Source organism: Thalia democratica, chromosome 2, assembly GCF_965202585.1.
Source record: "Thalia democratica chromosome 2, ktThaDemo2.hap1.1, whole genome shotgun sequence".
NCBI classification, from domain to species: domain Eukaryota; kingdom Metazoa; phylum Chordata; class Thaliacea; order Salpida; family Salpidae; genus Thalia; species Thalia democratica.
This window is the reverse complement of record NC_139166.1, coordinates 63,701,028-63,773,116: the sequence shown is the minus strand read 5'-3', so window position 1 is coordinate 63,773,116 and position 72,089 is coordinate 63,701,028. Positions and strand designations below refer to the sequence as shown.

The 72,089-nt window shown below is 24.7% G+C and overlaps 1 protein-coding gene across 1 annotated transcript; it reads left to right on the top strand.

Annotated features, from left to right (window-relative positions):
• The first annotated feature begins 35,295 nt into the window (after positions 1-35,295).
• LOC145828853 (polyubiquitin-C-like) lies at positions 35,296-51,033 on the top strand. The gene is made up of 6 exons (XM_082936599.1): positions 35,296-35,380; positions 36,758-36,973; positions 38,491-38,712; positions 48,808-49,023; positions 50,541-50,762; positions 50,909-51,033. Exons 1-6 carry the CDS (start codon positions 35,296-35,298, stop codon positions 51,031-51,033), a joined length of 1,086 nt encoding a protein of 361 aa, XP_082792725.1.
• The last annotated feature ends 21,056 nt before the right edge of the window (positions 51,034-72,089 follow it).

Here is a 72,089-nt window from a genome sequence, read left to right as displayed (position 1 = left end):
AAAATGTTTTAATTGATAAGAAGTTATAAATGTTTTAAGAAGCACTCAAGGGCAATTTTAAGTTTTATTTTGTGTGGTATCTGTGAAAGCTAGGAACTGATCGGGATGGAATTAATTCAGGTGGGAATTGTTATGGTGGATATTGTACGCAGCCTGGAACTGAACAGTTCCCTTTATGTTTAATATGACTAAACTAATAATAATCTTATATTAAACTTTTGTAATTATTTTATACGTGTAGTTATCAAAAATGCACGTAGGCACACTTTTGCACTAACGGTCACTATTTCACAAAGGGAAATTTTTGCACAAAGGTATGTTTGCACGGCGTCAGTTTTGTACGAGGGCTCAATTTTGTACGAAGAGACTTTTGTTAATTATATTGTATTTTTTTTATTAACTTTTATTTAAAATTTTACAACCACTACTACCCCTAAAACTTACCGACCGAGTCGGTCGAAAAGTTTTTTCTTCTTTTATTATTTTTTTTAATGTTTTATTGATTTTAGTTAATAATTTCTGCATAGTTTTATTTTTCAAAATAACTGTTATTTCTAGCCTTTACTTCGGTCAGTGATTTTTTTTCTAATGATTTAGTTTAGTTATTTTTTATAATATTTTTTATTTGTTTTTATTATTTTATTTCATTCTATCACTGATACCCCTTACCCTTACCGTCGGTCGGTAACATTTTATAACCCGATAACCGAAAGGTTTTTTCGTACACCAGGTCCTAGGAGAAAATATTTGAGCGCTTATTTTGTTCAATAAACACTGTTAACAAAAACAAAACAGATACACAAAAGTTCAAAGTTTGAAAACTTTAGAAAAATTTGTAGTGCAACAGTGTCTTTAAATCGTTTGAACTTTTAACAACTGTGTTATATTTGAAAATAAAATTATTGACAGTGATCTTTTGAACTTTTATTATTGAACTGTTTTTTGTTTTTTATTTTTTGTTCATTATTTGTTTTTATTTTAATTTGTTTTACTATCGTGCAAAAGTGACCCCTTGTGCTAAAAATTCATCCTGCAAAATTGTTCATTCGTACATATGTAACCCTTTATGCAAAAATTTATTCGTGTAAAAGTATCTTCGTGCATATTTATTTGTTTTAATATAAAATGTTGCTGCTTAAAATTTAGATCAAGGTTAATCAGATTTTCGCAACTCGTGGGCCATTTTTCCTGTAAAAGGTTTACTTTTAAAAACTATATTAAACATTCTTAAAAGCAACAATAAAAGGTTCAGATAGAATTAAACCTGTGTCAAAACCTATAATAAAAATTATTTAAAATTAAATAATGTAGAAATAATATTGCACTAAATGTAGATTTAGTGTTTTACTTATGTATTTTTATAGTAAATTTGTTGTTTTTTAAAATTAAGTTGATTTAGGTCAGGGTTTTCCTTTTTTTTTACAAAATAGTCCCCTTAGAGAAATAAAAAAAACTATAGCCCCCTCAAAAATTATTTCACAAAAAATGCATAATACCTTTTTTGCTCTTTATCATCAACTGCAAAGTATCTAGTGAGAATTACTAAATATGTACTCATGGCCCCCCTGTGGCCCCTTTGCTGCTTGTTGCACCCTAAATTTCAGTGATGGCTCCTATAAGTACCACTTAGTCGAGTCTTAGAAAGCCCTGGTTTATATCCTACCGGATCTCAAAGAAAAAACAGTTCTGGCTGAATGGTGTAAACTGTCACAAGAAAATTATTAACAGTTGAATTGTACTCAAAAATTTTTACTTTTTTAGTGTATTATTGATCTCTAAAAGTTTATAAGATTGATAAAAAATTTATTTATACGATTTATGTATGTGTATGTACTTAATTATATATGCTAAATACAATGATGTGTTTATTTCTATATAATTTATTATTTATCCAACTAAAACTTGCAAAACCAAAACACCCAAAAGAGTCAGTTTATGTTCTGTGCGCAATACAAACACAAAAATTCGGTGTTTTTATCAAAGCCTTTGAAGAAAAAGTTTCATTTCAGTTGGCTCAAGTTAAAAACTATTAAGTATTCAGGGGTCGAAGCAGCAAATCCGGTATCATGGTTTTTGTTAAAAAATAAACCTTCTACACATTTCCTTCCTCTGCTATCATTTATTATTGTTTTGTTTTTAACTTCATCCTTGAAGTAAAACTTGTTATCATGTTCAGAAGTTACAAGAAGAACAAAGGAAAACTTTTTCAAAACGCCATCAACTTCACAGTAGTTAGTGCCATCTTGCAACGCTTTTCCTAAATCATCTGTTGCTATACTTCTGTAAAGCATAGGCCCTATAGGATTTCCTTTTACAAGAAAATGATTGAGCTGGTCCGATTTGACTCCATTTAAAACTAGAATTTTTTCGTTGAAATCTACAATTTTGTTTTTATTTCCGGGGTTAATTCTATAAATTTTCAAAATTTTATTCTTTACTACTTCGTCTGCGATTGCTTTCAACACAAACTTGTAATCATCATCGTTATTTTGCAAAAGTTCTGTCCTGTATTTTGCATTTAAATCAGCTTCAGGTATGCTGCTAATTTTAAATGTCAGTTGATGCATCAGTGACTTAATTTCTTCATCCATCACCAATTTAAGATATTCAAACTTTGCCTTCTTATTTGCAGCTAACACTAGTTTTAGTTTATTTAGTACTAATTCAAAAGTGCAATCTTCTGCATTGGCTGAATTGTATTCTTCTTCACTATCATCCTCAGTTTCATCTTCATAATGATATGTTTCTAGTTGCAACTTGTGGTAAATTAGATTTACAGTTTTCATAACACTCGGTTTTTCTTCTACTTCAATCAAATATACAGGAACTACTAAGTCATGATGCACCAATACTATTTTCGACTTTGAATAAATTTCTTCCTGAAATGAACCTCGTAGAACTCTGTTATTTATACTGTCAAACTTGTCCTTATTTGAGTTTTCAATATTCACTGTATAATTCTCGTAAATATTGAAAACTTGTACCGAAGGTTCATTTGAAAGATAATCCTGAAAAGTTGCTTTTTCGAATTGCTTTGATGATACTTTTACATCGCTTTGTTTCACTTTGTTCACAAAAATGTATCTTAAGTTCTTAACAACATCGTTTTTTTGTACGTAAGACAAACTATAATGATATGCTACATTGATACTATCACTTAAATAAACTCCTGGACCTTTTGAACCTTTTTGTGAAGGTTTGAAGCCAGTTTCCAGGATACCTTCTACGCCTTGTATACTTGTACCATGTAGCAAAAGAACTTGTTGGGAATCAGAAGACTCTTTGGAATCATCATCAGTTGGAACGACCCTGTACATTTTTAAACTATCTGCACGTTTCATCACATCTACTCTGTAATAGTTTTCTTCGACTTCATCTGAGTTTATTCTGAGCGAATTTTCTAAAAGTGTATAATCAGCTTCATTACCATCCAAATTCTCAAGTTTATATTTGAAACCAGGATCACAACATTTGTTCATACCTTTAAACTCATTTTCTAAAATAGTTTTAGCTTTTTTAAGTAAATATTTTATGTTAAACATTTCCATTTCTTTTTTTATTTTATCTTCTTCCATCTGAATGAAGTTTTGAACAAATTCTTTAAATCTAGGATATGTCTTTAAAAACTCTTCCATATTTAATTTAGTATATTGTACTAATTCTGTAATGTTTCTCATTAGACTATTTCATTTAAATTTTACTTACTGAAATACTACCAAACAAGTAATTAGTAACTTAATATTTACTACTTACTTTTAAAGTTAGAACAAAGATTACAAAACTAAGTATATATTAAAATAATATTCCATAAAAAGTTGTAAAATTCTTGTCAAAAACATTGAAACAGTTGACTTTTATAGTACCTATATTTAAGATTTTAGTCTTTTATATACACTTACTCATTTTTTAAGGTTTTAGGGTTTTGAAAGTAAGGTAGAAAATAATACAATTGATTACTAAAGAGACTTTACTTTTTTTTCTTTTTAAACATTTGTAAAATGAAGTTAGTGTTTACTGTAACTTATTTACTGAAACACAACAATATTGAACCATTATTTTATAATTCATTTAGTTATCAACTTTAATTATATTAGATTGTGTTACTTATTTGTAATATTCAGCTTTCTTATTCTTTTATAAATCAAAGGTAATCATTTGTGTTAGTTAGCTTGAAATTAAGTAAAGATTTAAAACAACAAAATGCAATATTTAGATTGAAAAAAAAAAACTTAATTTCAAATCTACAAAAGCTACAAAATAATTTTACAACAAATAATATAACATTTTAAGACCTGAATAAACCTTTTTATATATTTACCTCTAGCTCTTTGTTTAAATGAGGGAGAAAGATAAAAGTTATATAATTATATGTTTTAGTGAAGAATAAACCAATAAAATGTATTACTATTTATAGTAGTATAGCTTTATAAGCTCTTCTTAGTACACTCACACACCGCTTTCCTTATAAATTTTTGAAAAAAGCATGTTAAGAATTATTTGAAATAACAGATTTCTTAAAAAATAAACATATTAACATCCCCGGACAAAGGATTTAAGTTGATATTTTAACTAATTTAAATCATACTGCCGGGTATTCTAAAACATAAAACAAAAAGCTGTTTACCGTGTCTGCTCCTAAGAATTTACTCTTAGCTATCTCAGCAACAACTGATTTAGTAGAATGCCTGTAGTACATTTTCACTTCAGAACATTCATGGTAAAAGTTTTTAATTGTTTCATGTAAATGTAAATACAAATATATAAGTAGTCAGTAGTTTAATATGGTTTTATCTTGTTTAAAAAAAGTACAAAAGTAAGTACTGTTTAAACCAGAGTTTCCCTTTTTTTTTAAAGGCCCTCTTTGGAGAAAAAAAAATTTATGCACCTTTAAGAATGTTTCTCAGAAAACTACAATTAAAACTGCTTAACACTTATTTTTGCTCTATATGTCTAACTAAATAACAAAATGTAAATCAAGATTGTAAACTAACTGAAGTTCCAACAAAGAATTTTTTTACTTTTCAAACTAACGTGATATTTTCAAATTAAAAATAAAAATTAAAACAGGTACGAGAGTTGATTTCTAGGTCAAGGTTTCCTAAACTTTATTTCAATTGGCCCATTTAAAAGAAAAACAGTCTGTGCCCTGTGGCCCCCTACAACAAAACTACTCAAAAACTACCGTTAAAAACGGGAACGGGTCTAATTTGCGCGTGGTTACTAAATTGCACGAGGGGACAATAGTGCACGAGAACAAAATTGCACGAAGCCGAATTTGCACAAGGGCATAAAATTGCACCAGGGAACAAAATTGCACAAGTATGATTCTGCACCAAGGGTCAATTTTGCACGAGTTACATTTTTGCACGAGAGTAAAATATAGAACAAAAAAAAAAAAAAAAAAAAAAAAAACTAATAAACAATTTAATAAAAAACAAAAAAAGTTACTGACCGAGGGTAAGGGTTAGAGGTAACAGTGATAGTAAAATTAAAATTATAACTAAAAAAATAAATAAATAAATAAAACGAATAATAAATATACTTACCGTCCGAGGTTAAGGGTTAAGGATAAGAGTGATAGCAAAAAAAAAAAAAAAATTAAAACTAATTAAAAAACTAAAAAATGTATAAAATTAACCCGTGCAAAATTCTCTCCGTGCAGAATTGTCTGCTCGTGCAAAAGTGTCTTCATGCAAAATTGGCCCTTTGGCAAATGTATCTTCGTGCAATTTGATCCCCTAGTGCAAAAGTATCTAAGTGCAAAAGTATTTTCGTGCAATTTTGTGAACTCGTGCAATTTTGTACGCTCGCGCAGTTTAGACAGCTACCCATTAAAAACACCTAAGACCTTCGTCTAATTAAAAACACCTAAGACCTTTGTCTAAAACTCCAGAATATCTAGTTTAAGTTTCAAATTATGACCTCATGACCCCCTGTGGTTACTTATTTACTGCTCATAGCCCCAATTTGCTGCTCATGACTCCCTGAATATCTATCGCGGCCCACTTTGAGAAACCCTGCTCTAAGTTATACCATTTATATTCAATGCTTCCTGTGTTTTTTTTTTGTTATTTAATTTATTGTTTCAGTTTAGTAACATCTCATTTCAACAATGTGGCAAAAACTAAAATTGATTGTCGAGCAACACAATTAATTGCTCACAATTAATAGCAACTAAGTTATACTAGTAGACAACTACATTTAAAAATAATCATTATATATAAACATTCAATAACTACGAACAACCTATAGTGAGGCTTTAACAAATAACAAGAATATTATTTTTTTGTAAAATAAAGAAAAAACTCAACTAAAGAAAACATACTTCTTAGTATAATAACTGATGAACTACTTAACATAAATTTTATAAAACAGACTACTTGTACAGTTTTGTACTCCTAAGATAAAAGCTAGCCTGCTAGATAAAAATTAGTCTCAGTTGTCAGTTTGACTTTAATTAGAGATCTTGGTAATAATCTTCAAGTTAATAAGCATTTTGCACAGTACAGGGTTACAATTTTTGGGTCAAAAAATCTTCCCTAAGTAACCTTAAACTTCCCTGAGTATCCCTGATTTTTTTTCAAATTTTTAGTTTTTTTTAATAGAGAATTACTATGTTAATTCTAAGAATATTAAAGAACTACTAGCAAGGCTTAAAACTGTCTAAATAAGTACTTAAAAATAAATAAAATTAACTGTTTTGAACTAGTTTAACTAAATCTCATTCTAGACCTAGAAAAAAAAATTCCATGAAATTCTTTAAAATACCTTAAAACTTCCTTAAATTTTTAGAAAAAATCAAAACACCTCTGAGTATCCCTGCGCTTAAAAAAAGAATCAAAATTCCCTGAGTTTCCCTGAATGTGTGACAACCCTGTCAGTAAATTAATAATATTTTTGTATAAACAAAAATTTGTACTATTTCTCAGATATATTAAAAAGTATAATTACTTTATGCAACTATTAATGCAACAAAACTTAAAAAAAAGCCTAACTGTATAAGTTACAGTTGTTTCAAACAAAATTTATAAGCTTTTTACTTAAGGAACGGGTCAAATATTGCACAAAGAGATACTTTTGCACAAAGGGTCATTTTTGCACGAGAGTTTAAAAAGTTTAATAAAATTCAAATAAAAATTAACTACAAAAAAATTAATAAATTAAAATAATCAATAAAAGAATAAATTAAAATAAATAGAAATTTTTTAACCAAGGATAAGTTTTAGGTCAGGGGTAACAGCGAAAGTTAATAAATGTAAAGACTAAAAAAAAATTAAAAACTAAAGAAAAAAAAAAGCTACTAGCCGAGGGTAAGGGTCAAGGGTAATAATAATAGTAAAAAACAAACATCAAAAAAATAAAAACTAATAACTTAAAAAAAAACAAAAAGAATGAAAATATTTATAATAAATAAAGAAAAAGTTACCGGCCGAGGGTGAGTAGTAACAGTGTCTTCGTGCAAAATTAATCCTTCGTGCATATTTGAAACTTATCCATTTTTATTAGAGTACATTTTATTGTACTGTACATATATTTAATGAGTTTGTACAGTGAATGCAGTAAATGTGAGTAGATAGTTTTTCTAAAAACACTAAATTAAATTTATAACTGTACAGGCAACTAAAAATAGTTATTAAATATTTTAGCTTTCAAAAAAAATTATATGTTGATTAAAAACAGGGTTGCCATAAGTTTTTGGCAAACTTTCTCAAGGTTTTAAAAATATCATCCAGGTTTTTAAAATTACACATTTTAGGGTCTACTTTTAGTTTAAAGTTAAGTTTTAGGTAAAAACTGTGTTTAAAAGTATAAGAAAATGAAAATAGCTACTTCATTAGGTTTTTCATAAAAAAATTTGTAATAATAGCAAAAATATTCATCTATAAGATAGAACTTTAAAGCGTCAAATCAAAATTTTTATACTTAATATGTATAAATTGTTTAAATTTCTTAGTTTTTCAGGTTTTTTTTTAAATTTCTCAATTACAAGGATTTTACAGGTTTCAAAGCCTAAATTGTATAATTCAAGCTTTCTAAATTTTTTGGAAACCCTGTCAAAACTGCATTTAATAAAAGCATGCAAAGAATAAAAAGATAGTGTAAAGCTACTTTGAGGTGTTTTTTAATTTTAAAAAATTGATGATGACAAAAACGATATTTCTATGACAGATGTTTAGTGTCAATTCAAAGGTTTAACTACTTTACTAGATAGTTTATTTATAATTCCAGGATTATTTCAAATTCTCTAAAAATCCAAGTTTATTTAGCGTAAATTGTCAATTTCTAGGTTTTTCCAAGATTCCAGGTTTTGTGGTATTCCTGCATATAAAAAAACTATCAAAAAATCTGAAATCTGTCTTTATTACTAAAAATTAATCATAAATTGTTTTAAAAAGAATGGTTAACAATTTAGAAAGTAAACTATAATTAATTTATGTCTACTTACTTTTTGTATTTAACATAGAAACTTAAGAATTAAACAATTTTGATCTGTTGAATAAGTAAAACTGTTTTAAATCAAAATTTCATAAAAGTGTGGTTGCGCAGAATAAGCTTCGAAACTTTAGTAGATTTTTTAATAATATTAATTCAATTTCCATATTTTTCAAAGTTCAATCAAAAAGTACAATGTTTTTCCAGATTAAATAGATAATCTGTTACTAAACTTAATTTTTATAGCATAGCAACAAGTTTATAAAGTGGAAAACTTTTTAGTTTAAAATTTTAACTTACTGAAGCTGAGAACATTGTTTTAGCTCACTAGAGCTACTTTAAGTCTACAAAAGTTAACAAATTAAAAATAAGATACAATATACAAATAAAAATTTCACTTTTAAAACAAGTTTAAAGTCTAGTTTTTTGCTCTTTAGAATAAAAGTGACCAAATTGAACAAGCAGCAGATATTATCACCGAGCCAAAATTAAAAATGCCATAGAAGCATTAAAATCGGTTAATAGTTAGCAGAGTAGCAAAAAGTATAGTTTGCAGCATACTTGTGAAAATTAACTTTTTTTAATTAACGGAGCGTGTGATTTTAGTTCAAAACATACAAGTTTGTTTTACATTCAGTGCACAATTGCTGCAGCAACAATTAGATTTTTGGCAATTTTGGTTGTCAGATCAGACGGTATGCTGTTATGAAGCAGACTTATAAATTTAAACTTAAAGAAACTTGTGTTTTTATTTCTAATACAAATAATAAATTAAATTTTTATTTAAAAGCATTCTACTTCTAGTGTTTAGTTTGATCAGTCAATTTATAATGTTTGAAAAACTACTTAAAAAAAAGTTTAAATTGATATTAATTAATGTTTTTATGAAATCTTTCAACAGCAGTTAACCCTTGTTTCTCATTGGCTTACATGGGTGCTTATAGAGTTCGTTTCCATATTTGTTCATTGTTGTCTAGCTTCGAGTTACTGCAGCAAGCTACATATACTCTCTTCATATTCAGCGTTCAACAATGAACAATGCAAGTAATGGCAGCAGTTCGTTACACTTCCTCTACCTCCCTCTTGCTTCCAGAACTCAATTTGTTGTTTTTTTTTTAGTTTACAAGAGATTTATCTAAATATTTAAGAAATATTATCTAAATATTTTCGGTGTTTATTTCAAAATGTGATAGATATTTGAGAGTTAGTTTATTATCTTTTGTTCTCTTTTACTTAAACCAGTTAGATCGCTTAAATTTGTTTAAAGATTGTAAAAACAACTTTTAGCTGAGTTTAAACTTTATAAATAAGATCAAGGTATATAAAAAAAGAATTAAATCCTAGATGCCCTGATACTTTAAAACCATTTAAAAACTTTCAAACAGTTTCTACAATGTTTTTATAAATTTAAGTGCAGGGTCTCTCAAAGTGAGCAATATTTTTACAGTATAGGTGAGTCAAGATGGCAATAGCTAGTATGCAGGTTTGCCAATTTTTACTGGAGTCCTAAATTAAAAAAAAAAAAGAATGTTGAACAATTTTACAAATAAAGTAATTAGCTATAGATTTTACTTTAACAATTTTTTTGAAACTTCACTGAAAATCCTGACACATTTTTGATTGAATAACTACTATTTTTTTTAAGACCAAAGTGTTTTCCTGTACAAAGTTTCATAAATCACAATTGTTTTTTAATACTTAGTGCTTGATAAACGAATGCCACAAACTAGGCTAGTTTTAGATTCTGAAAAATTCAGACTAATTCAAGCAATTTCAGGCCAGTTTGAATGTTTTTAAATTTTGAGCTAGTTAAAAAAAAAATCTAGGAAATGTATTTTTGTCTAGTCCTTTTGTTATTAATTTACCATTTTTTGGAATCTAAGCATGATTGACAGCACTTTTTCAGTTTCTGGGTACTTTTTTTTACAAACTTTGGCCAACCTTTGCGAGTTTGATGTAACTTTGGCTAACTTTTTTGACTCAAAGAGTGGCAAGCAACCCTGTGGATCAACTCTTAATAACATCTACAACTTTTTATTGAATATATTATTCAAGTATATTTTATTTTAAAGTATAGTAAAAAAAAATTATAAATTTAGAAGTTAAATACTTAAAGTTATAAACCTTAATTAGTATTGCCTAAAGACCTGGAATGCAACCTAGAAAAAACTGAAAGTTGAGAAATTTTGAATTTTGAACTATTTATAAATTTTAAATTCTAGAGTTTTGATTAAATCTAAAAAAATATTGCAAAGATAAAAAATTTTATGTTTCAGTTATTTATTTTTCATTAAAAACACAACTAAAGTAGCTTTGCAGTATATTTTAAATGTTATTAGACTGTTTAGGACAGTTTTTTTATTTCCTTAGGTTTAATTTTATAAACTAATAATACCAAACTATTAATATTTTACAAAAATTCTTAGGCAGCTTTGTTTGATAATTTAAAGAAAACAGTGTACAAAAACAAAAATAGTTTTTTTAGTGATAAGTGTAATACCAATTTTTCTCGAGAGGGCTTGTAAGTTTTAAAAATTCAAATTTGTGAAGAATTACCGGTTAAAAGTTATTGAAAAAACAAAAAAAAAATGAAAAACAAATTAAAATCACCAAAAAATAAAATAAAAATTTACTATCTGAGAGTAAGGTTTAGGGATGATAGTTATAAAAAAAAATTAAAATAAACAAAAAATATTAAAGAAAACTTTCTTCGTGCAAAACTGTTCACTTGGAAAAAGTGTACCTGCGTGCAAAAGTGACACCCACCCGGTTCTAATACATGGGCTAGTTATGTCTTTTTCTTTGGGCCTGTACATCCCCTTAAAAAAGGTGTAAGCTTATGTTATTAACTAAAATCTTTGTTTACTCAGAGATTTTTCATCTTTTTTACTCAAGTTTTGTACTCAAAGAATGTTTCAACTAATATCATAAGCTGAATTTTTGTTTAAAAATTTTTTTTAACTTGTATTTGTTTAGAAGCTAATTAATAAGTCTTAATAGTTTTAATCATTTGACAAAAACTTTCTATATAAACGATTGTTTAAAGAGTTTGAATGAAGTTAATGCACGTCTTTAAATCAAATGTAAAATATTAAAAATAAGTTTTAAAATTTTTATTAAATAACTTCATCAGTTATAAAAATTAAGAAGTACAACATTCTTAAAACCAGTAAACTTTATTTTAACATAATGAAGAACTTAATTTGTATTTCATAGATATTTCTATATAAGTTTTATTTAATTTCACCTTTAAAAAACAAAATAAACTTTAAAATAGTTATATAGTTCATCTTATAAATAGTTTACAAGTTTCTTGAATTTTTAAGATCGAGCGCATATTACAAAACTATATTGATAAGAATATTTAACTAATAGTATCGCAATTTAATTAATATGAATAACTTACCCAAAGTATTCAATATTTGAAATTAGCGTTTTTACGATGTCATGAATGGCTGGTGAAGAAGTCATTTATATATATTTCTATTCATTTTCATAACGACATGTTAATAAGACAAGCAAATGAAAAAAATTAATAAAATAAGTATTTGTTAGAAGTTTAGCTAAAATTACAGAAAGCAAACAAAATGGTATTTAGAACAGTAATTTTCAATGTCATTCGTTTTGAATTGTATAACTAAAAACTAAATGCACAGACAGCTTTCCAAATCATTTGAACAAATTCAAACTCTTAGATTTAATTTTAGTTTTAGTTTTGATCGTCTTTAATCTGTTTAAACGAAAATTTAATAGATGCTTTCAACAAATTAAGTAAGATCCTTTTTGCTTAATTATTAACTTTTTTACAAAAATATGGTAATCGTTAACTTTTTTCTAATTCTTTAAAACTTTTGAAAACTCTCAACAAGCAAAGTCTAATAAACTAGTTAGAGTGTAACGAATTCGATTCTCGATTTCGTTGTTTTATACTTTTCCACCAGTTGGCGCTATAGTCAACCGAAATTGTGTACTTATTTGAAGATAACGATAAGAAAATGCTCATTAGGCCCTAGCTTGAGCACTACGCGCAGCTCGATATGTTGTTCGTTATTTTTGTTTTTGGCTCAGTTACGCTCATAAGATCGTGCAAAAAGCACACTAATTATAATAAGAACTTAAGACACTGACTATATTTAAGAACATTGTTACGATTGTCATTTTATAAGAACTTTATGTATATATGTATAACTGTATTGTAATGTACTCAGTTAAGCCATAAGACCGTGCGAGAGGCACACGAACTCGTTATAAGAACTTTTTTATTATTTTCGTTTTATAAGATCTTGAAGCTTATTTGCATGATCGTATTATATTGTGCTTAGTTTAGACATCGTTGTGCATGAAGCACGACATATATTAAGATTTTGTATTATTAGTAGTATTTTTAGTAAGACCTATTTTGTGCTTAAGATTGTGTCATTAAGACACTTTAAGAACATTATTAAGACATTTTAGTTTGTAGAATTGGTGTTTACTTGTTGTGTTTATATTCGCATTTTTATTCTACTGATAAATTGGCGGCTTTATTATTTCTACTTCCTAATTTTCACATTAACATCACGTTTTTAATAAACTCACTTCATTAAAGAAATTATATATATTAAGTTTATTACATATTTAATAAATAATAAGTTAAACCTAATGAGTAAGGTAAATTCAGTAAAAACCTTAAGAGCTAAACGCGCTAAGCGTTTAGCACAAAAAAGGGGACTTCCCCAATTAAAGGTAGTTCCTACCACAGGCCCCGGAGGACTACAAATGGTGACCCTGTGTTTAATATGAGTTTGCAACCAACTTCTGATACTACTAAAGTAGAAATACTAAACTCTTTAAATTTAAGAAATTTATTCTGAAAAATATTAATCTTTAGCGGTCCATTATGGTAAATAGAGTTTTTTATCAGGCAAACACCTTAAAAAACCTGTTGAATTCTTTTGAAAAACTTCTAGCAATATAGGATAATAAATTCAGTTAAACTCATTTGAAAGTTTTACTAAAGTTATTTCTAGAATCGATTATAAATTATTCTATGTAAATTAAAGCAAATGATAGAGCAGCAAATTTGTTGGTTGTGACAAAAACTTGTATTAAAATTTTGTTGAATTTTAAAATTTTAAGGTTTTAAGACGTAGTTCAAGTAAAATGTAATTTTTCTTTAATTTCTGTTACTTAAAAAGTATTTTTATATAATCTTCATAAGTTCAATGTTATTAAATTTAAATAGCTTTAAAACAACAATTTCGAAATTAAAAATCAATTTTAAATAGTTAAAATATTTTTAAACAACTATACTACGAAAAACATTATCATTTTAAATTAAAATTAAGTTTTGTTAAAAGGTTTTTTAAGTTTAATGTATTTTTAAGAATCTATGTAAACCTTAAAACTTTTAATTAATATTTTAAGATTTTATGGCAATAAGTTTTATAACTTCTTGTAGTGAGAGGTTTTAAAGAGTTTTAGTTTTGAACTTTGTATGTATTTGAGCAAGTTTATTTTTGAAAAGAACGTTAAAAAAACAATGTATGAAGTCAGTTTTAAATTTTGTTGTAACAAAAAAGTTTATTAACGCTTAAAGTGCGAGTAACAATGCAGCTGATAAAAAGTTTTCAAAAAATTTTCCACTAAGATTTAAAAAAAAAAGCAACTCGGTTTGAAAAGTAAAACGGCTTGTGAAAATGTGTTTTAAGTATAGTATAGGTCAAATTTTACGACCATAAATGAAAAACTTTTTCAAGCTATTTTAAGAACCAAATTAAGTTCAATAGTGTTTTTTTCTTAAAAACATAAATCTTTTACCTAACTAAACTTTAGCCTTTTAATTTTTTAGGTCAATTTTTACAACTTTGAATTAAAAACATGTGTAAAATTATTTTAAACACTAATTTAATCTGCTCTCTTAAGTCAATATCTTTTTTACCTATAAAACTTAATGATTTAAAACAAGTTCAAACTTGGTTGCTCAAAATTGAACTTTCTCAGAAAGAAATTGCTCGAAATTGTTTCGTAAAGTTTTACGTTGAAAGATAATTTTTAAAGCTAATTGATTTTTTTTGCTTCGCGAACTGGGAAGACGTAAAAGTTTTACAGTTGACTAATCACGTATTTTAAACTCGGGTAATTAAACATTTGCGATTTAAGAAAAATTTTTTTTGTTTATTTTGCATTAAGCATGGAGATTAAAATTATTAAATTTGCCACAGTAAGAATTTTAATTGCTTTCACATATTGCTTTTATATCTTGTTATTATTAAAATCGTTTGTTTCAAGCAATATGTTTAAGAGGTTAACTGTATTATGTTCTAATAAAAAGACGTTAATAGCTTTAATAATTTTTTTTTTAGACAATTAAAATTTTAATACCGTTTTTTTTTGAACAAAGCTGTTAGATATTAAAAAATTGTTAACCCTTTTTTTTCCAAACTAACCCCAAACGACTTTTGAAGTATTAAAAGCTAACCTTTTTATCGATATCGCTATTAATGTTCTTTTATTGCTTGCCTTGTGTATATATAAAAAGACTTTTGTATTTGATTTTTTGTAATTAATGGTTGAGCAAAAAAAACTGTTGGATACATATGATTATGTTATATGTTAATCAAAAAAGTTGATTAAAAGTTTACAAACCGTCTCATAACGATGCTAGTAAGCAAGACTGTTTATATACGCTAGACGCAAATACTTGCTCTTGTGCACAGCCTAACGGAGAAAACACCAAATACGTCATCAGATAGTTAAAGAGACGCAAAGCAATGTTTCTGAAGTGTGAAGTCATTTGTAGCTGTTACACACCACAGCTGATGCTACAAACAGATCGAACCGAGTTGAAGAGAGGTATTCAACGGACAGACAGGCTTAGCGCCTAAAAGTGGTCAGATTGGAGAGGCAGGCAGAAAACGCAGCAGCTGACGGCCGCCGATGGAGTGAACACTTATTAAAACTTCTGACAGACAGTATTATCTATTTTTCACTATTGTATAAGCACTTATAAGAACCTATTTGAACTTAAAAATTTTACTATCTAACAATTTTGTACATTTTGAAAAAAAAATATTTAAAAATTATGTGTTTATATTTATAAGAAACACTGAAAAATGTTGCATAACCCCCCTAACAGCTTCAGTAGAGAACTGTTAGGAGGGAAAATGTAACGAATTCGATTCTCGATTTCGTTGTTTTATACTTTTCCATCAGTTGGCGCTATAGTCAGCCGAAATTTTGTACTTATTTGAAGATAACGATAAGAAAATTCTCATTAGGCCCTAGCTTGCGCACTACGCGCAGCTCGATATGTTGTTCGTTATTTTTGTTTTTGGCTCAGTTACGCTCATAAGATCGTGCATAAAGCACACTAATTATAATAAGAACTTAAGACACTGATTGAATTTAAGAACATTGTTATGATTGTCATTTATAAGAACTTTATGTATATATGTATAACTGTATTGTAATGTACTCAGTTAAGCCATAAGACCGTGCGAGAGGCACACTAATTGATTTTAATTATTATTTTCATTTTATAAGATCTTGATGTTTATTTGCATTATTGTATTATATTTGCTTAGTTCAGTCATAAGATCGTGCAAGAAGCACATAACAATTTAAGACCCTGATTTTAATAGTAAGACCTATTTTAGTATTTGAGATTTTAAACACTTTAAGAACATTTCTATTTGTAGAACTTTGTGTTTACTTATTGTGTTTATATTCGCAGTCTTATTCAACTGATTTATTAGCTGCTTTATTATTTCTACTTCCTAATTTTCACATTAACATCACGTTTTTAATAAACTCACTTCATTAAAGATTATATATATATTAAGTCTATTACATACTTATTAATTACTAAGTTAAACCTAATGAGTAAGGTAAATTCAGTAAAAACCTTAAGAGCTAAACGCGCTAAGCGTTTAGCACAAAAAAGAGGACTTCCCCCAATTAAAGGTAGTTCCTACCACAGGCCCCGGAGGACTACAAGAGTTAGAACTGTTATAGTTTAATGTTATAACCACTAAAACACAAAACTTAAGTAAAGTACATTTTTATTTAAAAAGATAGCTACACTAAATAAGATTTATTATATTAAATCAAATTTGTTTGTTTTTTTTTTGATTATCGCAATTCAACTCAAACTTAACTAATAATATTGTAAAATTAGAAGTTTTGTTTGTTTTAAAGATTAAATTTTATGTAAATGCTTATTTTAAAACAAATTAATTTAAATGAGGCCTTATCTTACATCACTGGTACATCATTACAGCTTTTGGTGTTTCAAAAATTTCAACAACGCAAACAAGCTTTTATATAAACCTAGTTTTGATGATTTTTGAGACCGTTTCAAGTCTCTTTAAAAAGCACTCCAATAAATATTGTAGAAAAAAATAAACCTAACTCAATCTTGGTTTATTAATGTATATCAAGTTACACTATCATTCATTGTCATTGAAATATGACATCACTTAAAAAACTAAATTAAAATGACGTCATTATGAGCAATGCGTGAAAGCGTAAAAACGATAAAACAATAGTTAGAAAATAGGCTTTTTGATAAAACTTACTAACGAAAACCAAAATATTAACCAAAAAAGGATATAGAAGTAATGGTAAAATAGATATGAATATTTATAAAGCTTAGTTGTTTGATGTTTTTTAGATTTTTTCCTTTAATTAAATAGTGTGCTTTGAACTAAATTAAATAAATTTATATAAAAAAAATAGTTGTTTATATTTATTAATTCTATATAAATTAAATTTTATAACAGTATTTTTTTATACGTTTTCTTAAATTTTACAAAAATTTAACTAGTAATTTAAGCTTTTTTATCTTTTCTACAGCAACATACATATCTAATTGTATTTTTAGGTATTGATAAAAGCTTTTTATTGTTTTACTGGAACTTACTGAAAAAATAACAGTTAATCCTAATAAATATACTACACATGCTGTAATATAAAAAACCTTTTTTCATTTAAGCAATAAAAATTGGCCATCTTTATTCTCTTCTCTCAAATTATATCTTATAAGCATTGAACACGCTTAGTTTTATCTTTTATACACTTTAATTACAGACTCGTCATATAAATAATCTAAGTTATTAAAATTTTATAAAAATACTTTCATTAAACAGTAGTTTTACTAATTAAACTTGTAAACCTACTTAATTAATTAAATAAGTTAGTCTAAACATAAGCTTATGAACTAACCTAAGAATTTCATTATATTAGCGCGTTATAGTCAGTAGCCACCATGCCAGCTTTAATACATAACCAACCGAAAATCCTAATTGGTTTAGTGGTTTATAAAAACAAAGTATAAAATATTATAAATAATATTATAAAAAGATATATTTTAAGGTGTTTTAAGGATGTTGGCCTAAAGTAAAAAAATATCTACGGATTTTATTGAAATTATTTGATAGAATTAGCTAAATCGGAAAAACAATTTTTTCAGACAAAAATATACTATACTTAAAGTAAAGTATAAAATACTAAAAAAAGCTGTATATGAGTTTTGAAGCAGTTATATATATGTTTTAACAGCCAAAACCTTGCGCAAGTTTTTAGAAAAAGAGATAACTTTTTTTTTAAGTTTATATTTTATGACATAATATCACAAGTGGTTTTACTAATAGAATATTTTTTTTTGTAAATGTTTGAACAAAATTTTAGAGTACAGAAAAGTAATCTATATTTTATAGTTTAAAAACTGAAAAAAATGAAACTGAATTTCTATTTTAAGGTTTAGCATAATTTGCGGAAAATAAACAAAATGATATTCTAAATAGTTAGGATCTACGTAATTTTTAAATTCATCATTTAAAATTTTATAATTAAAAACTAAAAGCGCCCACAGCTTGCTACTGAGTTGTATTCAAGGATAATTATAACTTTTGTATTTGTTTTAGTTTTAATTTTATTTTTAAAAGTACTAAGTTTCCACAGATAAAGCTACCTACTTAATATAATTTAAACAGATCAAAGCAGAATGTGTTTGCTAAATTTTATAAAATATTGTTGACATTTAAAAAATGCAAATTTTCAAACAACAAATTTCTTCTTCGTGGCAATCGACCATGTAGCTGATTCATTTAGTCCTGAGTTTCAAAACGTAGCCATATTGGAGTATTTTGGTTGTCAAAGGGTAATAAGCAGTAGTTGCACGACAAAGTAAATGTGGAAAATTAACTGCGCAATATGTTTCACATTAAAAAGTTTTTATTTTTAATTTTACTAAGTTGGCGATTATATTAATAGGTCTATCAAACTCTGAGTTATTAATACAAAAAAAAAAGGCAAAGTTGCCAAACAATTAGTTTTGTACATGTTTTTTTTGCAGTGATAAACCATTGTGCAGCAAGCTTAAATATTTACAGACTTAAGCATATAAGTTGAATGAATTTTTAAACAAATTATGTAAATCGCGTTAAATAAGCATTAAGTTTAAATTGATAAACAGTTAGATGTCATTTATATTAAAATATTAGTTTAAAAGAAAATGTAAGTTATAATATTCACTGACTTTTGCAAGAATATGCTTAAAAGATTAGCAGAACCTTTAAACATAAAAACTTTATTTTTTTGTTGAGTTATTATAATTTAATTGATTATTTTAAAAGGTATTTAAAAATTAAAGAGCCTAATGAGTTTGAAATAAAATTTAATTTTATTCTTAAAATTTTTTACATAACTTGAAGTAAATTATATTATAAAATTTTAAACACAAACTAAATCAAGTTATGTTACAATCTAAAACAGTTTTTATATATTTTTGAATACAAAAAATAACTTATAATTGAAAAGTTATGTTACTTTTTTAATACTTATTATAATCTCATCATGATTATCAAATAACATAAAGTTATCAAAACACACTACTAACAAAAAGATTGTTTCTAAATAAGTTAATATTACATTGACACATTTGAATTTGATATGATAATTAGCGTCAACTGTTTTGAACAGCACGTTAAGATGTATCCAAATAGTGTAGATCTTTACGTACACTAGGTCTTTAGACAAAGCTTTTTTAGAACTTTTAGTTGTCGTTTAATATATATTCATTTAATCTCTTTTTATTTTGAAGGATGAATACTTTTTAATTATATTTTTTTTTAATTACAATGAAATAAAAAAAAAAAAACGTTTAAACAAGTGTATAAATGTCACCCATACAAACAATCTCTTCCTTTGAATTTTATTTCAATGATTTTGAGATTAATTATACCGTTGCAAGTCTCTTTAAATAATTCACTGAACGTTTTCGACAAAAGCAATTTACCTTGTTTTAAACTAACACAACTTAGTTTATATGCGTCAATTTTGATAACAATTACTATATAAAATGCTTTTAAAATTTGTTTGTAATTTTTTTGATTTAGTATAAGTACACATCTACTTGCATAAAACAACATAAAATAACAAATTAACTTAAAAAAAATTACATAAAGTAGTTATTGTCTGGAAATAACGAGTTAAACAAAGCCGGATTTGAAACGCTGTTCAAGTCCAAAAAACTGCGACCAATTTTTTCTCACAAAACGGCTAACTTTAATATCGTAAAAGTCAAGAGTGTTATTAAGAAAAAAAATACAGATACTTCCAAGACATGAACTACACTATTAAAGTAATTCTTTCTGTTGAACTACTTAAGGATGTTGAATTAATAGAGTATACTCATTAAATCTTTGGTTTTGGAAATGAAAGTACATTAAGTAGAAATGAAAGCTGCTGTTAGTAAGAATTGTGGAAAGTTAAATCTGGCTTTTAATGGCTTTTAAAATGTTTTGAAGCCATTTATTGTCTACAAATTCTTCCATACTTAAGTTATAAGCCACTATTAGAAACGTGTTTTTTAAACAGTTCAGGTAAAAGTTCACAATTTTATCATTTTGTTTTAAAGTTTAAAATGTAAGATCGGCGTCAAAACAGATTTTAAAATAATGTTTCAATTATAAATGATGCTAATGTAAATAATATTTCTTGTCTTTTAAATTAGTAAGATCTCTTAATTGCTTTTTAGAATAATTTTTTATAAACTAATCTTGAGACTTTTTAATGCCTGTTTTTACGGCACATCTATTAGTAATTTAAAATGTTTCTTTTTGTTTTTGGTATAATTTCTTTAATAATGAAATCTTTTGAAAATTGTTATTTATTAGTAACAATAATTGAACAAGATAGTACATAATTGTTAAATCTACTTCAACTAATAAAGCTTTTACTACCTCTTTTATACTTTATATTAAGTGTTTAGGTAAAACAAACCTTATTATTACAAAATAAAAAGATGTAATACAACAAGTAGAAAAAATATAAAGAATGATAAGTAAACTTAAAAAAAACTAGTTCTACTAAAAAGGTAGATATTACGTTAGTACCTGAGAAGGTAAATAGTTACAAACATTTCTAACTCTAAAACAAATCTAAGAAGGTTAACAGTTACTTCAACCTGTATTTATATAAGTTTAGGTATGTTTCTAATGTAACAAAAATATTACGGTGCTTCAGTGTTCTATTATTTATAAAAATACAAATCATTCCTGTTTAAGGATTGGTTAAAAGTTAACATTATATTAAAACTTTAAATTTCGATATCATTGAATTAAAGTGAACAAGCTTTAATAAATACTTTTAACGAAAAAAATATTTTTAAGTTATTATATGTTATGAACTTTTACTCTGCTTATTTGTATAAAACTAAAAAATGTATAAATCTTTAAATCTTAAACTTCATTTAAAACTAAAAATATTAATAATAATGTACAAAAACTGAATTAAAGCTACTTTTGCTTATATTTATTAAATTATAACAGTCAAAAATATTATAAAAAGTACTAAAATGTAGATTTTTATGTTTTTCTTAAAGAAAATAATACATATTAACATAATTGTACTTTAACGTATTTTTACCGACTTTATTAAATGCTGAGTGTTAGCGTTATTTACGCTTTTACTTACTGTAGTCTCCTCATTTCTAATATACTTTTATGCATGATTCAAAACAGAGATTATGATAAATAATATATTGTTTTTAGTACGCTTAAATTTGAAACAACTAACATGCTAATATAAGTTGGTTTTTGTATAAGTAGTTTTTATTATAGATTTTAAATCAAAAAAAGTTTTATAACTAAGATAGAAATAAATTTAAGAATAATTTTTACTGGTAGATTATTATTATTCTAATACTTAGATTTAAAAAAAAATTATCACTTTAGTGTAATATAAGTTTAATTTAAGTTTTAACTAGCTTGATGATTTTCTATGTTATGAAATTATTCTTTTTTTTAAGATAATAATTGTATTATCAAATGTAAAAATTTATGTTAGTTAAGCTTGTAACCTTCTAAGTCTTAATACATTTTATTTTACTATTTTTAACAAGATTTAAATACTTTAACTGCTTAAATAGCAGTAAAACCCTCCTGCTTGATAAACTAATTTAAAAGAGTAATAACTACTAAGAATAAAAATTAAAAATGTAGAACAATTTTTACTTATTTAATTGTTTATTTAATTGTTTTATTTTTTGCATATTTCAACTTCAAGAAACTTTTATTGTCACTTAAGTAGATTATTTAATGTTTTTACAACCTAATTATTTGTAAATTATTTACGTAAAACTAATAATATTATTGCAGTTTTTAAAAGTTTTTAAGTTTTGATCAGACAAAATATTAAAGTCTTTAATAGTTAGTGTGTTCAAAACTAACTTAATTATAATTTTGTTGTAATTATTAAAGTAAATTTTATAAAAGCACCATTTCATTTTTCTATATATAACGTTGCAAAATATCAATTAACAATCTTAAGATATTATTTTTACGTCTAATTGTCAAACAAGACTTTTAAAACTTCGAAAAATCTTTGAAATTAAATGGGGTTGTTTTTTTTCAAGTTCAAAATCAAAATAAACAATGCAAGATAGAAAAAGTTTTGATTTTCCACTAAAAACTTTCTATGAAAATAGATATTGCAACCAAGATGATTTCAGTGTTCTAATTTGTGGAGGAAAGAATGAACTCTATAGAGACTGGAAAAGTGTATTTAAACTAAATGGTTCTAAACTTGAATATAAACATTATGCTTTAATGCCATATGCGCGTAATGAATGTAAAGCGGCAGTAATTAATTCTGAACTACTTATTTTTGGTGGATATTCAAAAAACAATAAACACGACAAAACTATTAGTAAATTCTGTAATAAAAATAAAACTTGGTCGTGCAATACACAAATGTATCTAAACGACAATAAGTTTTGTTTGTGTTCTTACAAGAAAAACTTGTATTTTATCACTGGAAGTAGTACTTACTTATACAATTTGAAAAATGACCAATGGATTCAAAAAGCTAAAATGAAACAAAACAGAGATTTTGCAGCTTGTACAGTTTTTGAAGGAAAAATTGTTGTTACTGGAGGTACAGATGACTGGGATAAATTAAATTCAGTTGAAGCGTATGATTACTATGAAAACAAATGGACCTATTTACCTGATATGATTGAAAGGAGATATAAACATTCTTTAGTTAGTATGGGTAACAAAATGTTTGTTATTGGTGGAGGTTATACTTACGGATTAGGTTGTGAAGTATTTGACAGTTTTTCCAGAAAATTTTATTATGTTCGTTCCAGTGGCGTCGCGTGGTATTTTTTTTAGGTGGTGCAGAATTTAAAAAAATATCAATTATTTTAATAAAAAATATGTTTTTACTGTCAAGTTTGAAAACAACTGAACTTTTGCTACACCTGAAAATAAGCTTTGCTTTTAAGGGCATAGGGGGGATGAAACAATTTGATCTTATTTTATGTAGTTTTTACTAAGCTACAAGATGCTTTTTACAGATTTTAATTATTCAGTATATGTTTTAACATATAGCCGGTCAAAGTCAAAGAAAACAAAAGGTTCATAATGGGAGGCACAAACTAAAACAGTGTTTAAAAAAATGTTTTACCCCCCCCCCCCCCCCCCTTTATGCCCTTAACATCTACTTTAGAATTATTTTACTGAAATTACTTTATACAGTTTTAATTTAACTACAAGTCATCTTTTATCAATATAAAAAATTCTTAAAATTTTTGAGATATGGTAATTCACAGTCAGAGGTACAAATGAATCCTTATTTTTATAATATAAACTCAAACAACAAATAAATCAAATCACTAAAATCATATCTTTTTTTTATAAGTTGGCCTCAAAATCTTTAGATGTTTCTTTTATAAAACAAAAAAAATTGCTAAATTAGATATTTAAAACACCAAGAAAAAAAAAGTTATAACAAAAGTTTTTTTTGTATATATAAAAATATATATTGATACTTAAAAATTGAAAACTTCTCTTCAACAAAAGTATAAAGTTTTAAAAAAATTAGGATGAAAAAGTTTAATTAAAAATTGTTTTAAAAATGAGGGAGAATATAGGTTTTCAGTAAAATTGTATTTTTTGCTGTTTTGGTGTGCTCCTTGTATAATAAACCATTGTACTCTCTGGCTTTGACTGGTTGTAACTAAAAGTTTAATTGGAAATTTTAAGTTTATTAAAGAGTAACTATTAGATTTCTGAAAAAGTTAAAATAAGAACAACATGTAAAAAAGTGCCTTTACACCCTCCCCCCTTACTCCTCACTAATTTACACATTTTTTTTTACAAACATTAACATTTTTATTAACTTTTTTTCTAATTTTAATGTTTTTTGTTTGAGGTTTAAAATTCAATAGTTTTTTAAGGGTATCTTTTCTTTATTTAATATTTATTTGTTTTTCATTTTGATGACAGTATTTTTTTAGGAGCTCAACTTTTTTAAGTTTAGTTGTGAGGCTGTTGAACTTTTCAAGAATTTTAAAGATAATTTATAAATATGTAACCATTATAGAAGTTAAAGTTTGGTTAGTTAGTTTTCTTGTGGCCATAGGGGTAAAACACTTATTTTTTAATTTTAAATAACCTTGTTATTTTCAAAGTAAAAATTAAAACTGCTTTAGTCAGCCTGAATGTTTTTCTAATTTGGTCTGTTTTAACTTATCTTGGGTCATCTTGAATTTTTAACATTTCTAAGTTATCCTGATTATGAGGCAAGGCAACCATGTTTCAACAATTTTATCTAAAATTTTTGCTTTGTTTATGAAAAAATTAACCCAAAAGTTATATAAAGTAGAGGTAGACTAAATTTTCCTAAAATGTTAAACTACTCTAAGTAATCAAAGTTTCTAAATTAAGGCTATTTACTTTATTTAAATATGTGATTGTTTCAATAATACTCTTTTTATTTAATATAAATCTAAAATATTTTTCTGTAAGAGTGAACTACAAGTTTATAATAAACTTCTTAATTCTTTATTCAGAACTTGAATTTTATTATTTATTTTATTAACTTTTTGATAACAATAATCGGTTATAGTTAAGTTTATGTATGCAGATTAAAAACAAAAAATCAAATTTTTAAGACTTTGGTGATTTAGGGTTTTTATCTTTTTTTTCAAAATATGCAATTTATGACAAATCATTTAATAGAAGTGATCTGTTAAATTTAAAAAATCATGTGGGTACATAAACTCAAGTTTAATCCTTTGCAGTAGCTTGCTTTGTTTTTATTTTATGTTTACAATAGCTTGTAGATGATACTTAAGCAAGTCCTGTTTTAGGGAATTTTCAACTTAGCTTACTTACCGCAAGATATTGATTTTGCGGTAATTCTTGAAGAAATTTTGCTTTTTTGAGTTCATTTGCGGCAGTCAGCTAAGAGTTTGCGGCAGTGAAGTGGGCAAAATGGTCGTTTTCAAAATTGAAGCTTTAAAAGAGATTTCGTTCAAATAAATAACGAAAACGTTATAGATACTCATTTTTTTTCTTAGAAAATTTCAAGGTGGTGCAGTTGCGGCAGTGCAACACCCCACGCGACGCCCCTGGTTCGTTCTGCTACAATAAAAGCACTAAATCAATTTAATTCTAAAGCTGTTAGTATTGGTGATAAAATTATAGTGTTTTATAATTATTCTTTTTGGAAATCAATAAATGCAAAAATATTTGTTTATGATGTTGTGAATGACCGCTGGTTAGAAAGGAAAAACGACTTTGTTAATCATTTGACTGGTGCAAGTTTTATAAAGTACAATTCAATTTAAAATTGAGTGAAAAACTTCAATACTTGTAAACTTTATAAATTTTGTTGCATTTTTACTACTGTGTTCAGATTATGTTTACTATTTATAAATTTAGGTTACTACTATAATATTTTACTTTTTTTAATCACTGTAATAAATATCACGCCTGCTACTTTGTTGTTTTCAGAACCTACTTAAAAAGGGTAAGTATTGATACACTTTAGTCTCAGTTTAAACATATGAATGATATTTAAAAAATTTCACAAGTAATGTGGTTACCAACTTTCAAAGTATAAAGTATAAATTTTGAGTTTTATTCTACATTTTCACATTAAAAAAAAAAGTTTAATTTCACTAAATACTTGTCAAGATGATTGAAAATATTTTTACTCGTTTTTGTTAAATACTTAGTTATTAAGAACTAAATTTAATTGTTTTATTAAATTTAGTTACTTTTATTAATTTAAGATTTAAACTTTTGAAGGATAGAAACGAGATAAAAATAGTCTACACCTATTTTTTTTTATCATGAGATAGCTTAAAATTTATATGTTTCGCAAAACGCTTAAGTAAAAATCTTTTCTGTAAATTTAACATAACATTTTTCATGGGCCACATAGACACGCTCGCTGTTTGCACGTTTAAACTTCACCGCTTGCAGTTTACACTTCACTGCACACAGTTCGCCGACCTTTGAGTTAGACAATGAATAAATTTTAAGATCGAATATAATAAGTTAAAGGTAATTTGTTATGTTTTTTGCTAAATATTTAAAAACAGCCCAGAATTTAAGTCTTAATTGAACTTTACACTAGTAAAGTTCCTTTTTTTTGGATAACTATACTCTAGTCCAGGGGTCGGCAGGCAATTGATATTCGCGGGCCAAAATATTCGTTGTCCGCAATTTTAGTTTAAGTTAAATTTTTATACTCTTTAGGTTTTAGTTTTAGTAAGCTCAATAAAACTTTGTTTTAATTTATTCAATGTGTTTTTTATTCATTTTATTAATTTAAATACCTTTTAGCTATACATAAAAGGTTGTTTTAAGTTTTAGATAATTATTGAACTAAAATTACCATCACTATACTTTAGTCTAACAACCTATTTACTATTTTGATAGCTAAAAACATTTAGTACTACTAGGAAACCTATGACAAAGTATTAATGCTTTATTAACTAAAGAAAAACATAATCATGATTTATTTTAAACTTCTAATAACAAATCAGTTGAAAACTGATCTTGTTAGTTTCATTGAAGTAAGAGTAGTAAAACATTTTGAATTACTCAATAAAAGCTCCAAACTAGTTTAAGCTAACTCGATTTACTAAAATCTAAGACAAGCCTGAGAATTTCTAAGTTTATAGCAACACTACAAAATATTATTACATAATAAATCTACTATACAGCTAAACTAAACAAAAATTATTTTTACATAATAATACAAAATAAGTTAATAATTCTTAAAAATTGTATTAGTTTTAACCATAGAAATAAATAGCTTATTTTTCATACTTTATCTTCTTTCTTTTACTGGTTTATTTCATGAAAGCTCGTTTTTACTGTGGTACACATGACTTTAGTAAAATATATACAAAAAAATAATTTTGTGCTAGCTCTAAAATAAAAAAAAATTAAAATTAAAAACAGGCCATTAATACTGTACAATAATATATTTTTATTCTTAGTAATTTTTTTTGTACATTTTATTCGAAAGCAAGGCGATGTTAAGAACTGCAACGTTCTGTAGCAGGGGTCAGCAAACTGCGGCCTCTTAAGTCAAAATCTGCGGCCCGCGAGCTCCTTTTTAGCCAAAAATATAAATTTTATAAACAATAAAATTAAAGATTTTGTAATAAAAACTTACAGTTAGGCTCTTTATTCAATAAATAACATTTATTAGTGCTCTATCATTGCTGGATTTATCATATTTTTGATCTAAAATAATATTTTCTTACAGACTACTAGAACTTTATTGAAGAAATGCGGTTCTCGAAGATTTTCTTTAAGTAGTGCGGCCCGCGAGCAATTTTTCGTTGGAAAATTAGCCCGCGAGCTACAAAAGGCTGCCGACCACTGTTCTGTAGAAGAAAGGTTAAACGTACATTATTATGTTTAAATTGGTTTTCAAGTTTAAGAGTATCAGGACTTAAGCAGATGAAAATTAGTCGTAGTGACTAAAACCTAGCTTGAATCACACTAGGCTTAAATATATGTCAAAAAAAATTTTAGGCTTAAATGCAGTTCCCTTTAAAGCCAGTGTGCGCTTATTAAACTTATAAGTAAAAACACATTTTTACTTAAACAAGTTCTTAAAACTCATCATTTTTTTTGAAACATTTTTAGCAAGTTTAATAACTATGCGTATATTAGTACAAAGGCTTAAAAGTGTTTTTAGTAAAAGGCTTTAAATTTCAACTTGCGGTTAAGAATAAAAATTAATTATATATAGTTGTTTATGTAGTCAGAAAACTTTATAAAAAAAAAAACTATATTTTAAACGTAGTAAGTAAAATAAAAAAAAAGCTTAAATATATAGCTTATACAACAAAACTTGCGCTTTCAATATGCTTGTATAAATTTATATATACAGTTAACCATTAAAATATGATGACATTAAATTTATCCAACAAAACCTCTCACCGGCCGCATTGTAAAAATAAAAGTCTTTCGTAAGTTGTATTTATAAAAAAATAGGGTAAGAGTCGAATAAGCACGAAGGGTCACTTTTGCACGATGACGCTTTTGCACAAGTAGTAACTTTTGCACAAAGATACATTTAAACGTAAACACTTTTGCACGGGTTCATTTTATTTTCAATTTATTTAAATATTCTATAAATTTATTTTTTTAATTTTATATAACTGATACGTTAAGCCTAACCTTTACCCTTGGTCGGTAATTTTTATATATATTTTTTTCTAAATATTTAGCTTAATTTTATTTTATGTTTTTATTTTTTTTTGTTTTTTAAATTTATTAGTGGTTTTAATTAACTGTTATTTCTTTTTTGTTTTCTATTTGCACTATTACTGTTACCCCTAACCCTTACCCTCGATCCATAATTTTTTGTTTTCTTGTTTTCTATTATAAATATTTTTCAAATTTTCATTTTTTTACTCTCGTGTAAAAATGTTTCTTCGTGCAAAAGTGTCTTCGTGCATATTTGACCCGTTCTCTAAAAATTAATTGTAGTAATCAATATAGATATAATGTTTGATACAAAAACAAAATATAACAAGCAGTAATAAATCACAAGTAAAAAGTAGCCATTGAGTTTAGACTCAAATTGTATTTTCTACAATAAACCTTTTATTTCTATATTTATTTAATGTTTTTTTTTTTCAGCGAAAAACTTCAAAATGGGTCGTATAATTTTGCTTTGAGGTCTAAAATAATTGCCTTAAGTTCGCTAAGCCTTAACAAAACTCAAAAACATTTAAGTTTTTATTGTTTTAGAGTCATACAATAAAAGGTTTAAACTTTAAAGCAAATATATTATCAACAATAAATATAAATTATACACAAAACACTAGTTAAAATTTATTAGAAAATACCATGAACTTTTAGATGAACTCACTAAACAGTAAATTTATTTGGTTAAAAACTATAAGCTTATTTATAAAAAAACACTGACTTAAGTCAAAACGGTTAAAGAGTGATTGAAAAACGAAAATTTATTAATATTATTCTTTTGTTTTGAAAAAAATCAATTATTAAATGTACCAACTTCATTCTTTAATGTAATAGCAATTAAATAAGCTCAACTGTGAAATTAAATATAAATGATAGTATACCAATTAGTAAAGCTACAAAACTTAACATGACAACTTTTGAACAAAAGACATTTTCAATGAGCTTACAGACTTTTTAAACATTTAAATATTGTGATGCAGAATTGCCATAAAATTGGTTTTTTTGTTTAAGTTACTGTAACTAATGTGCTTTTTAAAGCTCACATATCAAGCTTTTAATCTTGACGAATAAGAGACAAAAAGTTTTAGTCAATAACGGGGAAAATAAACTATACATCAATCAATTTTTTTAACATTTTAAAATATGTTGTCATTAATCCTACAAAATGAAAGTTTACTGAATATTTACTTTTGTTTAATAATATAAATAAGTTATACATACAGAGGTTAGAAAAAAACATTCTTTAGAAATTGGACGTTATAAACCAACTTTATTTTTATGTGTTTTCATTTTGTAGGGAATCTACAGAACTTGATGTTGGAGATGTAGACCAAACAAAATATATCTATAGTTAAAGCTTAAAAGTATTACTTTTACGTATTTATCATTGTTGACTGATCTACAGTTGACTTATCTATAGTTGAAGCTTTAAAGTATTACTTTTACTTATTTATCATTGTTGACTGATCTACAGATAGGTTAATAAGTTTAGAACCCTAAATAAACAATTCGAAACCTTATTCATTAAAATCCAAGCCAACAAACACAATACAAATAATTGTAATCATTACCTAGAAATTTTGTCCGCAAGTTTCAAAACAAAGCAGCTTGTTTCAAGCACAATTTTCAATTAAAATTCAGTAAAGTCGAAAACAAACAATCATAATATAGTTTACCGACTTGTGATTATTGCGAAGGTATGAAACAATTGAAAATAAAAAAATTCATAAAACTTTTGGTATAAATCTATTTTTATAGGCTATATTATGTAGCTCTCTGCAAATTATGTAGTAACAGTTGTAATAAGTACAGTTTTACCATAGTAAATTTATTTTAACGCGTTATTGACTATATTAGTAGGAAACTTTCATAACCCACCCGCGTTCAAAACCCATCCAATTAAATTCGAGAATCGCTTACTGATCGTGGGTAAGGGCTAGTGGTAACAGTGCTAGTAAAAAGTAAATAACAAATAAATAAAAAAGAATTTTAAAAAAATTAAATAATTTAATAAACAAAGAAAATATTTAAAAAATTGGGTGGACTTTGAACGCGGGTGGATTTTGATCGGTTGGATTTTGAACGGGGGTGGATTTTGATAGTATATCATAATAGTATAGAATAATATCAATTTATATTGGAAAATAACTTGGGTAAAATTTCACCATTATATGAGATAATTTGTTTTCACAGTTTATCGGGCGAGTTCATGCTTTAATTTTACTTTACTGTACAACACTTAAACATATTTTTTTACATATATATCATAAGAAGCTTACTTTTTCACCATTATTGTCTTGAATTCTTGCTTTGACAACTGAGATTGTGTCTGTCGGGCAAACTTTCAATTTAAAGAGGTCACGCAACCTTTACGAACAATAATATTTATTATAAGTACTAGTTGAAGGATTGATTCTTTCTGGATGTTGTATTCAAACAAATTCTTTCCATCTTCCAATTGTTTTCAATTGTTAAACTCTGATTTACTGTTATTTAAGTTTTAATTATGTAGTAAAAATGAAAGAATTTTATTTTGTATAACAAATATTCATTTAAAACAATATCTTTTCTATTTAAGCCTTTAAACTTAAACTCAAATCTTAAATCTTAAGCGTTAATTTTTTTGATGTTTTAAACATCAATGAAGCAGTATTTACAAAATAATTTTTAGTTTTTAAAGTTTTTTTGGAACAAAGTTTATTTTTTACGAGCAACAAACAAACCGCGAATAGCTCTTTTTTTTTCTTGATAAAGACCATAAATTTTAATTTAGTATAATAGAACACACTGTTAGCAAAATTTGCAAGTAGACTAAAATGTAGAACAAACATATTTTTCATCTGTAATCCAGCGTTATCAACAATCTAATACTACACCAAAGTTTTACTTTAACTTTTACAAAAAAAAAAAGCATGCTTTAGTCAAAAAACTTAATATTCGATGTAATATGTAAGGAAACTAGTTAGCAATATTATTTTAGAAAATTTTCATTGGTATAGAGCTTGTTCCTTGTTAAACTGATGAAAATTAATTACTTAGACATATACTTAAATTTTAGAAAACTAAAACGAACATTTGCAATTGCTTGTTAGATAACCTATTTAAGTATAAAAATAGCAAAATTCCATTTTTGTTCTTGAATTTTAGTTTTCACAGTTACATTTGTGTCACATCGCTCCACAAACATTTTAAATTTTTATCTCCTTCAGATAAGATTTCATCAAATATTAGCATTTTTATTACGAGCGTTAACTTAGCTTGATTAAAATTTTTTGCAATTTCTAAAAACAGTCCAATTATTTTAGTCCAACTTTAGATCCAATTATTTTCCTTTTCTTTGAAGATAACTAGGAGTTTTGTTTATTATAAAGAACGCTCCTTTACGTTTAATTAAAAAAAAAACATTGGACTTGGGTTTAAACTTTTAAGTAGGACCTCTTAGAAAAAATGTTTTATTTTTTTGAATTTTTACTTATACGGATGTTTTTGCTAAAAAATAACTTTTATCATTTTATTTTTCTAATATTCTTACTTTGCTGTGTTCTCAAGGTTTTTTTCCTTATTTCTAATGTTTTATTAATATGTATAAATATGCTCGACTGTAAATTTTAAAAACCTTCAATTTTCTAACAACCACTGAAGCAAAAAACAAATCTTATTTTAATACTTTTATTTATGACTTTTTTAAATGGTCAACCTTTTTTGTCTAAACTGTTTTTATGTAAAACATGACAGATGTACGTTTTACCAAAGTTATCATTTATTGAACATGAAATCCCTAATATTTCTTTTATGAGGGATTTCATGTTTAATTAGTGGTTTTCAAAAGCCCGTTTTCCTTATTAAGCCAATCAGAACAAAGCTGCTCTTATTGTTTCAAAAGAACAAAATTGTGTTTCTGTTTTGATGTTCGATTGAAATAAAAACTACAAACAAGATAAGCTACACTTCAATGAAGAAATATTTAATAAAATAAGGAACGGGTCAAAATTGCACAAGACAAAATTGCACAAGTGACTATTTTGCACGATAGTAAAAAAAAAAAAAATAAAATAAAATAGTGGTCAAAGGATAAATTAACAAAAAAAGCTACCGCTCGAGGGTAAGGCTCAAGGATAACAGTGGAAGTAATATAAAAAAACAAAAAAAAGTTTTTATAAAAAAGAAAACTAAAAATTAAATCAATAAACAAACAATAGAAAAGCTACTGATTGAAGGTAAGTCCTGGACAAGACGTTAAAAGGTATTCGTGGTGTGTGACTCAATAACCGAAAGGTTTTTTCGTTTACCAAGTCCTAGGACCAAATAGCTTGAGTGTCTTTTTATGGAGTTTAAAAAAGTATAAGGGTTACGGGTAACAGTGCTAATAAAATAAAAAAATAAATACTTAATTATAAAAATAAAGAAAATAATTTTGTCCCAAATTAAGTAGTCGAGCATTCTATACAAACAGATTTTTGGACAAGGTGCAAAATTTATATTGAATATTAGTTTGAAAAACGTTACTTTGAAGTTAGTTTAAAAAGATCATAATAATAAAAAAACGATTTTTTAATCCACTCCTAAATTTAGTGCAAACTTCATGCTTTTTCCTCTCACACTAAAATGATTGTCATAAAAAATTGCTGTTTACAAAATTCGAATGTTTTTGTAACTTCGAAATATTTTAATATTAACCCGACTGAAAATAAAATTTAACAATTAAAAAATAAATCAAAAATGCTTGTATTTCCATAAAAAGCTTCTGATAAAAAACGAAATATATCATTACTTAATACCCACAATAAAAAAAAATTCAATATAACAAGTGATTAGTTTGAAAGTAATAGTCAATAAAAAGTCACAAAATTATCTAAAAACTTTAAAAAGTAATTAAGTTATTGAGGAAAAATCCTTTTTTAGTATATTTATAATTATATATAGGCCATAGGGGATACAAGTTCACATTTTTCTGCTTTTGTAAGTAGGTGCAATAGCAAGTAATTATTGATTCTTAAAGTTTTATTAAACTAATTTTTCTAAGAAAAGTTTTCTTTTACAACTTTTAACTAACCTGTTTTTTAATATTTTTAGACTTTTTTTTTAGCTATAAACAAACGGTTACCACACAACCATCACACTCAGAATAATTTAAAGTTTCTGAAAATTTGACGATCTCTTAGGATGAATCAGGATACTTTGATCATTTTTAAACTTAGGCTGACTCAGGAAGATTTTTGTTTCATTATTAAAAATTCAAGATTTTTCAAGATTATTAAAGGTTTGAAAGCGTGATTTGTATATATTTTAAATGAGATTTAGCTGTTTTACTTTCAATAACTTGCAGGGTTGCCACACACTCAGGTACTCGGATATTTTGAAACTATTTTCAAACTCAAGCTGACTCAGGAACTTTTTATTTAATCTTTTTTAATACTCTGATATGCTTGAATTTTCAAATATGCATCATTTTTATTTTTGTTTATATTCTTCCAGCATGAATAAGTTTTTAAACAACAGTATGATTAACTAACATTGTTATATGCAGTTTCATATTTTATTTTTGCTTGAAAAGGTCGCAATTTCTTGCCACCGAAACCGGTCGCGAATAAAATATAAAATTTGTATAAATATATTTAATATTTTTAAAAAAATTAAAAAACTTTGATTGAGATAAAGTTGCAATATTTTTCTTTTTTATAGCCAATTTTGTTGCAGATCTAGTTTTTTGTTAACTTTGAAATAAAAATTCATGTTAAAAACCAAATATTCATTGATTTTTATTGAAAAGTTAAAAGAAACTATTTTTAAGAAATTCAAAAACTCTGAATAAGTAAGGACAGTTTTTGATCAGTCTGAAAAGTTTATAATTTTTTACTAAAAGAGTTGCATCCATTCGAACAAAAGATTTTAAGCTTTTTTTGTTAATATTGTTTTTGATAGCTAGTTAAAGTTTTATAACTTTAGGTAATGGAGTTTTTTTTTCTATCAGCCAATTGTCATCAGACTTGGCAAACCCTCTTAATAACTCAGGTCATTTAAATGTTTAAAAAAATTCAATTTAGCTCAAGCTTGTTCGAAGTTTCCACACAGGGTGACTCAGACTAGTTTTTTTTTTTCAAAATAAATTTGATAAAAAATAAGAATATTTTTTTTTTCTCTCCTGATCTTGAATAGTTTTTATTTGCTCTGTTTTCAATATTTCTTTATTATATTTTAGTTTTGTTCAAAAACTTAAAATTTACTGATGTTAAAAATTTTAATTAAATTTTTATATTTTACTGAAAATTGTTTCAAGGATTAAAATACTGAGGATGATTAACTACATTTAATATAAGTCAGGATAACGTTTTTCACTCAGAATAGATTTTTTTAAATACATGTTAAAACACTTATTGACATTTTAAAGACTTTAATCACTGAAAACCTAGTTTTAACAAAACTTTTACATGACAAAGCTGGTTATAACTAAAACATAGAAATAATTACAAATGGTAACTCATATCTTTTAATTTGGTGTCAACAGCAACTTTAAAAATATATTTTTTGATCTCAATAATTGTCATCAAGTTTTGTAATTTAATAAACTTAAGATAGCATAAACCACCTTTAGAGTTATTAAAATTAGAATAGTATAACAAATTAATAATATACATCAAATATAAAATGTAATTATGTATACAATTTTAGGATTAGTAAAAGAGTTTTAGTTGGGTATAAGACATTAAAGTTCTTAAAATATAGTTGATAATTATATATTAGTAATTATTAACATGTTTTTAAGATAAGTTATAAAAGAAATATAAACTATAGATTTTAACTCAACAGGTTTATAACAGAACAAAATATGTATATTTATGTCGAAACATTGATGGATGAAGGTAGATGTATAAAACTTTTAGTTGATCCAGTTGACACTAATGCTACTATCAAAGCTAGGATTCAGTATCAAGAAGGTTTAGTTATTTAATATGTTAAAATCTTAACAATTCAAAGAGTTTAAAACTATTTAAGTATGATTTAATTTTTTAATATAGTAGAGATAAACTTTTTAAACAATGTTGGTAGAATTTATATTAAATTTGATTGCTGTTATTGTTTTATTGAAACTTATTAAAATAATTAAAGTACATTTTATTCTGTTTTAAGTATTTTTTTAGTTGATGCAATTTATGTTGTTATGTTTTACAGTTATGTTTATAGGTATATTTTAATCTACCAAGTGTATTTGTTCTTATCATAACAAATCTAAGTAACTAATTATTTTTTTGTATTAATAATTTAATAAACAATTTTAGTACTTTTTAAATACAAGCTTTAAAATATTTCTAAGCTTCAAGATGCTTTCTACTGATTTTCAAAATTTGAATTATTTTTTGAGATATGACCAGTCAAAATCGGGCTGCATAAAAGGTTCCCTATGGGAAGGGAAAACTAAAACAGCGAAAAATAGCTATTTCACTTAAAATCTATATACTCCTACATTTTTAAGCAATCCTCTTTAAACTTTTACAGTCTAATCTTTATATAATATCAAAAAAACGTCATTTTAGAATTAAAAAAAAATTGTAAAATTATTTCTATTTGAAAAAAAAAACACTTGTTTTTCTTTTAATTTTGTGATAAAATTTTTATTTTTTCAAATTACTAAAATTCTAAAGTAACGTTTTTTTTTCTTTTATTATAAGAAACGTTTTATGTAAATTTGAAGAAGATTATTTGAAAAATGAAGGGGGAGATAGATTTTTAGTGAAATATAAAATTTCTGAAAAAATTGACCTTTAAAAATTTGCGGTCCATACGTTTATATCGGAAATTTTATAGATAAAAATAAATATCTCAAAACTTAAATGATATTTTTGAATTCTATAAAAACTGGCTTGTAGTTTGTACTTAAAGCTTTCATATAAAAGCCAAAGTTAATTTTTGTAAAAATAAAATGTTGGACCCCCCCTCCCTATGGCCGTAAAAATTAACTGGTAGCTTAATTAGTTATGTAAAACATAAAACTATTTAAAAAAACTGTTAACCTTATATGCCATAAAACTATATAATTTTCAAGTTTTTTTACTATTTTATTTTATTTAAGTATCTTTGCTACATTTAACTTGCAAAAGCTTCTATCAATGAACCCTTTATTTTTGAAGTAAAAAACTGTGGGTTGTAATAAATCAGTGAAAACAGTTTTGAGTACAATTTTCAAATGGCTTTTCAAATTAAGTTACACTGCAATGTACAAAAAATTAACAAACTCCAAATAAAATTAAAATAATTTTTTTATTTTATTAACACTTTATCGCCTTCTGTCTGAAATTTTATAACTTAAATTTTAGGTGTACCTTTTGACATGCAGAACTTATTCTTTAATGGAAAACAACTAGAAGATGGAAAAACTTTGTCTGGTTATGAAATACAAAATGAATCAACCCTTCAACTAGTACTGAGAATAAAAATATTTGTTGAAAGGTTAAATAATGAAAAATTCGTAATTGAAGTTGATCCTTCGGATCCTATTTCAGTTGTTAAAGCTAGGATTCAAGATGAAGAAGGTTTGTTATAGGATTATTATTAAAATAAATTAAAAAATGTTTTTTTTTTTCATGCGTCATAAAGTACAATATTGAAAAACATGACTATACAAAATCAGACAGTTACTCAGTTTCACCGCTGAACAGATTAACAAACTGTAATTCTTATTTAATTATAATATTGAACTCAATAATATTTTTTTAAGGAGATTTATTTTAGTTAATTCCTGTAATAAGTCAGTTTTAATCATATATGAAAAAGTTAGTATTGTTTATCATGATAATTTCTGTATCTATATATAAAATGAAAAAATGACATACGTTAGAAAAACTATTGACAAAAATATAAATCTTGGAGTCTGTAATTTATTTTGAGGCTAAAAATAAAAAGTTTCGAAAATAATATAACTTAACGTTTTATAAAGTTTCATGTAATTTTTTTTTACTTCAAATTATGGATCGTTTCACATTTAGTTACATATGAGATCTTAAAAATTGTTTTTATAGTATTATTAAGCTACCGTCTTATAAAAGTTTTAACACAGTTGAAAAAATTATACAAAAGTCTTTTTTTTTTGTTATTTTATTATAGCTTTTTACAAGACACTAATCTGTTTAGTTGAGCTTACATTAAAAAAATAACCTTTTTACTTTAAAAAAATTACAATTTTTTAAAAATTGTTTTTATACAGTTGGTTTTCAATTTTTAAATACGTAAAATTATAATTAAAAAAATATTCTGTTATTAAAATATAGTTTCGTTTTTTATTTAGTATTTGTTTTGACTAAATATCTTAAATATGCTATCTTTAGAAGTTATGTGTTATTGTGAACTTCCGTTAAAAGGGTGCAAACATTTCCTGTTTTAAAGTTATATTTATTTTTAATATTTTTTTTCCGTTATAGCACAACTGCATTCTTTTATTAAAAAAATCAGTAGCATAGCATTGAAATAGTGATAGTTGCTGTGAACATCTTATAAAGTCAGCACGCGCCTTCTGTGAATGTAAACTGTAAATAAGATTTCAATAATTAGAAACAAAAGACTTTGAAGTAGAATATTGTACAGTAAATACACTATTTAGTTCATAATAATCAAGGACTTTTATTTGATTATGTTTTTTAAGATGTATAACACTTTAAAATAAATTGTTAAAACTTATTTACTATTCCATCACTTTTTTGATGTAACTTCTTTTTAGTAAACATAAAAGCAATTATTTTTATTTCCAAATTTATTTGATTTGTTCTTATTTTATTTTCTAAAATTTGGATAATTTGTTTAGTTAGTAAGTAAAACTTCTTACTACTGAAGACAAGCTAATTGTCTGCTTTTTTGAAAATATTATAATTATATACTTTTTGAGATTTAAGACTTTTTATAATAAATCAAACATAAAAAAGTTCAAAAATGCTACATATTAAACAATAAAAAAATCATTATGTATTTTTAAAGTCAGTAAGAAGAAAGATATAAACTAAAGTTATTTTTTTTAACTTTTGTTTAATATGTTCTAGAAATAGTAACACTATTTTAGGTTTTGCCTTTGAAAAGCAAACTTTAACTTTCAAAAATAAAAAGTTGGATGATGGAAAAACACTAAAGGATTACAAAATTGTTAATGAATCAACTATATGTTTGAGGCTTGATGGAGAATTGAAAATTTTTGTCAGATCAATGTCTGGAATAACTTATTCTTGTATTGTTAAAGCTTCTACAAAAATTGAAATGCTTAAAGACAAGATCAAAGAATTAGAAGGTTAAAAATTTTTAATGCTTTCTTGTAAACTTTGTTGTTTCAATTAAGTATGTAAATTTATTTAAAGTTTAACAATGTAATCTAAATAATTTAGTATGCATTTTTGTAAAGAAAACAAAATGTAAAATATAGACTTATAATCTTAGGTTTCCCATCTGGGAAGGTGAAGTTGATTTTCTGTGGAAAACTTATGGATGATCAAAAGACTTTTTCTGATTACGAAATTGAAGATGAAGATAGAATTATTTATCATTTTTCGCTAACGGCGTAATACTAAAATTAATAAAAAAAACAAGGTTTATATAACTAGTTTGTAGTAAAACAATACTATTGATCGTTAAAGTGTGCTTATTAATTTGAAATTTTCTTACTATTTTATGCTAAACCTTTAACTTCAAACAATGTTTGCTGAATATTAAAAAGGTATTTAAAATCATAAGCCAAATATTTTTTCATAAGCATATATTCCCAAGGTAAAAGTTAAAATTATTTTGTATAAAAACTAACATAATAACTTATATTTTGTATATATCATGTAAATGCTTTTATTCATTTGTATCTTATGTTTCTAAGCAAACAATGGTTTTCTAGTTGTACTAAAACACCCTAATCTTATCTAACTTAATAATTCTTTACGAAAAAGTAACATAAGTTTTGTTTAATATTTGTAAAAATATGTGCCTTTTTGATAAAGTTTAGAGTTTATATTTTTCTTCCTAAAATATTTAAATAAAAACATACGCTTTAAATGTTTTTAGGTTGAAAACTTATACACTTTTAAGATTGTGGTGATGTATTAATATAAAATATTGTTAAGTTTTTATTGTTTTATTAATATTGTAATAAAGTTGAGAAATGTTAATGATACTTTTTATTGTAAAGTTAAAATAAACTTTTACAGCCAATACACTTAATAAAATTGAAGGTAATTAAATTGATATAGTACAACTATTAAATTTGTATTTATAAATTTATTACAAAGTTTTTAAAAAAACTTCTATCGATGTTTTAAAAAGAGTAGTCTAGAAAGACTAGTTAAATTATATTCAAATAAACTTAAATAATTTTCCAAGTACTAAACAATAAAGTAAGTACCACTAAACTTTTGTCTTTTTATTTTTTGTTTATATATATATATATATATAAATATGAAGTTTAAGTAACAAATATCATATATTAGTTCAAAAGTTATTTAAAATCATTTTTACATAAAAAGTGATATTTTGAGTTTTTAAACATAAATTTATCAAAAAATCTACGTTCTCAAGAAAATAATTGCGTCGTAAAAGTCTTGTTGTTTAAAAAATTAACTTTTTTACTTAAAAAATCATTTAGTCTGCAAAACTAGAAGATTTTTCAAATACAACAGTACACAGTTGGTCTTTTTTCTACTAATAATTATTTATGATTCTTCTTAATAGACAATTCATTAGAACTTTAACACAGTATCTACTTTGATTCTTAGTAAAAAATTGATAAGTATGATTATTTTATTGTACATAAACTCTCACCGGCCGCATTGTAAAAATAAAAGTCTTTCGTAAGTTGTATTTATAAAAAAATAGGGTAAGAGTCGAATAAGCACGAAGGGTCACTTTTGCACGACGACGCTTTTGCACAAGTAGTAACTTTTGCACAAAGATACATTTAAACGTAAACACTTTTGCACGGGTTCATTTTATTTTCAATTTATTTAAATATTCTATAAATTTATTTTTTTAATTTTATATAACTGATACGTTAAGCCTAACCTTTACCCTTGGTCGGTAATTTTTATATATATTTTTTTCTAAATATTTAGCTTAATTTTATTTTATGTTTTTATTTTTTTTTGTTTTTTAAATTTATTAGTGGTTTTAATTAACTGTTATTTCTTTTTTGTTTTCTATTTGCACTATTACTGTTACCCCTAACCCTTACCCTCGATCCATAATTTTTTGTTTTCTTGTTTTCTATTATAAATATTTTTCAAATTTTCATTTTTTTACTCTCGTGTAAAAATGTTTCTTCGTGCAAAAGTGTCTTCGTGCATATTTGACCCGTTCTCTAAAAATTAATTGTAGTAATCAATATAGATATAATGTTTGATACAAAAACAAAATATAACAAGCAGTAATAAATCACAAGTAAAAAGTAGCCATTGAGTTTAGACTCAAATTGTATTTTCTACAATAAACCTTTTATTTCTATATTTATTTAATGTTTTTTTTTTTCAGCGAAAAACTTCAAAATGGGTCGTATAATTTTGCTTTGAGGTCTAAAATAATTGCCTTAAGTTCGCTAAGCCTTAACAAAACTCAAAAACATTTAAGTTTTTATTGTTTTAGAGTCATACAATAAAAGGTTTAAACTTTAAAGCAAATATATTATCAACAATAAATATAAATTATACACAAAACACTAGTTAAAATTTATTAGAAAATACCATGAACTTTTAGATGAACTCACTAAACAGTAAATTTATTTGGTTAAAAACTATAAGCTTATTTATAAAAAAACACTGACTTAAGTCAAAACGGTTAAAGAGTGATTGAAAAACGAAAATTTATTAATATTATTCTTTTGTTTTGAAAAAAATCAATTATTAAATGTACCAACTTCATTCTTTAATGTAATAGCAATTAAATAAGCTCAACTGTGAAATTAAATATAAATGATAGTATACCAATTAGTAAAGCTACAAAACTTAACATGACAACTTTTGAACAAAAGACATTTTCAATGAGCTTACAGACTTTTTAAACATTTAAATATTGTGATGCAGAATTGCCATAAAATTGGTTTTTTTGTTTAAGTTACTGTAACTAATGTGCTTTTTAAAGCTCACATATCAAGCTTTTAATCTTGACGAATAAGAGACAAAAAGTTTTAGTCAATAACGGGGAAAATAAACTATACATCAATCAATTTTTTTAACATTTTAAAATCTGTTGTCATTAATCCTACAAAATGAAAGTTTACTGAATATTTACTTTTGTTTAATAATATAAATAAGTTATACATACAGAGGTTAGAAAAAAACATTCTTTAGAAATTGGACGTTATAAACCAACTTTATTTTTATGTGTTTTCATTTTGTAGGGAATCTACAGAACTTGATGTTGGAGATGTAGACCAAACAAAATATATCTATAGTTAAAGCTTAAAAGTATTACTTTTACGTATTTATCATTGTTGACTGATCTACAGTTGACTTATCTATAGTTGAAGCTTTAAAGTATTACTTTTACTTATTTATCATTGTTGACTGATCTACAGATAGGTTAATAAGTTTAGAACCCTAAATAAACAATTCGAAACCTTATTCATTAAAATCCAAGCCAACAAACACAATACAAATAATTGTAATCATTACCTAGAAATTTTGTCCGCAAGTTTCAAAACAAAGCAGCTTGTTTCAAGCACAATTTTCAATTAAAATTCAGTAAAGTCGAAAACAAACAATCATAATATAGTTTACCGACTTGTGATTATTGCGAAGGTATGAAACAATTGAAAATAAAAAAATTCATAAAACTTTTGGTATAAATCTATTTTTATAGGCTATATTATGTAGCTCTCTGCAAATTATGTAGTAACAGTTGTAATAAGTACAGTTTTACCATAGTAAATTTATTTTAACGCGTTATTGACTATATTAGTAGGAAACTTTCATAACCCACCCGCGTTCAAAACCCATCCAATCAAATTCGAGAATCGCTTACTGATCGTGGGTAAGGGCTAGTGGTAACAGTGCTAGTAAAAAGTAAATAACAAATAAATAAAAAAGAATTTTAAAAAAATTAAATAATTTAATAAACAAAGAAAATATTTAAAAAATTGGGTGGACTTTGAACGCGGGTGGATTTTGATCGGTTGGATTTTGAACGGGGGTGGATTTTGATAGTATATCATAATAGTATAGAATAATATCAATTTATATTGGAAAATAACTTGGGTAAAATTTCACCATTATATGAGATAATTTGTTTTCACAGTTTATCGGGCGAGTTCATGCTTTAATTTTACTTTACTGTACAACACTTAAACATATTTTTTTACATATATATCATAAGAAGCTTACTTTTTCACCATTATTGTCTTGAATTCTTGCTTTGACAACTGAGATTGTGTCTGTCGGGCAAACTTTCAATTTAAAGAGGTCACGCAACCTTTACGAACAATAATATTTATTATAAGTACTAGTTGAAGGATTGATTCTTTCTGGATGTTGTATTCAAACAAATTCTTTCCATCTTCCAATTGTTTTCAATTGTTAAACTCTGATTTACTGTTATTTAAGTTTTAATTATGTAGTAAAAATGAAAGAATTTTATTTTGTATAACAAATATTCATTTAAAACAATATCTTTTCTATTTAAGCCTTTAAACTTAAACTCAAATCTTAAATCTTAAGCGTTAATTTTTTTGATGTTTTAAACATCAATGAAGCAGTATTTACAAAATAATTTTTAGTTTTTAAAGTTTTTTTGGAACAAAGTTTATTTTTTACGAGCAACAAACAAACCGCGAATAGCTCTTTTTTTTTCTTGATAAAGACCATAAATTTTAATTTAGTATAATAGAACACACTGTTAGCAAAATTTGCAAGTAGACTAAAATGTAGTACAAACATATTTTTCATCTGTAATCCAGCGTTATCAACAATCTAATACTACACCAAAGTTTTACTTTAACTTTTACAAAAAAAAAAAGCATGCTTTAGTCAAAAAACTTAATATTCGATGTAATATGTAAGGAAACTAGTTAGCAATATTATTTTAGAAAATTTTCATTGGTATAGAGCTTGTTCCTTGTTAAACTGATGAAAATTAATTACTTAGACATATACTTAAATTTTAGAAAACTAAAACGAACATTTGCAATTGCTTGTTAGATAACCTATTTAAGTATAAAAATAGCAAAATTCCATTTTTGTTCTTGAATTTTAGTTTTCACAGTTACATTTGTGTCACATCGCTCCACAAACATTTTAAATTTTTATCTCCTTCAGATAAGATTTCATCAAATATTAGCATTTTTATTACGAGCGTTAACTTAGCTTGATTAAAATTTTTTGCAATTTCTAAAAACAGTCCAATTATTTTAGTCCAACTTTAGATCCAATTATTTTCCTTTTCTTTGAAGATAACTAGGAGTTTTGTTTATTATAAAGAACGCTCCTTTACGTTTAATTAAAAAAAAAACATTGGACTTGGGTTTAAACTTTTAAGTAGGACCTCTTAGAAAAAATGTTTTTTTTTTTTTGAATTTTTACTTATACGGATGTTTTTGCTAAAAAATAACTTTTATCATTTTATTTTTCTAATATTCTTACTTTGCTGTGTTCTCAAGGTTTTTTTCCTTATTTCTAATGTTTTATTAATATGTATAAATATGCTCGACTGTAAATTTTAAAAACCTTCAATTTTCTAACAACCACTGAAGCAAAAAACAAATCTTATTTTAATACTTTTATTTATGACTTTTTTAAATGGTCAACCTTTTTTGTCTAAACTGTTTTTATGTAAAACATGACAGATGTACGTTTTACCAAAGTTATCATTTATTGAACATGAAATCCCTAATATTTCTTTTATGAGGGATTTCATGTTTAATTAGTGGTTTTCAAAAGCCCGTTTTCCTTATTAAGCCAATCAGAACAAAGCTGCTCTTATTGTTTCAAAAGAACAAAATTGTGTTTCTGTTTTGATGTTCGATTGAAATAAAAACTACAAACAAGATAAGCTACACTTCAATGAAGAAATATTTAATAAAATAAGGAACGGGTCAAAATTGCACAAGACAAAATTGCACAAGTGACTATTTTGCACGATAGTAAAAAAAAAAAAAATAAAATAAAATAGTGGTCAAAGGATAAATTAACAAAAAAAGCTACCGCTCGAGGGTAAGGCTCAAGGATAACAGTGGAAGTAATATAAAAAAACAAAAAAAAGTTTTTATAAAAAAGAAAACTAAAAATTAAATCAATAAACAAACAATAGAAAAGCTACTGATTGAAGGTAAGTCCTGGACAAGACGTTAAAAGGTATTCGTGGTGTGTGACTCAATAACCGAAAGGTTTTTTCGTTTACCAAGTCCTAGGACCAAATAGCTTGAGTGTCTTTTTATGGAGTTTAAAAAAGTATAAGGGTTACGGGTAACAGTGCTAATAAAATAAAAAAATAAATACTTAATTATAAAAATAAAGAAAATAATTTTGTCCCAAATTAAGTAGTCGAGCATTCTATACAAACAGATTTTTGGACAAGGTGCAAAATTTATATTGAATATTAGTTTGAAAAACGTTACTTTGAAGTTAGTTTAAAAAGATCATAATAAAAAAAAAACGATTTTTTAGTCAATTCCTAATTTTAGTGCAAACTTCATGCTTTTTCCTCTCACACTAGAATGATTGCCATAAAAAATTGCTGTTTACAAAATTCGAATGTCTTTGTAACTTCGAAATATTTTAATATTAACCCGACTGAAAATAAAATTTAACAATTAAAAAATAAATCAAAAATGCTTGTATTTCCATAAAAAGCTTCTGATAAAAAACGAAATATATCATTACTTAATACCCACAATAAAAAAAAATTCAATATAACAAGTGATTAGTTTGAAAGTAATAGTCAATAAAAAGTCACAAAATTATCTAAAAACTTTAAAAAGTAATTAAGTTATTGAGGAAAAATCCTTTTTTAGTATATTTATAATTATATATAGGCCATAGGGGATACAAGTTCACATTTTTCTGCTTTTGTAAGTAGGTGCAATAGCAAGTAATTATTGATTCTTAAAGTTTTATTAAACTAATTTTTCTAAGAAAAGTTTTCTTTTACAACTTTTAACTAACCTGTTTTTTAATATTTTTAGACTTTTTTTTAGCTATAAACAAACGGTTACCACACAACCATCACACTCAGAATAATTTAAAGTTTCTGAAAATTTGACGATCTCTTAGGATGAATCAGGATACTTTGATCACTTTTAAACTTAGGCTGACTCAGGAAGATTTTTGTTTCATTATTAAAAATTCAAGATTTTTCAAGATTATTAAAGGTTTGAAAGCGTGATTTGTATATATTTTAAATGAGATTTAGCTGTTTTACTTTCAATAACTTGCAGGGTTGCCACACACTCAGGTACTCGGATATTTTGAAACTATTTTCAAACTCAAGCTGACTCAGGAACTTTTTATTTAATCTTTTTTAATACTCTGATATGCTTGAATTTTCGAATATGCATCATTTTTATTTTTGTTTATATTCTTCCAGCATGAATAAGTTTTTAAACAACAGTATGATTAACTAACATTGTTATATGCAGTTTCATATTTTATTTTTGCTTGAAAAGGTCGCAATCTCTTGCCACCGAAACCGGTCGCGAATAAAATATAAAATTTGTATAAATCTATTTAATATTTTTAAAAAAATTAAAAAACTTTGATTGAGATAAAGTTGCAATATTTTTCTTTTTTATAGCCAATTTTGTTGCAGATCTAGTTTTTTGTTAACTTTGAAATAAAAATTCATGTTAAAAACCAAATATTCATTGATTTTTATTGAAAAGTTAAAAGAAACTATTTTTAAGAAATTCAAAAACTCTGAATAAGTAAGGACAGTTTTTGATCAGTCTGAAAAGTTTATAATTTTTTACTAAAAGAGTTGCATCCATTCGAACAAAAGATTTTAAGCTTTTTTTGTTAATATTGTTTTTGATAGCTAGTTAAAGTTTTATAACTTTAGGTAATGGAGTTTTTTTTTCTATCAGCCAATTGTCATCAGACTTGGCAAACCCTCTTAATAACTCAGGTCATTTAAATGTTTAAAAAAATTCAATTTAGCTCAAGCTTGTTCGAAGTTTCCACACAGGGTGACTCAGACTAGTTTTTTTTTTCAAAATAAATTTGATAAAAAATAAGAATATTTTTTTTTTCTCTCCTGATCTTGAATAGTTTTTATTTGCTCTGTTTTCAATATTTCTTTATTATATTTTAGTTTTGTTCAAAAACTTAAAATTTACTGATGTTAAAAATTTTAATTAAATTTTTATATTTTACTGAAAATTGTTTCAAGGATTAAAATACTGAGGATGATTAACTACATTTAATATAAGTCAGGATAACGTTTTTCACTCAGAATAGATTTTTTTAAATACATGTTAAAACACTTATTGACATTTTAAAGACTTTAATCACTGAAAACCTAGTTTTAACAAAACTTTTACATGACAAAGCTGGTTATAACTAAAACATAGAAATAATTACAAATGGTAACTCATATCTTTTAATTTGGTGTCAACAGCAACTTTAAAAATATATTTTTTGATCTCAATAATTGTCATCAAGTTTTGTAATTTAATAAACTTAAGATAGCATAAACCACCTTTAGAGTTATTAAAATTAGAATAGTATAACAAATTAATAATATACATCAAATATAAAATGTAGTTATGTATACAATTTTAGGATTAGTAAAAGAGTTTTAGTTGGGTATAAGACATTAAAGTTCTTAAAATATAGTTGATAATTATATATTAGTAATTATTAACATGTTTTTAAGATAAGTTATAAAAGAAATATAAACTATAGATTTTAACTCAACAGGTTTATAACAGAACAAAATATGTATATTTATGTCGAAACATTGATGGATGAAGGTAGATGTATAAAACTTTTAGTTGATCCAGTTGACACTAATGCTACTATCAAAGCTAGGATTCAGTATCAAGAAGGTTTAGTTATTTAATATGTTAAAATCTTAACAATTCAAAGAGTTTAAAACTATTTAAGTATGATTTAATTTTTTAATATAGTAGAGATAAACTTTTTAAACAATGTTGGTAGAATTTATATTAAATTTGATTGCTGTTATTGTTTTATTGAAACTTATTAAAATAATTAAAGTACATTTTATTCTGTTTTAAGTATTTTTTTAGTTGATGCAATTTATGTTGTTATGTTTTACAGTTATGTTTATAGGTATATTTTAATCTACCAAGTGTATTTGTTCTTATCATAACAAATCTAAGTAACTAATTATTTTTTTGTATTAATAATTTAATAAACAATTTTAGTACTTTTTAAATACAAGCTTTAAAATATTTCTAAGCTTCAAGATGCTTTCTACTGATTTTCAAAATTTGAATTATTTTTTGAGATATGACCAGTCAAAATCGGGCTGCATAAAAGGTTCCCTATGGGAAGGGAAAACTAAAACAGCGAAAAATAGCTATTTCACTTAAAATCTATATACTCCTACATTTTTAAGCAATCCTCTTTAAACTTTTACAGTCTAATCTTTATATAATATCAAAAAAACGTCATTTTAGAATTAAAAAAAAATTGTAAAATTATTTCTATTTGAAAAAAAAAACACTTGTTTTTCTTTTAATTTTGTGATAAAATTTTTATTTTTTCAAATTACTAAAATTCTAAAGTAACGTTTTTTTTTCTTTTATTATAAGAAACGTTTTATGTAAATTTGAAGAAGATTATTTGAAAAATGAAGGGGGAGATAGATTTTTAGTGAAATATAAAATTTCTGAAAAAATTGACCTTTAAAAATTTGCGGTCCATACGTTTATATCGGAAATTTTATAGATAAAAATAAATATCTCAAAACTTAAATGATATTTTTGAATTCTATAAAAACTGGCTTGTAGTTTGTACTTAAAGCTTTCATATAAAAGCCAAAGTTAATTTTTGTAAAAATAAAATGTTGGACCCCCCCTCCCTATGGCCGTAAAAATTAACTGGTAGCTTAATTAGTTATGTAAAACATAAAACTATTTAAAAAAACTGTTAACCTTATATGCCATAAAACTATATAATTTTCAAGTTTTTTTACTATTTTATTTTATTTAAGTATCTTTGCTACATTTAACTTGCAAAAGCTTCTATCAATGAACCCTTTATTTTTGAAGTAAAAAACTGTGGGTTGTAATAAATCAGTGAAAACAGTTTTGAGTACAATTTTCAAATGGCTTTTCAAATTAAGTTACACTGCAATGTACAAAAAATTAACAAACTCCAAATAAAATTAAAATAATTTTTTTATTTTATTAACACTTTATCGCCTTCTGTCTGAAATTTTATAACTTAAATTTTAGGTGTACCTTTTGACATGCAGAACTTATTCTTTAATGGAAAACAACTAGAAGATGGAAAAACTTTGTCTGGTTATGAAATACAAAATGAATCAACCCTTCAACTAGTACTGAGAATAAAAATATTTGTTGAAAGGTTAAATAATGAAAAATTCGTAATTGAAGTTGATCCTTCGGATCCTATTTCAGTTGTTAAAGCTAGGATTCAAGATGAAGAAGGTTTGTTATAGGATTATTATTAAAATAAATTAAAAAATGTTTTTTTTTTTCATGCGTCATAAAGTACAATATTGAAAAACATGACTATACAAAATCAGACAGTTACTCAGTTTCACCGCTGAACAGATTAACAAACTGTAATTCTTATTTAATTATAATATTGAACTCAATAATATTTTTTTAAGGAGATTTATTTTAGTTAATTCCTGTAATAAGTCAGTTTTAATCATATATGAAAAAGTTAGTATTGTTTATCATGATAATTTCTGTATCTACATATAAAATGAAAAAATGACATACGTTAGAAAAACTATTGACAAAAATATAAATCTTGGAGTCTGTAATTTATTTTGAGGCTAAAAATAAAAAGTTTCGAAAATAATATAACTTAACGTTTTATAAAGTTTCATGTAATTTTTTTTTACTTCAAATTATGGATCGTTTCACATTTAGTTACATATGAGATCTTAAAAATTGTTTTTATAGTATTATTAAGCTACCGTCTTATAAAAGTTTTAACACAGTTGAAAAAATTATACAAAAGTCTTTTTTTTTTGTTATTTTATTATAGCTTTTTACAAGACACTAATCTGTTTAGTTGAGCTTACATTAAAAAAATAACCTTTTTACTTTAAAAAAATTACAATTTTTTAAAAATTGTTTTTATACAGTTGGTTTTCAATTTTTAAATACGTAAAATTATAATTAAAAAAATATTCTGTTATTAAAATATAGTTTCGTTTTTTATTTAGTATTTGTTTTGACTAAATATCTTAAATATGCTATCTTTAGAAGTTATGTGTTATTGTGAACTTCCGTTAAAAGGGTGCAAACATTTCCTGTTTTAAAGTTATATTTATTTTTAATATTTTTTTTCCGTTATAGCACAACTGCATTCTTTTATTAAAAAAATCAGTAGCATAGCATTGAAATAGTGATAGTTGCTGTGAACATCTTATAAAGTCAGCACGCGCCTTCTGTGAATGTAAACTGTAAATAAGATTTCAATAATTAGAAACAAAAGACTTTGAAGTAGAATATTGTACAGTAAATACACTATTTAGTTCATAATAATCAAGGACTTTTATTTGATTATGTTTTTTAAGATGTATAACACTTTAAAATAAATTGTTAAAACTTATTTACTATTCCATCACTTTTTTGATGTAACTTCTTTTTAGTAAACATAAAAGCAATTATTTTTATTTCCAAATTTATTTGATTTGTTCTTATTTTATTTTCTAAAATTTGGATAATTTGTTTAGTTAGTAAGTAAAACTTCTTACTACTGAAGACAAGCTAATTGTCTGCTTTTTTGAAAATATTATAATTATATACTTTTTGAGATTTAAGACTTTTTATAATAAATCAAACATAAAAAAGTTCAAAAATGCTACATATTAAACAATAAAAAAATCATTATGTATTTTTAAAGTCAGTAAGAAGAAAGATATAAACTAAAGTTATTTTTTTTAACTTTTGTTTAATATGTTCTAGAAATAGTAACACTATTTTAGGTTTTGCCTTTGAAAAGCAAACTTTAACTTTCAAAAATAAAAAGTTGGATGATGGAAAAACACTAAAGGATTACAAAATTGTTAATGAATCAACTATATGTTTGAGGCTTGATGGAGAATTGAAAATTTTTGTCAGATCAATGTCTGGAATAACTTATTCTTGTATTGTTAAAGCTTCTACAAAAATTGAAATGCTTAAAGACAAGATCAAAGAATTAGAAGGTTAAAATTTTTTAATGCTTTCTTGTAAACTTTGTTGTTTCAATTAAGTATGTAAATTTATTTAAAGTTTAACAATGTAATCTAAATAATTTAGTATGCATTTTTGTAAAGAAAACAAAATGTAAAATATAGACTTATAATCTTAGGTTTCCCATCTGGGAAGGTGAAGTTGATTTTCTGTGGAAAACTTATGGATGATCAAAAGACTTTTTCTGATTACGAAATTGAAGATGAAGATAGAATTATTTATCATTTTTCGCTAACGGCGTAATACTAAAATTAATAAAAAAAACAAGGTTTATATAACTAGTTTGTAGTAAAACAATACTATTGATCGTTAAAGTGTGCTTATTAATTTGAAATTTTCTTACTATTTTATGCTAAACCTTTAACTTCAAACAATGTTTGCTGAATATTAAAAAGGTATTTAAAATCATAAGCCAAATATTTTTTCATAAGCATATATTCCCAAGGTAAAAGTTAAAATTATTTTGTATAAAAACTAACATAATAACTTATATTTTGTATATATCATGTAAATGCTTTTATTCATTTGTATCTTATGTTTCTAAGCAAACAATGGTTTTCTAGTTGTACTAAAACACCCTAATCTATCTAACTTAATAATTCTTTACGAAAAAGTAACATAAGTTTTGTTTAATATTTGTAAAAATATGTGCCTTTTTGATAAAGTTTAGAGTTTATATTTTTCTTCCTAAAATATTTAAATAAAAACATACGCTTTAAATGTTTTTAGGTTGAAAACTTATACACTTTTAAGATTGTGGTGATGTATTAATATAAAATATTGTTAAGTTTTTATTGTTTTATTAATATTGTAATAAAGTTGAGAAATGTTAATGATACTTTTTATTGTAAAGTTAAAATAAACTTTTACAGCCAATACACTTAATAAAATTGAAGGTAATTAAATTGATATAGTACAACTATTAAATTTGTATTTATAAATTTATTACAAAGTTTTTAAAAAAACTTCTATCGATGTTTTAAAAAGAGTAGTCTAGAAAGACTAGTTAAATTATATTCAAATAAACTTAAATAATTTTCCAAGTACTAAACAATAAAGTAAGTACCACTAAACTTTTGTCTTTTTATTTTTTGTTTATATATATATATATATATATAAATATGAAGTTTAAGTAACAAATATCATATATTAGTTCAAAAGTTATTTAAAATCATTTTTACATAAATAGTGATATTTTGAGTTTTTAAACATAAATTTATCAAAAAATCTACGTTCTCAAGAAAATAATTGCGTCGTAAAAGTCTTGTTGTTTAAAAAATTAAATTTTTTACTTAAAAAATCATTTAGTCTGCAAAACTAGAAGATTTTTCAAATACAACAGTACACAGTTGGTCTTTTTTCTACTAATAATTATTTATGATTCTTCTTAATAGACAATTCATTAGAACTTTAACACAGTATCTACTTTGATTCTTAGTAAAAAATTGATAAGTATGATTATTTTATTGTACATAAACTTGTAAATATTATGACGAAAACTTACGATAGTGTTTTGAAATAAATTAATTTTTCAAGCGTTGAAACTTAATTCGTTTACTAGAATGAGTTATATTCTTTGCTTCTTGTTAAGCAAATTAGAACACCTCAATTTTTTTTTTTAAAATGCTCAAATTAATATTAAAGTTGTGATATTTTAACCAGTCAAAGTAAGTACTAAATTTCAACTATACATTTAAATATTAGAATTATTTATAAAATTTATACAAAACTAATTCGAAATCGTCTCTATATCCATCACAATAATTTAGAATTGTAGCACTTAAATAGTAATATGATTTTATTTTGTAGGGAAATTTTCTTGCTAAACTGAAATTAGTTTTGAATAGACAAAAATCATCATAATAAATTGAAACTTTTGAGAATTGTGTTTTTTAATAAAAATTTATTCCATTTGAATTTTCAAAAAAGTAATAAACTTTTTTGTTTCAAATATATCAAGTTTCGTAGAATTTAGCAATATTTGTTCTTGATCAGGGGTCGGCAGGCAATTGGTGGTCGCGGGCCAAATTTCAAGTTTTCAAAGTCTTCGCGGGCCGCAGTTTTAGTTTTAGTTGAATTTGAATAATTTTATGGTTTTAGTTTTAGTCACACTAGAGAAAAGTTTAATTTTATTCACCTTATTATTTTAAATGACTTTTAGCTATACATAGAATGCCTATTTAAATTGATATTTATTAAAATAGAATTTACATTGACTAACATACTTAAGTGTTAATGAACTATGTACTTTAATAAGCACTTAATATTTTAAACTAATAATTTATTTAATTTACTTACAACCTAACTCTCTATAAAAACCTAACTTAAAAGACAATTTATGAGTTATTTTTATACATTTGTTATATTATCAACACTTTTTTTATACTTCTTAGAATATTTACTTCAAAAATTGTTTTTGCGTGTTAAATAATTTACACTTATTAAAAAATTTAGTAATTAGTTAATTTAATAAAACTAATACCTGTTTGTATTCCATAAAGCTAAAACAAGTTCTTTAACATATTTATTTCTGTAATACTTTAATAAAATATCTTATTAGTAATTAGTCTTATACGTTGTTGCCACTTAAAAAGCAAAAATGTCTGAGTTGTATCAAACCAGCTTCGGTTTATTACAATTTTAAAAAGCTAATAAATAGTTGTTAATCAAGCTTAAATACCTAGTTAAAATATCGTCATTATCAAAAAGTACACATAGTGTAAGAAAAAAAGAAAAATATACAATTAGAAAACTACATTACAGTCATAAAAAATATTATGAGACATTGAAGATTTTTTTAAAGTGTTTGAAATAAAAGTTTCACAAACACCTGAGTTTTCAAGCTTTTGAAATAGTCTGTTTGTGTAGCAACCCAGTTAAAATAAAGTTCACAACATAAAGAAATGATGTAGATTATTAACAGTAAATAAAATACATGCAAAAAAAGTATAAGTCAGCTGAAATTGACAATTAAGTTTCTTAAACAAATTTAACAAAAGTATAAAACTTTATTGAGTTCTTAGCGAAGTAAAAAAAACTTATTTTTTATTAAGCATCATAGCAGTTCTTTATCTGCAATAAGAGTATTGCATTTAAAAATAGTAACTGTAAAATTTAAGACGAGCTACAAGAAGAGTTAGTTAGGAGTTGTTGCGAGAAACGATAAAGAAACAAATCACCGAAGTCAGTTCCAACAAAGCACATAATTATCTTCAGTAACTACAGAATAACCAGAAAGAATTTTAAAGCAAGTTATAAAGTAGCAAAGTTTATTACTTAAAATGAGATACCGTTTATAATTGAAAACTTTGTTTAAGAATTTATGTTGGCGGTATTGAAAAACTTTTGTTTATTTCTTCAATGAAAACAAGAAGTTGTGTTTAGGAATGAACTAAGATAATAAAGTCGCATAAATCAAGTTAAGACTTTAATCAATTTGTTAACATGAGAGCACTGATAAAAAAAACTATTGCTCATCTGAGAATTTTTATTAAAGATGTTTTTACTTACTTTGACATTTTAGTAGAATTTCATGGTTTAGTTCCAACGCGAAGCACAACAGTCGGTAAAATTTTACAAGTAAAGGTGCAATGCACCAACAAAAAGTTTTTGGAAGTACAATTCCTTCTTTTACTTGTAGTATAAAGTTTAATTAAAGCTAAAAAATGTCTTAAAAAATATATCTATATTAAAAAATACTCTTTAGGTACTTTAACATATTTTAAAATAAAAATTAATTTGGTAATTTTTTTGTGTCAAATAAAAATTTCAAGGCTTTTCCTGGATTCAAGTTTTTTGGCAACACTGATTGTCCACACTTAAATGTACACAATAATATAAATAATATTTTGAAATATATCAACTACAAAACTTAAAATATAACATATATTATAACTCAAACTAACACTGTGGATTGAGCAAAACATACATCATAAGTTTAATCTGCCGCTCTTTCAAGCAAAAAAGCCAGCCTGAGTCAACAAAAACAGTCCTGACATTTTTATATACAAAAAGAAATTCTAGTCAAAAAATTAAAAAAATGACTTTGTTGGTATAAGGTTTAAAGTCTTTAAATAGTGATAGTCTGAGTGTGTGGCAATGTTTATTTTTATTTATTTAAATTTAAACCACTTTGATTGAAAATGTACAATCTTGATAAATATACAATTCCTAAATCTAGTTTATATTAAATAGGTAGCTCTAAAACAAAACAGCAACTGTGTGTATTGATATGCAAGGCATAAAAATTAACTGAGTTTGACAAAAACAATGTTTGAAAAATGAAAATGTATACCTAAGAAAAACTATACTAATTTATGTCATATATATTTTTTAATTCTTTCTGTACAAATTTATATATTACATGTAGAAAGAACATTGTTAGAAAGTTATGCATAAACTCAACTCAAACTAACTAAAGTATTAAATAAAAAATAGTTTAAAATATGAGCATCTTTTTAAGTTGGTGTACATAGAAAGTAAATTAAAGTGCAAAGAAAACTTTAAAAAAATTAAAATGTGTCAAAACAAAAATCAAATAAACATTATTTTTTATTACATTGATACTTTAAATGTTTTTACACTAAAATATAACATTTAAAAATAAAAAATCTATAAAATATCCTTAGGAATAGAAAACATTTTTAAAAAATCCGAGCTATAAAGAAATGACACTTTAGTTAGTTACTGTGCATTACTTTTGTACACAAAAAATTACATTTGCACTTAGTTTATTTCATAAATAGGTATTATATAACTAAATTATTAAATCCAAGTACTATTACACTCTTTTTTTCAGATAATTACTTGCTGTTGTAAAAAAGAAGTTATTATGAAACTCAGAAAAATATCCTGTTAGAATGCTAATCAGTCTTTTTGACATTTTTAAATTAAAGCAGTAATTTGTTATTATAATTTTAAAATTTTATACAGAGACTTAAAAACATACTAATCAAATTAAATCGATTTTCCGAAAAAAATAATTTGAAATATATTTTTACTTAGCGGGCCACATTTACATGCTCGCGGGCCACAAAATTTTCTTTCGCGGGCCGCATTCCATTCAAAAAAATAACGTGCTCGCGGGCCGCAGATTTACCTTTCGCGGGCCGCAATTGGCCCGCGGGCCGCAGTTTGCCGACCCCTGTTCTTGATAGAAATATTATTATTTAAACGTACACTAAATGACAAAAAAAGTATATTTTAACAGTTTTTATACATTTAGACCAATAAAAAATAATTTTCCTTGATATTTAACAAAATTTAATAGTTATTGATACTTAAACTAAAAACAAGTGTTATAGTACAACTGTAAAACAACTGTTTGTCAATGTTTTAAAACATTATTAACAAAAAGTTTAGCTAAATAATTCTATGATATAGCTATATAAAGATTTTTTTATTTGTTTTTATAGATAATTTAAACTGTAGTCATTTTCCAAGTACTAAACAGTAAAGTAAGAACCACTAAACTTTTGTTGTTATAATTTTTTGTTTATATATATATGTATATATATATATATATATATGGAGTTTTAATAACAAACATCATATATTAGTTCAAAAGTTATTTAAAAGCATTGTTATATAAAAAGTGATATTTTAAGTTTTTAAACATAAATTTATCAAAAAATCAACGTTCTTATAAAACTAACTGGGTCGTAAAAGTCTTGTTGTTTAACAAATAAAGTTTTTTTACTTAAAAAATATTTTTTTTTTTACTTAAAAAATCATCTATTCTGCAAAACTATAAGATTTTTCAAATAAAGCAGTACAAAGCTGGTCTTTTTTTTAATGACATTATTTATGATTTTTTTTTTTATTAGACATTTCATTAGAATTTCAACACTGTATTTACTTTTGATTCTTAGTAAAAAATTGATAACTACGAATATTTTATTTTAACTTGATAATACTGTGACGCAGGGCCGTGTCTAGACTTTTTTCAGAGGGGGTTCACAATTTTTTTTGTTCTTAATTTACAACTTAAGTACTCATTTCTTAGGTATGCATTGTCAGTTAAGTACGCAGTATTTAGCCGAAAAACACTGTGTTTAAAATGCTTTTTTCTGATTAGAAATAAAACAAAAACATACAAGTAGCAGAGACGTGTCTAGAATATTTTCAATGAGTAGCACAATTTTTTTGTTCAAAAACAAAGTATTATGTGTGGTAGATTTTTTAAAAACACTTCAGAAGTTTTTATGAATGTCTATCATATAATTATCTATATAACTATTTTTTACTTTCTAAAACTAAAAAATACTAGTTAAGCAGAAGTAAAAGTTTTATAAGTAATAAAGTTGTTTTAATTTTAGTAAAACAATTAAAGAATATACATTAGGTCATTTACTAATGACAAAGCAGAAACTTGCATTAAAAAGTGAAGCTAACATGAATAACGAAAATATTTATTAACACGACACTGAACACGAGAACTAATTAAAATTAGTAACTAAAGTTTCTTAAAATTAGTAAAAAATGTTTTATGATATGTAAATAAATTGATAAATAAAACATTAGTTAAACTTAAATTCTAGTTTAAAAAGTTAGCTAAACATCAGATTAAAATTAAAAGTTAGTTATAATTTTGAAAACGAATTATATAGTAAAAGTTTTCAAAGTTAAAAATGAAACCAATTGAGTTAGATTAACATTCAAAATTAGTTTTTTTAATAATTTTGATTGGCTTATTTTTTATCAAAAGTTTCATTTTTCGTATGTGCCTCTTTTTGACTTATAACATTTTATACAGTTTTTACTTTTTTGAAACATGAAATCTTCTAAAACTACGTCATAATAGACTAAAATTATTCGAAAGTTTAGCAAAAAAGCACAGCTAAATCTACTTAAATTTGTAAAATATCCGATTAGATAATATTCTAATTGAATAATGTAAGCTTTTTTTCTTATAATTTTTTTTCATAGGGTTCACAGGAAACAGGAAACCAGTCAAAACACGCCCCTGCTGTGACGAAAACTTATGAGAATGTTTTTAAATAAATTAGTTATATTACAGTTCTAACTTAATTTCTCTTCTAGAATGAGTTATAACTTTTGCTTCTTATTTAGCAAATTAAAACTTTAAAGTATAAACTTTGTTTATGTTGTTTGAATAAATATTTAAGTTCAGATATTTCTACACAGTCAAAGTAAATATATAAAGTAGTCAATATATACATATATTTGTACATACAATACTTTTATATATAAGAAACACTTGTAAAATTGATAAAAACTAGTTCAAAATTGTCTCTAATTACATCATAATAGTTTAGAAATGTAGTACTTAAATAGCAACATGATTTTATTTTGCAGGTAAATATACTTGTTAAACTAAAATTAACTTTGAACAGACAAAAATATTACAAAATCATCATACTAATTTAAAACTTTTGAGAAGTATGTTTTTAATAAACATTTATTTCATTTGAATTTCTAAGAAAATATAATACATTTTTATTTTAGATAGATCAAATGTCTTAGAAATTAGCAAACTTCGTTATTGATGAAATATTGTTATACACACGTACAATAAATGAAAAAAGATATTCTAATAGTTGTTTTTTCTTTTAGACCAATGAAATTAATTTGCCCTAAAATTAAAAAAAAATTAATAGTTGTTAAAAGTTCAACTAAAAACATCTTTTCTATTAAAACTGTAAAATAATTATTTTTAAATGTTTTTAAATATTATTAACTAAAAATTTTTGTTAAAATTTTTTATGAAATAGCTATATAAAAAATGTATTTAATTTTTATTTATAAATAATTTAAACATAATGTACATAACTAATGCTTTTAGATTTTTTTTAACAAAAGACGTTGTTCAAAACGAAATTTTAAAATTTTATTTATTAATTCAACAATTTAAACATTAAAACAAAATTATTTTTTGTAATTAAGTTGCGTATCTCAAAAATAAATTACTAAAGGATCTATTGTTTTGCAGTTTGATTGTTTACCAGTTGACTTAGTTATTATTTGACTATGAAATCATTTTTTAATTTTTTTTTATTCACTGAGTTCAATTTTAACATAAAAAAAATAAAACAGTTATGTTCATGTAGCCAATAATACTAGAAATCTAGAAAAAGCTTAAAAAAGTTTTTAGTTAAACAAGCTTTTATATTTTGTTAATGGGTTCCACCGCCTTAAATAATTCCAGGGCAACTTTTTCTATTATAAACTACTCGCGGACCGCACTGTATAGAAAAAAATCGTGGGCCTCAATTATTAGAAATAAGTGTTATTATCAAAAATAAACAGTACAAAAACCAAAAGATTTTTAAAGTTCCAAAATTAAATTGATAATAATTGTTGTTAGTTAGATTAACTGCCTTAGTATAAGTTTCTACACAAAAATTTTCTTTTTTAGGTATTTGAAATTCTTTTTTTAGCTAAGAATAAAACTGCAATAAGCATATATTTGTTCTACTAAGGGGTTTTAATTTTAATGGTAACAAGAATAAAACGTTAAAAAAAATAATATATCCTTGTCTCTGAAATAAAGATACTTTTTATGTCAATAAAGTACATTCAATTTCTTTAAATTCGTACGAGTATTTACTATAGTATATATAATATGCGTAATTTTTCTGTTTTTTGTTTTAGATAAATGTTTTTCGGTTAAAAAAGTAAAAGTAGTTTTGAAATTTTCTTCTTAATTTTTGTCGTATAAGGGAAAAAACTAAAAATTGACCTTAATAATTATTGAACTGTTAATAATCAAAACAGTGAATATTGATGTATTGAATATTTTAATAGCAGCTTAAAAAGTTTGGTTAGTTTAGTCGATTTAAATTAGTCGATATTGTTATGTAAATATAACAATAAATCATGTTTCATTCGGTCAACCGTAGTATATGGATTTCATTTTTTTTTTAATTAAATTGTTTTGAAAATGAGGTAAGGTAATGTTAGAGCAGTTTAAATATTAAAACCCTACTTCACGAACTAATTGGCGTCTAATGCAGATGTAAGGAGAAGGACACATATGATTAGCTAATATTTTACTTATTTTTTAACTAAAAAGTCTTTTATTAGGTTTAATTTATATATATTTGGGCAAGGTTGAAGGATAGTGGTATAAATGTTCCTAATATTTTGCTGTTTTACCACTTTACCTTATTTGCATAATATGAATTTAAAAATACCAAAACCTTACAACTGCAGCCGACCCGAATTCTTGGAACCAACATTGCTTTATATGAGAAACTTTTCAAAAAAAGTACCCATTTAGAAACTAAATAAACTTTTATTCATAAAAATAAGCATGGTAATCAGTGGTTGCTACAATTATTGACTAAAAGAGTATTTTAAGACTATTTTTGAAAAAGTTACATGTAGTTGTAAACATTTTAGTAGTTTTTAAATTTTCTATAATAAGCTTTTTGTGAAAAATTCTTGTAGGAGGGCAATTAAAGTGAAATTTTGAATTATAATAATTGAGCTGCATTATTCTTTTAAAGTTTTATATTTCAAAAAAACAATTAAAAAACTAAATAAGTTTGCAAATATGTTTTAAATAGTTTAATTTCTTATGTATAGTTTTGAGATAAGTGCCAAAAGTACTAAGAACACTATTTTCAAATGGTAACTTTTATCCAGGTTTAAATTTTATTACTTATTTTTTTATCTTTTTATAGACTATCATTGTTACTTTTAACCCTTTGTCAATAAACTTTTTTACTTTTTATTGTTGTTTTAATTTTTTTTGTACTATTGTGTCTCCTTACTCTTACCTTGGCGGTTAATTATTTATTATTTTTAATATCAAGCAGAGTTTACAATATTGCAAAAATTGATCCTTTAAGCAAAATATACCCTTTTTGAAAAAGTGTCTTTGTGCAAAACTGACCTGTTTCCACATTTTTGTTGGCATTTGACTTATTAAACAAACAATGTTTTATACTAATAGTGTAACATGTTGCCATATGTGTGATACTGGTGGCTTCAGAAACATTCTTAGTTGTGCAACACAAAACTCATGAATGTAACTTAAATCAATAAAAAGTTTCAATGTACTTTTTTAGTGCTAAACTTTAACAAAGTTTTTTCATTCTAGTTTTTTTTTTTTGTTAATTACTTTTCATTAGCAAATCACAGTAACCTACAAAAATGTTTTATCAGAAATTGTAGCCAAAAAAGACACAAATTTTCAAATAAAACTGTGTATGGTAATCATTATAATATTTTCAATATTAGCTGCTAGCATTTCATAAGCCAGCATAGTTTTATTGATATTAATTTATAAATAATCAAAAACAAATTAAGAATTTTAATTTAAACTACTACCATTGTCATTTTACACTTAGAAGTTAAAAAAATATTTTTTTTATTTGTTAAAATAACAATATAGTTTTTATAATTACTATCAATTTAATTAATTTCTTTTTTTAGTTTTTAAGCATAGTTATTGAAAATTTCAATCATCTCTAGATTTTTATTTACAAAATATCTTATTAATGTAGAAGTTTAAATTTTTAAAGTAGTTTCAAGTAATACAAATGTCATTATCAGTTTTTAAATTAAAAAGTCTAATGTTACAAGAAACAATCACATAAGTACAATTAATATATTTTAGAAATGCTTGTTACAATTTACTTTTTTTGGTTTTATACCTGGGTAAACTAGGTTATCTGGGCTTTATTAAGTCCAATTAATTATTTCATGCCACGTTACAATTCTTTTTTTTTGCTAATTTTTATAAATTTAATTAAAGTTACTGGCAACCAGCAGTTCAACTTTTACAGTGACTAAAAAAATCAAGTGTTGTATGAGTTGGTGAAATTTATTTTTATAAAACTGTGTCTTTTTTTTTCTTCAATTTTTTTCAGAGTCATGAATTTAGCTATAATAGCTATATAAAAGATACTAAATAACTATTCTCTTAAAAGAAACAGGCTTTGTGGCATATTTATAAATGGTATTTGGAACAGTTTTTCTATATTCTTTTTTCAGGACAAAAAAGTAATTTGAAGATCAAAATTGCGTTAAGATTTTTAAAGTTGAAAAAAACTTATCTATTTTTTAAGAAATCACTATATTGTATAAAGAAATGATAAAAAAAAATATAAAAAGTGATTAAGGTATATACTTTTGGAAAGTTGTTTTAACTTAAAACTAAATAAAAGTATTAAATAATTTCAAATTCTTAAGTTAGCTTAATATTTTGTCGGATTTAAACTTACAGAACTTTTTTATTACTATAAGCAAATAAAAAACTGTTTTGAAAATATATATACTGTTTTATTCACCTATGTATTACAATTGATTTGGTTTCACAAAAAAGACAATAATCGTTTGACACAAATCTTATCAAAAAATAAAAATTGTTATTAAAACTCTAAAAAATGATTGTCAAGAAAATTTAGTAACTACTAGAGTTTAAACTGGAGTTAAATGTTTCTTTTCTATAAAGTCTTGAGGTTTTTTTATGTGTGTTGTGCAGTTAGTTTACCAAAGCATAATTATAATAAGTTACTTTTCTTTTAAATAAATTAAAAATTTGGCACTTGACTAAAATATCTTTAAACTAAATTTAAAGTTTTAAGGCCAGTATAATAACTGTGTATATGTATATATATATATATATATAACACTATTTTTTATACATAAAAACTGTTAATAAAAGTATATACATAATTTATTAGTCTAAATTAATTATTTTCAGTATTATTATGCATAAAATAAGAAATTGAAACCTTGTGCTTGACTACATAATTATTCTTTTTAAATAAATTTAGTATACAAATTGTAACTTTACTAACAAACAGTTTTATACTAGATTACTTTGTGTTACTTTGTTTATTGGAACAGCCTAAGCAACTAACAAAAGATCACACTTAACATAGGTAAAAAATATTTTATTTGGTTATTTTAGTTTTTAACTTCAGGGTTGCCACTATACCTGGAAAAACCTTGAAAAACCTGGAATTCGACAATTTAGGCAAAAATAAACTGGAAAAATCTGGCATTTGAGTAATTTTGAAAAAAAAAAACTAGAAAAACCTGGAATATTGAACAAAAATCCCTAAAAATCCTGGAATTTTAACAATTTTCTCAAGTTCAGTAGTAAAATTCCGATTGGACTCCAAAAATCTATCATATAAATAAAAACTTTTTGTCATCATCAACTTTTTTTAATAATTTTTTTTAAGGTAGCTTTAAATTATCTTTTCAATGTTTTTTATACTATTTAACACAGTTTATTACCTTGGACTTAATTTTAAACTAAAAATATACCCAAAAATGTGTACTTTTAAATACCTGGAAGAAATTTTGAAAACCTGGAAAAAGATTTGAAAAAACAAGTGGCAACCCTGTTAACTTTTGTTAATACTTTCAATGCATCTATAATCTATTGAATTTTAATGAACTTTAAGTTCTGTAGTATTAGAGTTGAAATTTATCTTAATATGAAATTGATCTCAACAGGTGTAAAACATGGAAAATTCTGATGGATTTTCTGTTGCCAGAGATTTTATATTAAGCACAGCAGGATCAGAAGAATTTATGGATCCATCATTGATAGAAGCTATAAGTTCACTTTACAATGATTTTGTATCAGAAGGTAAAGTAACACATATCAATTTATGTATAATTTGTAAAATACAACTTTATTTATATGCATAAATTAAAATGTTACAAAAACAGAAATATATCTTTTATGAAACACATATATATATATATGAAGTAGCGTAGCTTAATATTTAATATTTCCAACTATTAATAAGTTTATAACACAAAGTATACAAACAACAAAGATTATACTCAGTAGCAAATGTTGATCAAAGTAATTTTGTAATTTTCTTTAAAAATTAATCATACATTAAAAAATTAAAATTTAAAATTGACTTTTTTGTTCTAGAACAAGGTATTGAAGACAACAATCACGTTCCCATAGAAAGTTGTAGAGATAAAAATATTATAAAAACAGAAATTAATGTAGGTAATAGGTTCGTTCCCATTAAAAATAAAAAAGACAACAGTTATTTCCCAATAAAAGATACTGAAGATATAATGATAAACACTAGTTTCGTTAGAATAAAAAATAGCAGCTCCATCAATACCATACAACTTGCAACAAGTGAGAACAGCATTTCCACAATAATAGATGGAAAATCCACTAAAAGTGCAAAACCAGAGGATAATTCTAAAAGCAACACTGTTTGTAAGTCATTTGTCTACCTTTCTAATCTCATTTTGTAAAATAGTAATAATTTGTCTATATCATTTTATTAAAAGCTAATTAATAAAATAATTTTAGATCTCCTTCACCAGTGATTCCACTCACTCAAGCTATATAATTATTTTTAATATAATTGAAAAAACTCAAGTTTTTATTATGTTTTTTTTTTAAATCCTGGTTTGTTTTTATAAATACTTCCTAAAGCTCAGGCTAAGCCACTCTGATTTTTTATCAAGATTTTTTTTTCAAAATAACTGCTCTTTTTGTTATCATTTTGTTAGCTCAATATACACAAGCTTTAATATTTTTTTGTTCAAGTCAGTTTTTTCTTGTCTCAAAGAGTGACAGCTCTGGTATTGTATACTTTTAAGTTATATTTTGTTTTTTTTTCCTTTAACAATAAGTAGTTTTTATAGTTTTGTGTAATAATTACTTTGTGATAAGATTTGTGATAAGATGCTTTTAAATAAACAAAATGTGAATTTAATTTATTTCAAAACAAAAATTATAAATAAATTTTTATTTATATTCATTTTTATTAGAAAAAAATCTGAAAAAATCTTAAACTTTTGACATTTTTATTAAGAATTTTAAATTTTAAATTCTTAAACATTTACCTAATTGTTTTTTTTGTTAAGCATTGTTAACTAAGCTTGATACATAATTGGTTACTATAAAATTAAGTATATCAGTAACCTAAAGAACAACTGCCACCTTTTTGTTAATAAAATAAAAGACAAATTTTTATTAAAATCATTCTTAAATTCATATAAATGCTAAAGTTTTAAGTTTATTTTAAACTAGAAATGTTATATTAAACAAATATCAAATTATTTGATAAAGCACTGCTGTATACATATTTAATACATGTATTTTTCCACGAGTAATGTAGTTTTTTAACGCATTGCAACTTTTACAAAACATCCTAGTAAACTTTAAACAAACATTTCTATTTCTTAACTTATATGAAAAAGATACAAGAAAGTTCGTACTAAAAAAATCTAAACTAAAATTAGTTATCATACATAAAATCATAAAAAGCTATGGCCCCCTCTAACAAAGTTTCTCAAAAAACTACCATTAAAATAGCCTGAGGTTTTTTTTTTTATTATCAACTCTAGAATATCTAGTGTAATTTTCAAAAGAAGGCCTTGTAGTTCCTCCTTGGCTTGTTGCCCCCTAAATTTCCTAACGTTTTCCTAAATATCTAGTATAAATGTCAAAAATTCAAAACTACAATTAAATTAGGGTTAAGGAGCACTTATGTGATGTTTGCTGGACTTATGAGTCACTATGATTTGGATGTGTTTTTGCTTCATTAAGAAGAATCTGAAAAAAAAAAACAAAAAAAATAATTGCTACAAAAAAATCACATACTTTTTGATTTTTTGACTCAATTAGTAATAAAATCACTTATACATGTCCTAGACTTATAGTTTATGTCTTAAATAAAAGCTTATACTTATTGACATATATTTAAAGACATACTAACTGCTTTGATATATTATGACGTCATAATCACGCTAAATGCACAAAGTTTGTCTGTAAAATGTAGGGGCAAGGGCAACAGCACATTTTTTTTTGGTCATATTGTAAAACTCAAAAAAGTACATATGATTCAGATGTGTTTTGCTTAGTTAAAAAGAATTTAAAAAAAATATATAGTTTGGCAAAAAAACTGCCAAAATAACTGATTTTAATCCCTAAAATCACATATTTTTAGATTTTTTGAGTTAAAGAGTAATATAATTACTTTTACATGTCCTAGACTTATAATAAATATCTTAAATAAAAGTTAATAATTATAGAAATTTAAACTTGTAAAATAATAATGACGTCATAATACAACAAAAGCAGTTGAAATGTATTTAATTTATGCCTATAGTTATAAGCTTTCATTTAAGATACTAATTATAAGTCTAGGGCATGTATAAGTATTTTATTTCTGAATAAGTCAAAAAGTTTGTAATTTTTGGGGGTTGAAATTGGTTTTTTAGGGAAGCAATCGTTTTTTTTTTGAAATGTTTAACTTTTTTTTAGATTCTTCAAAATGAAGCAAAAACACATCCAAATCATAATGATTTGAATGAACATTACAATACGATCCAGAAAATGTGCTGTACCCCTACCCCTAATTAAATACGCCTAAGACCTTAACTTGTTTATTTTACTTTTTTTTGCTCTTTATCATCATTTACAGTATATCTAATGTAATAGTAAAGTTACTTCAATGTAGTTAGTTTAAAAAAATTATATTAAAGAAATATTAATTTTTAGCCTTAAAAATACTTAATATTGGATAACGAGGTTAAAGATAAACAAAAATATTTTTGTTAAACTTAAAATATAGTAAGTGTTCGTTTATAGTAAATCTATTTTTTATATTAAATCTTATGTTTTATATTAGTTTGTCTATAGTAATTTTGTTATATTAAACTAATATTTTAGATAAAAGTAACTTTAAATATAATTGTTGTATATATGTATATAATCTACTTAAATTAAATCACTTTTTTTAATAATACTATTCTTCTAGGTCTCCAGACTACAAAAAAGACAAAGCAAGAAGATTTTAAATGTAAACTTTGTTCCCAAACATTTAACACTAAACATAAGCTTCAATACCATCGCATGATAAAGCACAAGCCCAATAAAAACGTATGTGAGATTTGTACTAAACACTTCAGCACTAAAGGAAACTTGAAACAGCATATAAATAAGGTTCACAAAACACACCAATGCAAAACGTGTCACAATACATATCGTACTTTCTACAGCTTGAGTAAGCATCTAACACATTGTCATAAAAGTGGTGGAGGTGATAGTTTGAGTGCAGTGGTTAATACAAGAGACATTAAGGATGCACGATCAGAAAATAATAGAGATAAGGATATTATTGCTTTACAGAATAACAATAACAGCGACTTAAATCCAACACAAAGTAGTGAAGACATCTATGCTTTTCCATCGGAAATTGACAACGCAGACAACGACCTTAAAATAAGAAACAACAGCAATGATAGAAGTATAGGCAGAAAAAACAACAATGTCAGTGCAGTAGTAGAAATAAGTGGCAATATTCTCAATATTATGAAGAAAAATAGGGAAATTAATTATAAAACATCAGATAAAATTAGTGACCGTAACATTGAAACCGTAAAAAAATTTAAAGACATCAATGATGATCAATTGAAAAATAACAGAGGAAAGAATATCATTGCTCTACAATGCAATAATAATAATAATTTAATTTCTATAAAAAACAAAAAAGACAACCATCTTATTTCAGTTGAAAGTAAAAAAGATAACAACTCTATCTTAACAAAAGATAGTGGAAGTATAACAAATACAAATTCTACTGGAACTGGAAACAGCAGTTCTATCAATCACATACCATTTGAAAAGTTTCAGGACAATATTTTAATGGCAGTAGATGACAAGTCCACTAAAAACATAATCCCTCAGCAAAACTCTAACAGCAATACTACTTGTAAGTTAAATGCCTTTTTATACCCTTCTTATTACATTGTGCTTAGTAAATTTTATCTATGTTATTTTTATAAGAAGTTAATTAATTTTTTTTTCTGGAATCTTGTTTCAGGACAGGGTTGCCAAAAAGCCTTAAAACCTGTAAAAGTCTGAAATTCGACAATTTAGGCTAAAAAAGCTAAAAAAACCTTTAATTTAAGAAGTTTTGAAAAAATAAAAACTGAAAAACTTGGAAGTTTGAACAAAAATTACTATAAGAACCTGGTATTTTTATCATTTTTAACAGGTTCAGTAATGAAAACTCAATTAAACACAAAAAAATATTATATCGGTAAAAATTTTAATCTTAATCAAAAATTTCTTTATTAAAAAACACATTTAAAGTACCTTTACTGTACCTTGTAAATGTTTTTGTAATTTTTAATGAAGATCTTACCTTAAAATAAACTTTAAACTAAACGTAAACCTAAAAATTGTACTTTTAAAATCCAGTAGAAATTTTTAAAAACCTGGAGAAAGTTTGCCAAAAACATTTGGTAACCCTGAGTCCAAGAGTGTCACACACTTAGTCTACTTTAAATAATTCAGGGTGGTTGAGATCTACTCAGGTTACATTTAATATTATGGAAAAATTCAGCATTTTATATTCTTTTTAATTGATTAAGTTGTTATTACTAAAAGAAAAGTTATTATAACTTACAAAATATTTTTTTATTCAGGGTTGTAAAATAGAATAGTAATCAACATAGTTTAAATAGTATTAAAAATAAGTTTTTTATAGATTTTAGAATAATAAATTTAAAATATCAACGTTGTAGGTAAGCATAGGTATTTTTTCTATTATATACAATTTATTAAATTTTTTGTTAAAATAAATAATCATTCATACAATTTTTTTAATTACATACCTATATAGATAGAAATACTCTCAAAATGTCTTGTTTTTAAGATTAAACTACTACGTAAAGTGAAATTACTTTTTAAAACAAAACTGTTTTTCCAGGTATTGGAACTTCAAAAAAGTCAGAGGAAAATGCGTTGAAGTGTGAAATTTGTTGCCAAACATTCTTAACTCACGGTGGACTTTCCTATCACAGAAGGTCTAACCATGACAAGTCAAACAAATGTGTTTGAACCTTTTACAACATTTCGGCACTGAAATGATTTTGAAAATACATGTGGAACTGACCATTCAACGTGAACGGAAAATTAATGCTTTCATTTTGTGGCTCCACATATAAATAGGTAACGTACTCAAGTGTTTCTAAAATTGATAGAATTTGTTAACTACTCATTAGCCACTCTTATACTTTATTTCATTTGAGATCTAACATTCGTACCGTAATCAGTACGTATTTTTATATAAAAACACATGTACTTAAATTAAAAATATCTCTTATTTCAGTCACTTTAAACAGTAACATGAAATTTAATCCAAGTGATAATTTTTAGTTAAAGTTATTTTTCCTTTAACTTAAAATTTTTTGGTCGCATTCTATTTTGCACTTTTTGATGAAAGAATATTTTTTTAATAAAACTTTTAGAAATTTAAATACCGTTGTACTTATAAATTTTGTTTTTTATTTTGTATACTACTTTAATTCTATAAAAGTTAAAAAAAGAAAATATTTAAAAACATAATGTACTTTAAGTAGTTTTAATATATATTAAAATTTTACTTAGCAAGTGAAAATGCTTGATTCCAAATGATTTATGATAAGTGTAGTAAAAATAATATACAACAACATTTTATACCTTAAAACAGATGTTTGAACACATTGTAGCACAATATATAAGTTTACAGATAGCTTTTTTTACCAAAATAAGTCAAAATAAAATGTACCATTATGATATCAACTAAAATTAGTATTAAGTATTTTAACTGTTATTTTTAACATATGCTTGTTGTTTTAATCAATTTGAATTATAACTTTCATCGTTTAAAGTACAATATCCATTATCAAACTTTCAACATAATATTTTAAAACAGTATCACTTCATGTTGCTATTTTTATTTTTTTTCCTATAGCTTGTTATAATAACTTTTAAACATTTTAATTTTAGTTTACAACATTTTTTCAACTTAATTTCTTTAAGTTTAAAAGTGCATTTTGTGTAATTATAAAAAATGGTTTAGCGAAATTTATACAATTTATTGTTTTGTGTGTTTTTATATTTTTATCGTTAGTAAATTGTTGCCACTTTAAAAATTGAAGTTTATTTTTTTAATTAAAACAATAGAACTGCACAAGTCATAAGATAATAAAGAACTGTAGATTTTACACTACACATTTAACTGAGTTAAATACGAAATTTTATCTCTTAAGTATTTAATTAATTTTATAGTATTATGGAGAACAGCAACCTTAGTGCACATTACATATCATATTCAGTAGTACTTAAGTAATCAGTAAAGTTTCTGTTTTAGCTTATGACGGTTTAATTTAAAATTTAAATGTAAGATTTTTCTTAGCAAAATAAATCATTTTGATATTTTCAGCTAGATTCCAACACTACAAAGTCTTTCGTGAAACTTTATACTTTAACTTTAAGCGCTTTAAACATGGTAAAGTGTAGGTAAAGAGAAATTTATTTTTTTTTGTACTTTTGACCAGAGGCAATTTCGATTTATGTATAATGTTTTACATTTTTAATATATGCTTAATCTTTAATATAGGTAAAACTCCTACTAAAATGTATCAATCAATTATCTATACATGTTTTATATTTAGTAAAAGTAAATTTATTTTTGAAAGAGCAATTTGCCAGTTTGATGAGAAATACACCAGGCATCAGCAAACTAAGAAAATCAAATCTTAAGTTTCTGGCCGGAAACGTAGTTTTATTTTATAAATAATAGATATGAAATATGTGATAGAGTTCAGGTTTATTTAAAAGTAAACAGTTTAATCTTTATTCATTTTATAGTAAAAAGTATTTATTATATAACTAGTTTTTTGTTAAAAAGTTACTGCTAACTGATTACTATCACATAACTTTAAAGATACTAATATATTAATTCTATAAATCTTGCACGTCATCTATAGAAAGTCCTTATAAAGAAATGTTGATCCCTGACTCACACAACAAGTTGGCTTTAAACTTGTGGTTTTATTTTGCACGTTATAAAAAGCTCCTTTTTCTATCGATCTCGTAATTGAAAAAAAATTGGCAGCTAAAATATTACTTTGATAAAAACTAATACTTTGAGTTTTATTAAAGTTCCGAAAGCAATTAGAGAGGTTGTTCAAGTTATCGGGAACAACTTTTTTACATTTAAATCAATATGTATCGTAAACGCATACGTACAAGATTCATATGACGTCATAATTACATTTTACCATTTATATAAATGTTTCCACACAAGCTTTGCCATCAAAATTTTTCATTGCTTTATTGATTATTGTGCAACAGAAAAATGAGCTTTACATGTAAGTTTTTAATTACTGTAAAGTTTTAATTGTAAACGTTGCAAAATTAGTTTATTAATAGATAATTATAATAAGTTTTAGTTAAAATCTTAATTATTTACCTAAAATTATCAATTTTGGTAAAATACTAAGAGTATTTTTAAAAATATTACTACATTTTGTAGAAAAGTTCTTAACAAAACACAAATGTTTACAATAAGTTTAGTTTTTTTAGTTAAAAGCGATGACGATGATTGTTTTAAAAGTATCACCGGTCCAAAATTATTATATATAGAAATATACTTTTCCTTTAACTTAACTTTTCAAAACCTATTTTTTAGGCTAAAAAAACACTTGTTGATGAAAACTTTGTCTAATTAACTGAAGAGTCTATCTAAAAATGCATTCAAATAAGTGTTTTGATACTACTAAGTTTTTTTTATTAATTTGATTGAAACATGCGATCTTTTTTATGCTCACGTACAAAACTAAACATGAGCTTTTAATATTAAAAAAAACTTGTAATGAAATCTTTTATAACTGCTAAGCAGCACTAAACTAAATTTTAATGAGTTAATTAACATTAAAGTTTTTACGTAACAAATTTTAATAACTCTATTGTTTCTGTTTAAATATACATAAAGAAACCAACGCCTTTATTTTAATAAATTTTAGTATGATCGATCTCATGAAACTCAAAAAGTGTTCGTTTTACTTGAGTAGTTTCTTTATTTCGTTCCGCTCGACTGGTAAGTTTCGTGAAGAATAACGTCACACAATTTAGCAAGTTCATATTGAGTTTTTAACAAATGCATTAACTAATAAATAACATTGTTATTGAGCGAGTTTTAGAACACTGTTAAAAGTCTTTAAAGTTTTGTTGTAGTAGAGATGTGTTGTTTAGGAGATGTATTTATGCTTAAAAAAAGTTTCAACAGTGAATATTAATTTATTAAGTGTCATATTATTTCTTAGTAAAAGAAATCAAAATTATATTGACTAATTGCATTTATATTTTTAATCGTTTAAAACTACATTAGTTTTAGATTATGACTTTGTTTTATTAGCTAGAACTTTTAGTGTTAAAAATAAACCTAAACTTTAATTGCAAGCATAGTAACAAACAGTGGCGTAGCGTTTTATTTTGGTCAGGGAAAGCGCAAATTTTTTTCTAAAAAAATCCCCTAAATTAAAACTTTTGTAGTTAG

What these genes read in the sequence shown, in the direction of transcription:
- LOC145828853 (XM_082936599.1), top strand. Translation starts at nt 35,296, where the DNA reads ATGGATGAAGGTAGATGTATAAAACTTTTAGTTGATCCAGTTGACACT. An exon ending in TAGGATTCAAGATGAAGAAG is followed by an intron (nt 36,974 to 38,490) that starts GTTTGTTATAGG and finishes ACACTATTTTAG; the next exon opens with GTTTTGCCTTTGAAAAGCAA. An exon ending in TAGGATTCAAGATGAAGAAG is followed by an intron (nt 49,024 to 50,540) that starts GTTTGTTATAGG and finishes ACACTATTTTAG; the next exon opens with GTTTTGCCTTTGAAAAGCAA.